We start from the raw sequence: 72,089 nt of genomic DNA on the forward strand, positions 1-72,089 counted from the left end.
CAAAGCTTCCAGAACAAACTAAATTGAACCCTTGAACTTGAACTTATATTCATAATCACTTAAATCCTCTTAAATTTATATTCTAGATTTTAACTTAAATTTAAATTATAAACTATACAAATTTAAATAATAAATTTATAAAAATTTATGATAAACTTGATAAAGTCTAAGAGTAAACTTTACAAGTCTAAAATAAATTTAAGCAAATTTATTAAATGAATTTAGTAAAGTTTATAAAGTAAATTTAATTAAGTTTATAAGATAAATTTAATTAATTCATAATAAACTCAATTAATAAGTTTAAAATAAATTAAGTCAAATTTATAAAATAAACTTATTAAAATTTAAAGTATAAATTTATAAGTCCCGGTCCAAAGTTCAGTATCCGACAGATAATCCTTGCTTAGGCCTACGGACAAATTCAGCAACACAAACCGGAAGAACATTTCCCCTAATCAAATATCAAAAGCTAGGTTCTTGCTTTTCCGTACGATAAGGATTCTGATTTGTATATCAATCAGCCTGCTCTGATACCAATTGTTAGGTCCAAAGTATCGTAGAAGGGGGGGTTGAATACGATACTCACTACAATTTAAAATTCTTTCGAATCTTGCGGATAAACAAATTGCAGTCCTGTAATGGGTTTCGTGTTCCGGATATTTATAGGGTCGGTTTCTGAGGATATGAAAATATTAAACCAACACACAATATTTTCCAAGGTATATCTGTATATTGATAAATACCTCGAAGGTGCTATAAATCCAAACCCGAAGGTTCGGCTACAATGACCACTCCTCTAAATATTACAAGCCCTATCCACTACAAATATTTATGGTACAAAACTAGGCTAGGGTGTGTGTATATTTGAGAGAGTTTGTGCATAGCACTTGGCCATCCATCCCGAAGGATGTGTGTAAATTGTGAGAACCACAATCACATATTTATAGGCTTTCATAAACTAACCATGGTTAACGAGTTCGTCCTGGACGACTTGAGTTCGTCCTGGACGAATTCAGTTTAACTGTGGTTAAATTGAATTGTCCAAATAAAAACTAACTCAAGAGAAACTCAAAGTTGCGCCAAGAATTATAAGTCAGAGGCGCAACATTTGACTAAGTCAAATGTTGCGCTTGACTGATTCAAGCAAAACTTCTACTTAGAATAATTCTAAGCAATTGAAGTTGCGCCAAGCAGGAGTCAAACATGGCGCCTATTTGAAAGTCAAAGGTTGCGCCGGTCAAACCTTGCGCCTCCATACTCCTTCACTGTGTTGCCTTGTTGCTTCAGTACTTGGAGAATTTCCAAGTGAAGAAAGTTGCGCCATGATTTCCATGTGAGTGTGTGTGGCGCCAACTTTGACTTAGTCAAAGTTTGCGCCTCACAGGTCTCCACAGTGTCTTCTACTTAGACAAATGTAGTTACTTCAACTAGTGCCACAGTGAGATGAATTAGAGTCGCAACCTTTGACTTGGTCAAAGGTTGCGCTCCAAGTTGCGCTTCCCAGTTGATCAGCCAAGACTTAGGAAATAATTCTAAGTAAAAACTCCAACTTGTGCTCCATGGTGAAGGTCCCTTGTTCTCTCTCATCTCTTGGGACGAACTTTGACTTTGGTCAAAGTTTGCTCCTCAAGAGTGGGATACTCCATTGTGATGTACTTAGAAAATTTCTAAGTGAGGAAGAGCTGTTGACTTTTGGTCAAATGTTGCTCCTTACATAGTAAAAGCTTTCCTTGTTATCACTCCTTTGACTGAGATTGACTTGAGTATGCACCATCCATATATTTATATTATATTCATAATATTATATAAATATATGTATAAATAAAGATATATATATAAATGTATATAAATAATATTTATATAAACATATAGTAATATATATATATATACATATATTTAAATATATTCTCATATATTTAAATATATATAATATACATAAAATTATATGTAAATATAAATATAAATATATATAGGGATATATATATATAATTATCTATAGATATAAATATACACATATTTATGCACATAATATAATATATATATATACACTTAAATATATAAATGTTTATGTAAAATATAAATATATATACTATATACATATATATTTATTTAAATATATATACATATAAATATACATATACATATGTTTAAAAACATATATACATATATATTATATATATTATATTTAATTAAATATACATATATACATATATAATTATATTTGTACATATACAAATATATAAGTGCACACATATATAAAATGTCACTTCCTGATATGGCTTTCTGTGGAAGCTTTGACATATGGCATTTGAGCAGTAAGCTTTGGCATAGCTGGCATTTGGCTTGGCTTGGCTGTGGAACAAATGACTTGATATGACTGGATCAATTCTTCGATCGATAAGTACTTTGCAAAGCTCCGTACGTGCTGACGCTTAGTGCACTGGTCTGGTTCACAAGCGACTAACACTGAAGTTGAACATTGTACCGTCTTTGTCAGCAACCATTGATCAGTCGGTTCCGGGTTAGTTTATGCTTCAGTTTGTTGATTATAAATAACCAACCAAGATATATAGAAATATCTTGCTTCAGGGGTTGCACTGAAATCTTTAGAGTACTTGGACAACATCTTCATTGCTTCCACAATCTTGAATACTTCAATCTTTATTCTTCACTGATGCATGAACATATTAATGAACTTCTTCCAGTGAACTTATTCCTTCAAGACTGTAGATGGCTTCTTCAACCTTTGTCTTCGTATCTTCCGATTCCGGTGCAGGCGTAGTGTTATTTACTTGTCCTGTTCTATTGTTGAGTTATCATCCCTATGTAACAGATAGGGTTGTCTTTACATTTAGACTTACAAGAATCATTTACGTTATTATAAAATCAATATATATTTCCTATTTTATATACTATCCTATTTTTTTTGTTAATTATTTTTATTTTATGATTCCTATTTATTACTTAAAAATTATTACTCTTTTATGGTTCTAATTTTTTTGCTATTGGTGTTTTTTAATGATTATTATCTTTGCCATCCTTTATTTTCTATACGAAATTTAAAAAAAAATATAAGACTAAATTGAAAATAAAAATTGTATGTATTACCTTACAAATCTTAAATATAAATTGTATTTTATATATGATTGTTAGTTTAAATAAATATAATCCTACTCTTTTTAGGATTCCTAAATACATCTTTAGAATTCAATAAGAAAAGAATTGTATCACTTTTAGAATTCTTAAACATGATTTTTTGAATTATAATTATATTTTCTATCCGAAATTTAAGAAAAATTAGAAGACTGAATCGAGCATTTCTAGAGACGCCCGCATTCAGAAAATTTAAAAAAAAATATAAGACTAAATTGAAAATAAAAATTGTACGTATCACCTTACAAATCTTAAATATAAATTGTATTTTATATATGATTGTTAGTTTAAATAAATATAATCCTACTCTTTTTAGGATTCATAAATACATCTTTAGAATTCAATAAGAAAAGAATTGTATCACTTTTAGAATTCTTAAACATGATTTTTTGAATTATAACTATATTTTTTATCCGAAATTTAAGAAAAATTAGAAACCGCGCTTCGCGGCGGCGTTATGAATTTTTTATAAATTTAGACAAAATATTGTTTTAGCTACTTTCCCGTCAAACATATTACTAATAAAAAAATATTATTATTTAGGTAAAAATTAATTTGGGCCGTCCTCCCCTTAAACACAATACTAATAAATAATCTTTTTTTATAAATTTTGATACGAAATAATATTATAATTCCATAAAAGTTATTTTCAGTCGTGTTCCCGTTAAACATATCTTCAATATATTATATATTATCGAAAATAAGAATTGTATATATTACTTTACATAACTTAAATATAAATTGTATTTTATCTATTATTATTATTTTGAATAAATATAATCCTATTTCTTTTAGAATTACTAAATAAGAAAAGAATTGTATCATCGTTAGAATTCTATAAGAAATACTATTGTATCATCTTTAGAATTTAATAAGAAATACCAAATAAGAAAAGAACTGTATCATCTTTAGAATTAAATAAGAAAAGAATTGTATTAATTTTAGAATTCTTGGACCTGATTTTTTGAATTATAATTATCTTTTCTCTCCGAAATTCAAGAAAATTTAGAAGACTGAATCGAACAATCCTAGAGACGCCCGCATCCTCCTTTATATGTGATACAAATTTATGTGGAAACTTTAATAAAATAAAATTGAAGATAAAATTTTAGTTATGTTATAAATCTTCAATATATAAATATATAAAGAATTTTATTACTTTTAGAATTCGATAAAAAAGAATTGTATTACCTTTAAAATTCGATTCGATAAAAAAGGAGTGTATCATCTTTAGAATTCGATAAGAAAAGAATTGTATTACTTTTAGAATTCTTGGACCTTATTTTTTTGAATTATAGTTATATTTTCTCCGAAATTCAAGAAAAATCAGAAGACTGATTTTGAGTCATCTCTCAAACACAATACTAATATAGTGATAAAAATATCTAAATTTATCATAAAATTATGATAATTATCACTATAATTATTCTAATTATGATAAAACTAAAGATTATAATTGGATAAAAATTGATAAATATTGATTTGGGCCCCTCCCCTCAAACACAATACTAATCAAAGTATCTTTTTAGAAATTGAGATACGAATTAATATTGTAATTGCATAAAAGTTAAGTTAGATAAAAAAATTATTTTGGCCGCTTTTCCGTCAAACATAATACAAATTGGAAATTTTATTATTATTTAGATAAATATTAATTTGGGCCGCCCTCCCCTCAAACACAATACTAATCTAGAATCTTTTTTAGAAATTTTGATACGAATTAATATTATAATTGCATAAAAGTTATTTTGAGCCATGTTCCTGTAAAACATATCATTAATAAAAAATTAAAGAATTGTTTTTTTAAAAATATTTGTTCTATGATTGTTATTTTGAATATAATAAGATTTTAAATTATGTTTTATCCATGATTGTTAGTTTGAATAAATATAATTTCACTCCTCTTAAAATCAATTCCTAAATAAGAAGAGAATGGTATCATCTTTAGAATCCAATAAAAAAAGGAATTGGATTAGCTTTAGAATTCTTAGGCATAATTTTTTGAATTATAACTATATTTTTTCTCCGAAATTTAAGAAAAATCAGAAGACTGAATCAAAGGAATTGGATTAGCTTTAGAATTCTTAGGCATAATTTTTTGAATTATAACTATATCTTTTCTCCGAAATTTAAGAAAAATCAGAAGACTGAATCGAACAATTCTAGAGACGCCCGCATTCTCCTTTATATATATAGCCGCGCTTCGCGGCGGCGTTATAAATTTTGATATGAATAGCATTAAAATTATTTTGAGTCATCTTCCCGTTAAACATATCACTAATAAAAAAATATTATAATTAGTACAAAAATTTGTATAAGTGGACATCATGTCAAACACAATACTAATAATAAAATTAGTTCGAACTTCCCTCCCGTCAAAGACAATATTAATCCATAATTATTATTTTTAAGATAAAATTAAATATTATAATTTAGATCAAAATTAGTTTGAGCCGCTCTCTTGTCAAACACAGTACTAATAAAAAAACATTACAATTTAGATATTAGTTTAAGTCGCTATACTGTCAAACACAACACTAATAAAATTATTCTAATTATGATAAAATTAAAGATTATAACTGGATAAAAATTAATTTGAACCGTGGTACCGTTTTAACAAAAAAAATATATTATAACATGGACAAAAAATTATTTTAGCCACTTTCCCATCAAACATAATACTAATAGAAAATTTATTATTATTTAGATAAAAATTAGTTTGGGCCGCCTCCCGTTCCCGTCAAACACAATACTAATCAAGAATCATTTACATTGTTATAAAATCAATATATGATTCCTATTTTATATATCTTATTTTATTTTGTAATTATTTTGAACCGCCGTTTCAACAAAAAAAAATTATAACATAGATAAAAATTATATTAGCCACTTTCTCGTCAAACATAATACTAATTGGAAAATTATTATTATTTAGATAAAAATTAGTTTGGGCCGCCTCCCGTGCACGTCAAACACAATACTAATCAAGAATCATTTACATTATTATAAAATCAATATATGATTCTTATTTTATATATCCTATTTTTTTTGTTAATTATTATTATTTTATGATTCCTAGTCATTGGTTAAAACCTAATTTTTTAAATATAATTCTATTTCTTTTTGGATTACTAAATAAGAAAAAAATTGTATTATCTTTAGAATTCAATAAGAAATACTAAATAAAAAGAAAAAGAGTTGTATCATTTTTAGAATTCAATAAGAAAAGAGTTGTATTACTTTTAGAATTCTTGAACCTTATTTTTGAATTATAATTATATTTTCTCTCCGAAATTTAAGAAAAATCAGAAATTTAAATTACAATATTAGTAGAAAAAGAATAAAATAAAATAGAATAAAATAAAATTGAAGATAAAATTTTAGTTCTGTTATAAATCTTCAATATATAAATATATAAAGAATTTTATTACTTTTAGAATTCGATAAAAAAGAATTGTATTACCTTTAAAATTCGATTCGATAAATTAGAATTCGATAAAAAAGAATTGTATTACCTTTAAAATTCGATTCGATAAAAAAGGAGTGTATTACCTTTAGAATTCGATAAGAAAAGAGTCATATTACTTTTAGAATTCTTGGACCTGATTTTCTGAATTATAATTATATTTTCTCTCCGAAATTCAAGAAAAATCAGAAGACTGAATCGAGCAATTCTGGAGACGCCCGCATCCTCCTTTATATATATTTCTGGAGACGCCCGCATCCTCCTTTATATATATATATGATATATATATATATATATATATATATATATATATATATATATATATATATATATATATATTGATATATTGATTTAGGGTTTAGTTACGGCTCCAGTAAGGGGCGATTTTTAGATTTTATGTGTGTCTTCGTACAAGGGGTACAAGGGCCAGAGCAACTATTTAGATTTATTTTTTTAAACAGAATCATGTAGTGTTTGTCCCATGCAGGATGAAAAATATAAGCATCTCCAACCTAAAAACCCTTAGCTAAATTTTTTTTCTTATGTGACACCTAGGTGGTGTCTAGATTTTTTTTTTGTTGTTGTTGTCATAAGATGGTTGTATTATACCAAGATTGAAAATTACAATATCCGGATGGACAGAGTTTCCATCATTCAAGAAGGTATATCATCTAACCGAAAGTATGTAAATACTCCGGACGTTTAGATAATATAGCCTTTCAAGTCAGAAGAGATAACCCACAAAAAAAAAGCCTCGTTAAAACCCCTCAAGAGTAAAACCTTGTGGGAAAAAAACTCAAGGGGAAAAAGAGTGCCCTACAAAATGACATCGTTTACAATACAGACTAGAACACCAAGGGTCGCGTCTTCTCAGAAGCAGCCTTTATAAGTAAAGTCATAAAATCTCTATTAAACATCCTGAAAATAAGACAAAACCGATAAAAAGAATATGAGTGAATTTGAAAAAACTAAAATAAAGACATAATTGAGCCAATATTATGGCACTTTTTTTTTTTTTTGACAAATATGGCTTATAGCCTTACAAATGAGTATCTGTTCTCAGATAAACTCTCGGGGTGAGCCAGGGTCGAACCCAGGACCTGGGACGACAGAGGATAAGCTTTTAACCACTGAGCTATCCAACCGTGCTCAATATTATGGCACTTAAATGCCTCTATAGGCCAAAATTCTCCAATCATGGTCGCCATAAATGGTACAAAAACCATTAATTAAGAATAATTAATATCCTTAATTAAGGCACAATTATCGCCCAAATAGCACCCTTCTTCTCCACCCATTTCTCGATCTCTTCACGACCGCCATGGATGTTACAACCTTGTTATGCTAGAAGCTCCTCTTAATATTATAAAGGCAGAGCCAGGAACACACTTAAGCTGATCAACTACACAACTTTGTTGCACATACACACAATTTACTAACCACACAGTTTCAAAATCATCAAGCACACACATAACCAAATGTCATCACTGAATAATACAATTCCAACTGTAAAACGAATGAAACGGTAACACTAATTTGCAAGCCACTGAGGCTGCGAGAACTCCTCACCTGGTCCATGGCCTTGCATCGCATGGACCTGTATTAGCCATTCAAAGGGCTAATAATCTAGCTGCGGCAAGATTTTAATCTTTCAGTGAGTACTCGTCTGAGTTACCGAGTTGACTCGGTGAGTCGCCGTCGAGTTCACAGGTTCTGGACTCGCCACCACCAATTTGATCTTCGTGATTGCTCAGAGAGGCTGGAATCATTCATGCCTGACTGGAAATTGTCACCGGAGAACAGTAATCGCCATCGTCGGAGATTTAAATGGATTTCAATTCGTTTCGAAGCAAGAAACTGCTTGAGATTTCTCATCGATATATGTATATCGATTGAAAGCTCATAACGCAAGGAGCTCGAATCCATGAATGGATTGAATGAACGAGCTATAATGAAGCCTGAATTTCGAATTGAAAAGCTAGGGTTTGAGTCGCTTGAATTGGGGATCGAGAGGGTTTTAGGTGGTGTCTAGATTGCACTTATAAGGATTATCTAAAAATTATTGAACTCCACCCCTCCATCCCCTATTTCCCTCAGCAAAAAATATAGCCAACCACTTTTGGTTGACTATATTTGTCGAACCAAGTGAGCTCTTATGTATAATTTTACATAAGCACAATTATAAATAATCTCATTGGAGCACATTCATGTCCCCTGAGCCAAAAATTTACATAATGAGTTTAGCTACTCAATATAGTCAATCATTATACATATTTTCCTTGGAGATGCTCTTATAGTTGTGTGAGAACAAAAATCATATATGTTATTAATATTCATGTGTCAATGTAAAATCACTGGAGTAATCAATATCATCTACGCCTTGTTTGAGAATTAGCGGTTAGCTCTTAGCGGATTGAATCATATGCAAGCGGTTAGCTGTTAGCAGATTGAATCATATGCAAGCGGTTAGCTGTTAGCTATTAGCGGATTGAATCACATGTTTTGACTAGCTGATTGAAGTAGATGTTTTGACTAGCGGATTGAATTAGTTATTTGGTAAATAACTAATTGATTAACTTTTTCTGACACAAACCAAAATCTCTAATCCAAAAAATCCTCAAAGTAGTTTTTTCAAAATTAGCTTTTTGAATTCAAACCTATATTTCAATCTACTAACTACTAAACACTAAGTTTAATGGATTCTAGTGGTCAAATCTCCAAAACATCTCAAACCGCTAATTTTGCCCTAAACCTTTAACATTGAAACAGTACCATAGTATCGGGAGTTTGCATATATGCCCAACATACTGACCAAAAATAACTGGTATGGGAAAAATCAGAAAGCATCTAGAGTGCTTCATCCCATCTCCGATCCCATTAATAATACACATAAGCAGTCCAAACTCCAAAGTCCCACTTCCCATGTCCCACTTCCCGCATAAACTAACATACTGCACACGATTGCAACTAAAAGACATGCAACACCTATATCAAATAATTAAGGAGAAGTGGCTAGACATTTCAAATTCAGTTATATTGCAAGTCAGATATATTATACTCCATTCGTCTCAATTTATAAGTCCCTTCTAAAAAAAACACGCATATTAAGGAAAAAGTTGGTTAGATATAATTTTATCTAATGTATCATTAATTAGTGCATTGATAAATGAGAATATAGTTGAGTTTCAAAAAAATCACAATAAATATAGAGATTTAGTGCATTGAGTTTCAAAAAAGTCACAATTAATATTTAAATAAATTTGTATTGAAAGAATTGAGAGACAAGTATTTTGAAACAAATTTTTTTCGAAAATGAACTTATAAATTGAGACTTACTACTGTGATGAATGAGGGGAGAGTAAGACCATCCTTCAAAGAAGAAAACAATATAACCAAGTAACCAACTGTATTTATTGAATTCTGTAAAAACAAAACTGTATTTATTGAATAATAAATATTCAATACATATAAGAATTTAAAAGTAACTTTTGATTACTTTACAAAATACTCGTATTTGTTAACCCCCATTTTCTTTTTTTTTTTTTGAAAAGTGTTAACCCCCACTTTCTTTTTTTTTGAAAAGTGTTAACCCCCACTGTATTCGATCGTGTTTTTAAGTCGTTGTGAGATTTGCCTTTTTTGTTTAATATATCTTACTTTTTATGTGTGTGTATATATATATACATTAAATAATTAGAGAATATTATAAAGATCTTTTTCTAAAATCATAAAAATTGTAATTCATAATTATCAGTAAAAATTCACTTACTTAAAAAGAATTTAAAGTTAAACACGAATATAAAACCAAGATAGTATATATAATATCGGAAAAAAAACATATTTGTTTGAACACCATAAAAATTAGGGTTTGGTATTTTCCACGATGATCCCACAGGCTGATGATGTGGAAAGCTTAAGCATGGTGGGTAGATCAAGGGAAGAGCGATTGGAGATGTTTATGAGCACTTTCAACGATGAGTTTAAAGCTTGCTGGGATTCTGACGATGCCGGGGTTGATCCTCATACAGGGCGTCGGCCTATGAAGTTTCGTGATTTTGCAAGTCACCAGCTTGATATGATAGAAACCGATGTCAGTACTTATGTTATGTTTGTGTATATATCAATTTTTCATTGTTTATGTTATCTTCTGATGTGTAGATAATGATTTTATCTTTTACAAATTTAAATTACAATTTTATTATTGAATTGCTGTTTAAACTTCCACTTGCTCCTTTTTCTCAGCCGTGTTTCTTTAATTGTTTTCGTGTTCTGTTAGAGGAATATATGCTGATTAATTACTGAATAACACTGCAGGGTTTTGATATGCAAGACTATTCAGAATTTGTTGTTCCCGGGACTCTAGTTCGGCTTTATGACCCACCAAAAATCCTAGCGAATGCAAAATGTGTAACTAAACTCCAAGATTGCTCCTGTGAGGCAATTATTGAGTATAACAAGAAGCATGTCTGTGTCTCTCTCGACAACGTTTTTATTCTTTTTTCCTGCTATTACATTGATAACTTTACTGAATATCCGTGTATACTTCCCACAGGGAACGCATTATAGCAATGTGTGTGTGCTAAAGGCCAACTCGGAGCCTCTTGCTCCTTGCAGGTACTACATAACCTTTCAAGCAACTGATAGAAAAAGGAAAGTGGAAACCTTCCAAGCAAGAGTCAACATTTGTTTCGCTGAGTTTAGAACAGATGTGAAGTTTGAGAAAGAGGTTGAGTTGGTCAGAATTAAGACGGCCCCCAAATTTTTTTGCTATTCCTAGCCAACCTGAAGCTTTCTCCAGGTATCTCTAGCTTTTGATATATTATAGTGTTTTATACTCTCTAGTTTGTTTTTCCGTAGACGTAATTCTGCATAAAGTCTTTTGTATCTGTGTCTTTTGATAATGTAATTTAGTCGCTTTGATACTGGATTATAATTTATGGTTGCTGCAAATTTTATGGTTGGATTTCGTACTTGTTGCTAGAGCTACAAGCGAACCGAACCCGGACGAACGCTTATCGAACTCGAACAAAATCTTAACGAACCGAACAATGTTCGATAATTTTATCGGACAAAATTTTCTGTCCGAACTCGGTTCGGTAACGAACCGAACACGAACTTTTCGCGAACATGTCGAACCGAACACGAACTGTTCACGAACAATGTATATTTTTAAATAATATTATATATTATATTTACATATAATATTATAAATATTTTTATTTATTGTCGAACGAACACGAGTTTCTCGAACTCGAACCGAACACGAGCTTAACGAACCGAACACGAACTGATCATCCTAAAAGTTCGGTTCGGTTCATTAAGCTTATCGGACGGAAAGTGTTGTTCGAACTCGTGTTCGGTAAGCTTACCGGGCGAGTTTACCGAACTCGAACACGAACCGAACCGAACCGAACGAACTTACTGAACAGTTCGGTTCGTTTACAGCTCACTTGTTGCTCTTGGTATTCGATTCGGCACCCTATTTTTTATCTCGATAAATGAATAACCTCGATAATAAATAAAAGTTTTCATTCCCGAGCATATTCATTTATCGAGGTTTTTTACTGTACTAGTATCAGCAATAATAATAATGATAATAAAATAATTAATATTAATGTATTACTATTATCTATTATTATGATATAGATATGTTTTCGCCACATTATCCATAAGCTTGTCTATTGCGTAAACTCATAAAAAAAATTCTGAACCCTAGCTAGCTGGTACTGGACATATATACGTATACATGGAAATAGTACTTGCAAATTTGCTGGTAATCCATGCATGCATTGATGCAGTACCACATTTGGCCATATAGATTAGTGCATTTATATTTACCATCTAGTGTAGTAAACTATATTGGTCACTAGAATGAGCGCTGCAGAGTTTTCTTAACATTGTGGTTGCTCTCTCGACAAACTGAGGAAAAAAGCGAAAGAGGCATCTTCCTTCCATTTATAGGGATTTGGGTTTTTGTGCAACATAAGTGTCCATGGAAAAGATTCTCGAGCGCCTCTACACGCACCTGCTTTTGTGAGTATAGTCTGCTAGCACCCTTCTGGTTCCCCACGAAATAATTCGCCGGATTAGCTCGCAGCCTTCCAACCTCGTCCAATCGGCATACAAGTGGCTCGAGTTCAAAAAGGAAGTCTAGGGGGTGAAACAAAGAACAAAGACGAGAAAGAAAGTTCTTTTGGACGGACACTTTAAACTGAGTAATTAATTTGTATCTTCTTCTTCATTTTTACTGTTATGGCGCACAATATATGGCCCGCCGGAGAGGGAACACTCGCTCATATCACTATAAATCAAATACTATATTTATCGCAACTTCTCGGTGCATCTCATGACATTTATTCATAAATCATTTACAAGTTAATTTATACCAGTCAATGCCTGGGCTTCGACGAGAGGTTTATCAGCAAAGAGCTCGTAAGTCTCTTTTATATATACACACATTGTAGAGACTAGAGACAAAACGAATGATAAGTTAATTTTAACGATACATCTTTCCATCATATCCAACAGAGTGTTGTTGGGCGATAGTTGTAGGAACGGTCGCCAGCTATACTTGTAGTATAGCAATGGATGCATTGGAAGACGCCTCCCCACAAGACATCTAGGATAGAGTCTGGTTTTATTCAACCGACGAAGAGAGATCCCGGATAGGAGAAGATGCAAAAGGTGGATTACCTTGCAGTAATTCTGTTGCGTATCGCGCTAAGGGCACAAATCTGCTGAGAAACTGTCCTTTTGAAAATCGTTTGTACAAGAATAGAGGGGTTGTTCGATGCACAGAGATACAAAACCCGACAAAGGATGACAACATCAAGTATTTATTTTAAAATGCTACTTAGGCTGCTGATGAATTATTGTCCAATTTTTTTTAAAGGTTTCTAGAATATATTGTGGTCAGTGCAGCAAGCTGTGAATGCAATTTTGAGTAATGTAATTCACAGGAAATAAAATTTTAACATTCATATTATGTCATTTTTTATCGTTTCACAACATAAACAAGTCATTTCAACCTTGATTAGAATGTTTAATAGCAAATTGATAACACAAAAAACAAAATTTTAATATTCATATTATGTAATTCTTTACCGTTGCACAACATAAAAAAGTCATGTTTATATTGATTAAAATGCTTGATACCAAAATGATTACACAGAAAACAAAATTTTTATATTCAGATTATGTAATTTTATATCGTTGCACAATATTATCTGTAATAATAATACTTTGATGTTTTTCTTCAAAATTTAATAAACTTTTTACTCAGAAAACTAGTACAAGACTAGTTATTATATAATCTTTTTTCATTTAAAAATTTAGTACAATACTAATTATTTTTACCACTTGTTATGTTTTTGACCCTACTTAATATATATTCGCTCCTAATTACAAATTTATTATTTTGACATTAAAATTTTTGTTCTTGTTCAATTGACATTAAAATTTTAGAGAGATCAATTTAGATATATGCATTCATGTACATATAAAATTAAGAACAAAAATTTAAGAGGGACCCCTCTTGCCCTTAGCAATGCGTTCATAGAATACGAGTGGGTAATGCTTGCTTCGATCTATATATATATATATACATGACTAAAAAAATTGGTTGTTTAAATATACAAACTCAGTACAAATAAGGGAAGTGATTAGCATACTCACTGATTATAGTTTATTACTATAAAGCTTTAACTTGGACCTAATTTTTGATTAGATCGGTTAGTACAAACTTAATTTTAAAATCAGCCCAAGAGCGAGCGAGCTTTTATATATTGGCTTTGTCAGTTCCTTAATTTGCATGGTGATTGTAAATGAGGTTCAGTAATCCACCAATGCCTTAATTGGAAAAAACAAGACTTAAAATATATGATACTATGAAAATAATAATAAATCTTAATATATGCATTTTAACTAAGAAAGTTAATATGAATAAGTTTTATGTTTCTAGGGTATTTAAATGATATAGTACGACTGGTGACAATAAAGTCGGTTTACATTCGATGCTGATCATTGGTTTTAACATTGAAAATGGATACTTCCGCATCCGCAATTCATGGGGTTTGAATTGGGGGATAGAGGATATCGTTTGATTAGGTTTGATGAACTCTCTCCCTTTACATGTACAGATTCAGCTTGGAAAAGGATTATGCTAGAGTTTATCGACTATTATTAGACTACAAGTCATATCTAAGATCTATCATTATTGAAAGATTTTCATCTTATTATGGACGAAGAACCATATTTATCGCAACTTTTCGGTGCATCTTATGACATTTATTCATAAATCATTTACAGGTTAACTTATACCAGTCAATGCCTGGGCTTCGACGAGAAGTTTATCAGCAAAGAGCTCGTAAGTCTCCTTCATATATACACACATTGTAGAGACTACAGACAAAACGAATGATAAGTTAATTTTAACGATATATCTTTCCATTCTATCCAACAGAGTATTGTTGGGCGATAGTTGTTGGAACGGTCGCCAGCTATACTTGTAGTATAGCAATGGATGCATTGGAAGACGCCTACCCACAAGACATCTGGGATAGAGTCTGATTTTATTGAACCGGCGAAGAGAGATATCGGAAAGAAGAAGATGCAAGAGGTGGATTACCTTGTAGTAATTATGTTGCGTATCGCGCTAAGGATACAAGTCTGCTGAGAAATTGTACTTTTGAAAATCGTTTGTACAAGAATAGAGGGGCTGTTCGATGCACAGAGGTACAAAACCCGACTAAGGATGACAACATCAAGTATTTATTTTAAAATGCTATTTAGGCTGCTAATGAATTATTGTCCAATTTTCTTTAAAGGTTCCTAGAATATATTGTGGCCAGTGGAGCAAGCTGTTAATGCAATTGTGAGTACTGTAATTCATAGGAAATAAAATTTTAACATTCATATTACGTCAATTTTTACCGTTTCACAACATAAACAAGTCATTTCAAATTTGATTAGAATGTTTAATAGAAAAATGATAACACAAAAAACAGAATTTTAATATTCATATTATGTAATTCTTTACCGTTGCACAACATAAAAAAATCATGTTTATCTTGATTAAAATGCTTGATACCAAAATGATAACACAGAAAACAAAAATTTAATATTCAGATTATGTAATTTTATATCGTTGCACAATATTATCTGTAATAATAATACTTCAATGTTTTTCCTCAAAATTTAATACTCTTTTTACTCAGAAAACTAGTACAAGACTAGTTAGTATAAAATAAATTGGCTAAACTAATAAATATAAACAGATCAACAAAAGACGACGATGCAATTTCTTAATTTAAACAACCTAGTATTTCACTCGATGTTACATACAATGCGAATGGAACTCTAACCTTTCAGTATTATTCAACGTAAATGAGAATGAAGAAAGTGAAGTAGCAATTTTTCTTATGGTACATGATTAAAATGCAACTGCTGGCTAGCACGTATTTCAGCATTCAGCGACAGGGGCTCCACACTTGTGAGATAGAATCAATATTATTATCAAGTTCTTGTTGGCTTGGGTGTTCTGCAGTTGCATTATCGTGGGTGCCACATCCATAAAGGATTGGCGATGCAAGAAGCACCTTCGACACACTAGAATAAAGACCGAAACTATCACCGACGACTAGTGTTTTGGATGCAAGAGGCTGTGTGTTTGCGTGTGTTTAAAACCCTAATCTATAATGAATATATATAGACAATGCAAAACTTGTGCGCTACACATCACCATAATTAATTAACGCGTTAATTAATTAGGTTGGTTACAAAACAAATCCGAAAAGAAATCGAATTTATTTAAACCATATCAATTAATCTAAATTTAAATCAGATTAATTTATGTCATATTATTTGAGCCCAAGTCTAGTAGAAAATAATTAAATTAGCAAAACTTGTCCGCAGGTCACGCAAACACAGGAGGCCCGAGGCTTGCGAAGCCACGATTTAGTTCTCGAAATCCCATAATCTGCACCCCCCTGCACGCACGTAGGTGGTGGAGCAATACATTAATAACACATTTAGGCACTACCAAAGTGCCTTGCTATATAAAACCTTCAAAGCTTCTTTATCAAATCAATGTGGGACTCAAGGTTTCCTCTCCAATTTTCCACTACCAAGGAAGCAAGTTTGGATCATCACAACTCATCCATTCCTTGGTCGTTTTGAGTAAATAAACATGCATTGGAAAGCTCTCTCGGAGGAGAACATAATCCAAGCATAACCCGCCACGAACACGTAGCCGAGTCTCACTCAAATTGATGCTCAAAATGACAATATTCCAGCAAAGAGTAATGCACGGAAGTATAAAAATAATTTCAGGACCTTCAGTATAAATTTTTTTGCAGATATATCACACATTTTTTTGTTCATGTGCGCTTTACTTGAAATTCTGCTGATGGCTTTTGTTACATTTTACTTATCAAAGCCAAAGTGATATGTAAAATGTCTAATTGTCTAAAGCAAGTACCGGTAATCTAATATCATAAATCCATATACTTCAAATGCCAAAGAGGAGGCCTCTTGTGTCATTTGGCTGCATAAACCGAACAACTAAGTAGAGAAACTAACAAATGTAATCCCTGTAATATGATTTATAGCCTATAATCATGTTATTTTCTGATTCTGATATTCTTACTCTTTCTATTTGATGATTATCTGACTCAGGTACTGCCATTATCACCATATGTAAATCTATCTTCTCGGAACCATCCACGCAATTAGGATGATTCTAAAACATAGCACGCTCATATCACAGCCTTAACATATACATTGATCTGACTGATGCAACTGCCTCGTACTGAGAAGACCAAGATAAGCTTTGAGAGAAAGATCGCACCAGGTAGCATGTCAAATTGCTCAAATAATCATGATCGTTAGACCTTTTTGGTACATTAATCAATCATCTGTCAGTAACTCGACATACCTGGCAAATAGTGTCCCAACCATCGGGTTTTGTGTTAAATTTGAAAAAAATAAATAGATAAATTTACTTGAATACATTTCCATATATGTAGATAGATGTTCATGCTAGAGGCAGAATTTCCAGAAATTGTGCATTATCAAGAGAAGACGAAAATCACATAGATGAGCATTGTATATGGCTCTTAAAGCTTTTTATGTCCCATCCTTTCCTCTCCTACCAGTTTATTAAAAATATTGCTAGCTACAAGTAAAAGATTTGGGTTGCAATGTTCACTCTCTTCATCTTCTGTAGTGAAGCTTTTTGGAATTGTGCGAGAAATCTCCAGTGAATAAGCAACCTGATCTCGACAACAACAAGTCAACAAGTATGAATGGCCATGCTGTCACCGAGAGTAGAGTAACTCTCAAGCCTTGGGAGGCCATCAAAGAAAGAGCGCCAAAGATCAAAAAGAGCCTAGTTCTTGAGTATCGACCACTAGGAGTCACATTGCCACTTATCAGTCCCCATGATGGTTTACTTGCGCACCCCCTCATTTCAGGCGCCTGTCGATGGTTGTGCACATCCACCAGGGCAAGTGTTATCAGGGGTTCCTATTACAAACCATAGCAAAGTTTTCATCGGACAGCTTTATCATTTTAACACCCTGGTTGAGAGTTCCAAGTCGAGATTAGCGGAAATTGGACGGAGTAGATGTGGATCTTCACCTTTAGTTGATGACAAGCTGTGTAAAATTGTCAAGTTCCATTTGAATAAACTCTGTTTAAATATAGGATAAGATCAAATTATTGATAAGCATTCACTTGTCTTGCATACATAGAATCGAAACAAAGAGGGTAATTAATTACCAGTAGTACCAGTTCATGTGTCTCACTACAAATGTCATTTCATTCTCTCCGTTCAACATTAACACTACTTTATAATCATGATTAGAAGTCTTACAAAAGACAATCCATCTTCAATTTCCTCTCTCCCGTGCAAGAGAGAGATATTTATGAATGTACTAACTAGCTGATTGTAAATTTATGAATGAACGATGAGGGACACGTCGGAAGCCTCACAAAAGCCGCCATGGCAGGGCAGAGGCTGGAGAAGTCCATCTCGCTGCACACACAAAATGACATGAACCATTGGTTCAACTATGAGAGACCTGAGCACCCCATGTTCCAAAGACAAAGAGAAGCACATCAAAGGCAAAACCAACAACAAGATCATCAAGAATTTACCTGTTAAGCTGTGCCAGTGTATCAGATATTAAAAGACAGAAAAGGCTGACTGGATACTATGCCTGCACTGCACAGGGTAAGTTAAAAATTTCTACGGTGCAACACCTTTAGCTGGTTTAAGGATAAGTATGATACTATTGTGCATGGCTATTAATTATTAGGTTAATAATGTCTGTCAGTCTGTATATATTAATAATGCCAGGCTTCTTCTTTTTGCTTCTTTATTTACTTTGTGAAATTTTATGGCAAGTTTTAGTTGAATGTCATAGTCGATTCTACATTTGCTGATGACATCTCTAAGAGTTAGACACATCCTTCTTATAAGCAATAAGTGGCGGAACCAACATTCAAAATAAGTGAAATCGACATTCTTATCAGATATTGATGGTTCTAAATTTCAGGTTAGCGAATTAGAATCACAGAAGAATCTAAAAGGACGATTAATTAAGCCACAGAGTCAAATGATATGCCAGAAACCACAATTTCTTTATCAACTTAGTACAGACTGATCAAATGTATTATGATAACAACACTAAACTATGTCCCCATGTACATTATCATTAATAGAAGCCCGGGCAGGAGAGGTCTGGAATCCCTCCAAGCACTGTTCTCTCTTGCTAGGATATGCTCTTCCACATTGAAGTTACCTATGCAACACAACGTAATCGAATCAGGATAATCTGCATAGAGTACATGATATAACGAAGGTCATGTTCTACCTCTGTGTGGACCATAACTACATCCTGCCTTGATCGTGGCCCTCAGGTCATATATGGAAGCCCTGTTGTAAAACAAAAAGTGGGATAATATGTTGTCAATACAATTCAGCACAAGATTTGTTTCGCTCAAGCACGACCCATGGCAGTACTGATCAGTGTATCCTGGTGGCACGTTGATGTTTCCGCTCTCTGTTAATCTGTAGGATTTCTCACAGCTACTATAAACCTGCCAAAGAGGCCAAAAATGCAAGCAAACTGTTCTGTTAGTAATTTTTCATGATTGGTTGTTCGAATTATTGATAATTACATGGAACGACAGTATATAATACGAAGGTTCTAAGATATGAAATGATAATGAACAAAACAAATGTAACTATCTTAAACAAGTAGAACAATAAGGTAGACTGAATTAGAGAAATGCAAGTACGTAGTTATTTTTGAAACATAGCAGGGCCTTGGAAACAACTTCAGCAGGATCTCCAGCGCCTACAATACCCGTTTGAGGAACATATCCGCCTGCATTTCCTACTTCAGGAACACATCCGCCTACCTTCCCAATTTGAGGAACATATCCGCCCGCACCTCCTGTTTGAGGCAGGTTTCCATTAACAGCTCCTTGAGGGAAAGAGTCAAATACCTTCCCTGTCAATTAAAGAGAAGAACTCAGAGATAAAATTTCCATTCAGTACTTTTTGAGCAAAAAGTAAATGTTATTGGCTTACTCCACTATACCTGAAACAGTGCAGGAAAACATTGAAATAACAACCAGAGCTAGAAATGCGAGGTTGTGCTCAGTGATGAATGGAGTCGCCATTTTTTTACCCTGTAGCCGGTAGAAAATCAATTTTTATGGAACCGAAGATTACATTTGCCTTATTTACATATACAGATATGTATTCGAGGTTTCAGCTTCTAGATGTGGAATGCAGACCTAAGTAGATGAAAACAAATGCTCAGAATCATAAATACACATCATAAAAAGAGCATGTGTAATGAGTCAAACCTAATACCATCTTCTATGGTTGCAGTACAAGCTGAGATTACTTGAAGGGGTAAAGAAATGAACAGTTTTGTTTTTGGTCATGTGTATTAGCTTGTAGTCTGTTAATACATCTCATGCATGAAGCATGCATATAAACCAGAAACTAGCATTTTTTTTACTAACAAAATGGAGAGTGTTATTGTTCATCATCCAGATCATCAGATTGAAATGATTTGGGAAACCTGAAGACGACGGTACTAGTGGAAATCTCACTCGAAAGTCTATTTTTGTCTAATATTCTAATTTATCTGAAATCTCAAGTTATTACTTATCAGGGAAAGATTTTTCATCAGAATCATTATTATATAACAATTAGAATCTTTAAAGTTCATGAGGATGCCAATATTAAAATCTAGTGTATAATCAACATCAAAATCGAAGATTTTGTTCATTAAAGAGGATTAGTAGACAAAGACTTCTGGAACAGTAGAATATTCCATTGCACATTCAGCATATGTCTCTGTGAATATGGAACACTCCCCATTTAGAAGGAAGGGTCTTAGAACCAGATAGCAAGCATTCAAATTCACTTGATATGTTGATCAGCTGAGGTGATATATTTGACACTGCCAACTATATATTTTAACAAACTTGTTTTGGTGTAATTGACACTTAACTACGTCTCCATCGTGCGTCATGTGACTCGCCAAACCAGAATTCAGACATGGCGTTGATAGATCAAGCACCATCACTCACCCGCCCCCATACAATGCACAGTTTCACCTACTATGTTCCTTCAGGTTCATGATATTGTGGTTCAGAATTAAGTTCCCAACGGGGAATAGCTCGGTTTGCCCTGTAAAATTAGGATAAGCTAATTTCTTTAGGTAACGAAGAATGCAGAAGATAGCTTTACTCAACTGATTTCTTATTATTGAGATCAATCAACTTTGTATTGATAGGTATCTGTGTGTGTAGCATGTGCAGAGCTAGCTAGGATCCATTATGCGCAGATTACATAGATGAACATGAACATAAGGATCAAGTCGTTTAGTTTACATATTCGTCAATATCCTCCTCTCTTATATTTATATTATTGTACGGACCTATGTATCTAATTAGAGGAGCTGATGAGGCCATCCCTTCCAGAACTGCAAGCAGGTCTCCGTGGAGGAAGCTGTTGGTGAGGTGTTCTCTGAACAATAAATGGACAACATTATTAAGAATTCAATGAAATATAACAAGATATAATAGAATAAGAACTGATTTATTAATCTTAAATTATGTTAAATGTATTACCTGCAGTTTTGGCTGCAAATTCTCTATATACACAGACGATATCGGATCAACTCCTGCAGCTTGCTGCTCATTGAGAAATTTAATTGAGCCATTATCCATAACTGTGGCAAAAGAAGCAAGATAACTGCAGGACTAAACTTTTTAAATTGACAAACAAACCTTGCATAACGCCCAATCTGCCGAGTCAAAGAAGGCCCTTTCATGATTCTGCATTTGGATAAATCTTATATAGTTAATCTTTGCTAAGAATATAAACAGCTTGATATTTCACGAACAGAATACTTGCCTTGGAGATTAAAGGCTTCTTCTTTGGCATTATTTCTCCATATTTCTTTTCTGCTGAGTTTGACTGCGATAGTTAGAATATTATTAGATGCACTTCTTTGAATTAGACAATAACATGGACTACTTTGACTAAAAATGCATTCACATCAAACAGGAAAACATAGACTGGAATATATATGTTAGGCTACAATTGAAATTGAAATTAAAACTATTCAACTCAAATAAACCTAACTGCTAGTTGTTTATATCAACTAAAATAAGTTGTAATTAAGCCATGACTCCAAATTCTATTATTACCTGTGCCTAACTCTAATTCTAGAACTTCACAAGGTCAGGGAAACTAGCCTAACTCTACTCAGATTCCTCACGATGGCCAACCTATTCTAGAACCTCTTTAAGGAGAAGTAAATTCAAAACATCTATAAATCTAGAAATTCTTCAAACAGAAAGTAAAGAATAGGGTACAGAGGGGAAGTATTAATTTGCGACCACCTATGTTTTAGGTTTCACCATTTATGATCAGAACATCTGGAGAGGCAAATAAGTTGAGTAAAAGACAAACACTGCCAGGCCTACACATCTAAGTAAACGAATATATGCATCATTATGACGATTGCTATTTCAGAAAGATATGCAGATCACGAGACAGGACCGAAAATTTGGAATGTTGTTCATTGTTTAACGTTCCTTATCCATATACATGTGACACTTTCATATTTACCATCATTGCGTCATATACCTGTTTCTGGCATACCATATTGGCAAGGTTCTAGATATTGCAGCCGGGTTTTAATCAGTTAAGATACATTCTAGCAGAAACAAGATAGCTAACTAGCTACTAATTAATTTTATCAATATGTAGAGTATGACTCATATGATGCACATATAAAGCCATATCACAAAATCATTCGTTAATAACGGGTCTAAAACTCAAGATCACGCCTATGATACACACTAAACAATTTCAGCAATATTCATGGCTAAAACTCTAATACATGAATTTCTCATTGTCCGCATTGCAATTAGCTAGAAATATGCGAGCTTACGAGAAGTGATCACAATCATATATCTACGGAAACAACACCATGATTTTAATAAGTATATAATAATAACTACTATATGGATGGCTAATTAATTTCAGTGTGCAAAACAGATATAACCCCTAATTTTTTTAAGTTCTTAATTTAACATGAAGCTTGAGTAGAAGATAATCAGGAAATATATGGTTACAAATCAGTAGTACAAAGATAAAAGTAGTTGAGAAAGTAGTGACCTCGTGATCACGGGCAGCAACAGTGTCGTTTCCATTTGTGTTGTAAGTAGCTGCCATCTTCTTGTTTATTTCCCCTGTTACATTTACAGTTAACATATACACATGCACTACGAGAGAGAGAGAGGGGGAGAGAGGGAATGAGAGGGAGAGAGAGGGAGACCTTGGAAGCACAGAATCAGGGGATTGCAAGAGAGAGGGTGACAAAAGAGATGAGAACAAATCAAGAAACTAAAACGAGAGAGAGAGAGAGGGAGAGGGAGGGTGAGAGAGAGAGAGAGAGAGAGGGAGAGAGATGATAAAAGAGGTTAGAAAAGGGTGGATTGAGTAAACGAGTTGTTAGATAAGAACATATCTACCGACTTAATATAGTACATGTCACGCACACGCCTTCCTCGTGTTCGTTCAAAGATATTTCTTCATATTCTTTTCAATTTAATTTATTTATTTAAAACAATTCTTTTCACACGTGCAATAAACTAATGATTTTTTTTTTTGATCAAGCAATAAACTAATGATTATTTTGAGTTTCAAAAAAATATTAATGATTATTTTGTGAAAATATATATATTTGAGAATGATTCATATGGGTTACGAAATTATAATCAAACTATGATGATGAACTTAAAATTGTCGTATCTTCGAAATTCCCAAATTAAAGATACGATATACTATGCAAAACTTGTTTTCATTTAAATATTAAAAAACCTAATATGTGTCTATTTATAAGAAACTTCCAATATAAAATAATGTAAATTTGAAGTCACCTTCCTCGTGGTTTGAGAAGATAGAGAAATATAGTTGGAAAAGACCAGAACAATTGGGTTCAAATCTGATTTTACGGTGTCAAAGAACAGACTAGGATTAATCAAAGTTGACATTTCAAAAAATAAACGCACTTCGATTTTCTCTAGTTAATTGAGTTCCTAGGTTAATTGATTCGTAGCCGAGCCGCGTCTAGATCTCGTGCAGAGAGAGGTGACCAATTTGGATAGTATCGTGTCGATAATCAGATTCACTTGAGTCAATTTAAAATTATTTAAAACTAAATATAATTGAAGATTTAAGATTTTGGAAATCAAATTTTAATATTCAGTTATTTTGGATCGTTATCGGGTTAGTTAATTGGGTGATTTTTGGATCACTTTTTGATTTTATCTCAATATTCAGATTAAATTATGGTGGGTTTCATACCGATATTGTCACTCCAAAATGTTTTTAGTAGGTTCGTTTTAAATTGAGTTAGGTACTTATCAAACTTTTATACTGAACAAATAAATTAGTTAAAGTTAGCTCCAAATCTGAGCAGATTCCGAACTTAACTCCTGCTCATATATAAAAAAAATTATTATTATTTTAGCATTTGAACCTATGATCTCATCAATATAAATATTGAATTCAAACCATTTTACGTACACAAACATTTTGTTTGATTTTGATATTCATTAACCACGTATAATCCTCTTTTATTTATATTCTCTTTTATTATTCCAGCTAAATCTTATATTACTACATGATAAATTAGTATCAAAAATTAATTATTTGCTTTAATAAATTTAAATTTTAAAATTGAAAATCAATCTGAATAATCATGCTTAAAACATGATTTAAATTTATAATAATGAATATATTTCATGTTCGAATAAAATGAAAGAATTCAGATCTCATTTAACAATTTTAATTAATGAGTACTAATATAACCCTGACATTTGTTAACGTAACAGTATAACACTCTTATTTGGTCAAACGTATATGGAGTAATTCTAGATAAGGTCATTTCTAAAAAATCAATATACTTATATAAAGGAGAAGCGAGGGGCGTGTAGGTGGCGCCTCTCACATCGTTTTGTTTTATTTTTCTAATTTTCTGGAATTTTTGGATGAAAAATATCAAAAATTAGAACTACCTTTTTTAGTTTCGAGTATATTAGAAGCAAGTTTCAGAATTTGATTTTGTTTCAAATTATTTATGGAATATAGTAGCTTGAAAGTTTTAATCTGATTTTGTATCAGATTATTTAATTATGGGAAAGAGTAGCACACAAGTCTCTCTGCACCTATAAATACCCATATAGATTGCAAGGTTTTGGATCATCTAAACACAACATCCTCTCTCCCAATACCACAACCCTACCTCTTTCTGGTGATAGTTCTCTTACTCGATTTCTAACTCGGTGTTGCCTTTGTTCTGCAACGATAAGTGAAAGCTGTTTATGCAGTATTAAAAAAAAACTAAAGGTTGTTGCAAGCAAAGGTAGTTATAGACCGCTATGTTGAAGTCGACAAATTCAAACACGGGAAACGAATATAGTCATGACATGATATTGATGGATGATATCAATAAATTAACTATTAGTAATGTATGTTTGTTGGTTATTCTTTTATAATATTTGTTTTGTTCATCGGACATGTTTACTGTTGTTAATTTTTATATGATTTACTTTGTATACAGGACAAAATTATTCATGCATTATCTGTTTGCTCCGTTCAAGCAATTTTTAAGTGGGGATGTTTATACAGTACTCCCTCCGTTTCAAATTAGATGTCCACTTTAAAAAAATCACACAGTTTAAGAAAAGTGATTATTCACATATTAATTGCATTAAATGATCAAAATATGTGGAGTGAGATTGATCTAGGAAATAGGAATAAGAGATATGTGGAGTAGAATTCACTTTGGAAATATGATTTTGCATTGAAAGTTGAAGTGGACAAGTAATTTGAAACAAAAATTTTTCTTGAAAGTGGACATGTAAATTGAAACGGAGGGAGTATTAAAAAATAAAGATTGTTACAAGCAAGGATAGTTATAGACCGCTATTTCACATATTTAAGTTAGATGTTTTTTTGCACAATCAATCCAAAAAAATTGGAGTAAGATGGCAATGTAAGAACATGATTACTTTTCAAAAAAGAAAAACACAAATAAAATTAAGATTCATCATACTTTAAATTGTTAATTACGTGTATAAATTACGAGTATATTAGGTGGCGTCTCTCACATCGCTCCGTTCTATTTTTCTAATTTTCTGGAATTTTTGGATGAAAAATATCAAAAATTAGAATTACCATTTTCAGTTTCGGACATGTTAGAAGCAAGTTTCAAAATATGATTTTGTTTCATATTATTTATGGTACGATTTACTTTGCATATTGGAAAAATTATTCATGCATAATCTGTTTGCTCCGTTCAAGCAACTTTTAAGTAAAAGTTGTTTATACAGTATTAAAAAATAAAGATTGTTACAAGCAAGGGCAGTTATAGACCGCTATCTCACAGATTTAAGTTAGATGTTTTTGTGCACAATCAATCCAAAAAAATTGGAGGAAGGTGATTATGTTATATTAATTATTCAATATTAATTTTTGTTGAATAACATAATTTTGTGACTGTCTATAAAATGTATATTAATAATTCAAAATTAATATTTGTAGGATAAAATAAATTTTATATTATAAAAATCTTGATGTAATACCAATACTAATATATAAATTTACAAAATTGGATTATAGATATACATAGTGAAAAAAATGAAAATAAGTTTATACACGTGATTAACAATTTAAAACACGACGAATTTTAATTTTATTTGTGTTTTTTTAAAAAAGTAATCATGTTCTGACATTGTCACGTTCCTCCAATTTTTTTGGATTGATTGTGCACAAAAACATCTAACTTAAATCCGTGAGATAGCGGTCTATAACTACCCTTCTTGTAACAACATTTATTTTTTAATATTGTATAAACAGCCTTCACTTAAAAGCTGCTTGAACGGAGCAAACAGATTATGCATGAATAAAATTTTCCTATATACAAAGTAAATCATATAAAAATTATCAACAAACAACATGTCCGATGAACAAAACAAATATTATAAAACGAATAACCGACAAACATACATCACTAATAGTTAATTTATAGATATCATCCATCAATATCATGTTAAGACTATATTCTTTTCCCGTATTTGGATTTGTCGACTCCGACATAGCGGTCTATAACTACATTTGCTTGCAACAAACTTTATTTTTTTGATATTGTATAAACAGCCTTCACTTATCGTTGCATAAGAACGACACCACCGAATTAGAAATCAAGCAAAAGAACTATCACCAGAGAGAGGTAGGGTTGTGGTATTGACAGAGAGGAGGTTGTGTTTAGATGATCCAAAACCCTACAATCTATAGGGGTATTTATAGGTGCAGAGAGACTTGTGTGCTACTCTTTCCCATAATTAAATAATTTGAAACAAAATCAGATTAAAACTTTCAAGCTACTATATTCCATAAATAATCTGAAACAAAATCAGATTCTGAAACTTTCTTCTAATATACCCGAAACTAAAAAAGGTTGTTCTAATTTTTTAATATTTTTCATCCAAAAATTCCAGAAAATTAGAAAAATAGAACGGAGCGATGTGAGAGGCGCCACCTACACGCCCCTAGCTTCTCCTTTATATAAGTACTAGTTGAGAAGCCGCGCATTGCGGCGGCCTATAAAAATTATATTAATGATTCAATATTAATATTTGTTGAATAAAATAATTTTGTGGCTATTTATAATTATATATTAACGTTTCAAAATTAATATTTGTAGGATAAAATAAATTTTATATTATAAAAATCTTGATGTAATACCAATAGTAATATATAAAATCGCGAAATTGGACTATAATTCATGATGAAAAAATGAAAATAAATTTATACACGTAATTAACAATTTAAAGCACGGAGAATCTTAATTTTATTTGTGTTTTTTTTAAGTAATCATGTTCTTACATTGTCACCTTCCACCAATTTTTTTGGATTGATTGTGCTAAAAAACATCTAACTTAAATCCGTGAGGTTGTAGTATTGAGAGGGAGGAGGTTGTGTTTATATAATCTAAAACCTTACGATCTGTAAGGGTAATATATGTGCAGAGAGACTTGTGTGCTACTCTTTCCCATAATTAAATAATTTGAAACAAAATCAGATTAAAACTTTCAAGCTACTATATTCCATTAATAATCTGAAACAAAATCACATTCTGAAACTTGCTTCTAATCTACCCGAAACTAAAAAAGGTAGTTCTGATTTTTGATATTCTTCATCCAAAAATTTCAGAAAATTAGAAAAATAAAACGGAGCGATGTGAGAGGTGCCACCTACACGCCCCTCGCTTCTCCACCATATTTTCCTGTATACAAAGTAAATCATATAAAAATTAACAATAACAAATATGTCCGATGAACAAAACAAATATTATAAAATAATAACCAACAAACATACATAACTAGTAGTTAATTTATTGGTATCATCCATCAATATCATGTCAAGATTATATTCTTTTCTCGTGTTTGAATTTGTCGACTCCCACATTGCAACAACCTTTTATTTTTTTAATACTATATAAACAGCCTTCACTTATCGTCGCAGGAGAACAACACCACTGAGTTAGAAATCAAGCAAGAGAACTATCACCCGAGAGAGGTAGGGTTGTGGTAGAGGAGGTTGTGTTTAGATGATCCAAAACCCTACAATCTATAGGGGTATTTATAGGTGCAGGGAGAGTTGTGTGCTACTCTTTTCCATAATTAAATAATATGAAACAAAATCAGATTAAAACTTCTTTCCCATATTTAAATAATATGAAACAAAAGCAGATTAAAACTTTCAAACTATTATATTCCATAAATAATCTGAAACAAAATCAGATTCTGAAATTTGCTTCTAATATACCCGAAACTAAAAAAGGTAGTTATAATTTTTAATATTTTTCATCCAAAAATTTCAGAAAATTAGAAAAATAGAACGGAGCGATGTGAGAGGCGCCACATACACGCCCCTCGCATCTCAGCAGATTAAAACTTTCAAACTATTATATTCCATAAATAATCTGAAACAAAATCAGATTTTGAAATTTGCTTCTAATATATCCGAAACTAAAAAAGGTAGTTATAATTTTTAATATTTTTCATCCAAAAATTTCAGAAAATTAGAAAAATAGAACGGAGCGATGTGAATTTGCTTCTAATATACCCGAAACTAAAAAAGGTAGTTATAATTTTTAATATTTTTCATCCAAAAATTTCAGAAAATTAGAAAAATAGAACGGAGCGATGTGAGAGGCGCCACATACACGCCCCTCGCATCTCAGCAGATTAAAACTTTCAAACTATTATATTCCATAAATAATCTGAAACAAAATCAGATTCTGAAATTTGCTTCTAATATACCCGAAACTAAAAAAGGTAGTTATAATTTTTAATATTTTTCATCCAAAAATTTCAGAAAATTAGAAAAATAGAACGGAGCGATGTGAGAGGCGCCACATACACGCCCCTCGCATCTCCTTTATATAAGTATATTGATTTTTATAAGCCGCCGCAACGCGCGGGTTTTCAACTAGTTTAAATAAAGAATGTGAGAAATATGCACAGAAATTAGGATTTTAGCAAGCACCTATTAAATCAAAACTTTATTTATTTCAAAAAAAGAAAAGAAAAAAAGAGCCATGCACCGAAAAGAAAGATTTTCGAAATCGATAAACGTTCAAAAAAGATTATGTCATATTAATTATTTGGTTATAATTGTTGATTTATAAAGAGATTACTATATTTTGAGGAATGCGAGATAAAATAAATGAGAAAATATGCCAACAATCAATTATATACTTATATATAATAAGCGTAAGGGAGATAATTTGGTCGCATGGTCCTATGTCCAAAAGCTTATCTTGGATTGTATATTGAACAAATAAGCACTGTTAGATTAGAACAAAATTAAATTCTGTTCTATAAGGAAACTGACATCTACTTACATGTTTATAACTCCTTTTCTGAATCTAAAACAAATTCTGTGTTTCATGTGTTTTTGGTTTTTTTAATCCAAAATAAATATTTCCTACAAAATTTAATTGTAGAATCGTATAAATCGCACCGTCACAAAATTATTTTTATCCATCGGATCGTATATTGAACAAATAAACACCGTTAGATTACAACAAAAATAACATCTGTTTCATAAGACAACTGATATCTACTTGCATGTTTATAATTCCTTTCCTGAATTCAAAACAAATTCTGTATTTCATGTGTTTATGATTTTTTTTAATCCAAAATAAATATTTTCTACCAATTTTATTTGTAGAATCATATAAATCGCACCGTCACAAAATTATTTTTATCTAATATATTTTTAAATTAATAAGCCCGATTTATGTGACGAACGAATACAAAAAAAATTTCTTAATCCAAAACAAATTCTACCATGTTATTGCATGTTTATGATTGATCTTCTTAATTCAAAACAAATTGTGTTTATCAATTTTAATCTCGAACCATAAAAAATTTTTGGAAAAATATTTAAATCACATTATATAATCTAATAGGAGTTGGAGTCACATATTTTACTTAAAATAATTTAAACTTTGGTAGAAAGAATTTAATACTTTAGCATGATACATATAATTTTAATTTATTATTATAAAATAATTTTTTTCACACCATTTAAAATATATTTAAAAAATTTATAAATAATTTAAAAGCTCCCGTGCCTTGCACGGGCTATAAGCTAGTATATAAAATACTCGGTTTTTCATTTATAAACTTTAAACTAATATAATAAACTTTAAACTAATATAATGATATAATGATTATCAAACATAATTTATGTGTTTCTAATTATACAATTATAAAATAAAAAAATTCAATCGTAAAGATTCTCAAATAAAAATTTCTTTCTTCCCATAAATTTATATCCGAATGCAGCTTATTCACGAGAACACAAAATTTAATCGTAATTGTGTTAAGAATTTGTTCGATCACTCGGTATTAACTACATACACAATATCCCAAAACCCTAATGCCTGAATCGCCACCGGTTTCTTCGCCGGCGCCGGCGGGCGACAGCCGGAAAGAGAAGAGAAAGGCTTTAAAGAAGGAGAAGCGAAAGCAGCTGAGGAAAGAGCTAGCAGAGAAGGCGCGCTTGGCCGAAGAAGCTCGCCTCAATGATCCAGAGCACCGAAAACAAATTCAATTGGAGGAGGAGAAAGAAAGAGAGAGGTTAGAGAGAGAAAGGCTCGAGTTTGAGGAGAGAGAGAGGCTCTTTCTTGAAGCTTTGGCCAAGAAGCAAGCTCGAGAGGAAGAAGAAGAAGAAGAAGAAAGGAGGCGAGCTCTTGAAGAAGAAGCCGAAGAATCGAAGAAGAATCAGGTAGTTTTCTCCTCATCTTCGTAAAAATTTGAACATTTGTTTTCATATAAGAATTTATAGATTCTTCAATTTGCTTAATTTGATTGTTATGTATGAACTATTGGATGTCATTTCGTTTCCGTCAGTTGACTGTTAGGAATGTTCTTAGCGAAATTAGCATGTGAAGTATTTATATATGAAATGAAATTTTTAGTTGCAAGTTGGAATAATAGAAGTCGAGTCAAGGTTTATTATGGTAAAGATATGAATGAGAGTGGCGAATTCAAAGAGTGTACTTATTCGTTATTATTAACTAGGCATATGCGGTGAATGTCTTTCTTGCTAGGAGGAGAATGAGCCTAATGAAGATGACGATTGGGAATATGTAGAGGAAGGTCCACCTGAGATTATTTGGCAAGGAAACGAGATAATTGTCAAAAAGAATAGAGTTAAAGTGAAGAAGAAAGATTCTGACCGGCATATAGAGAAAGTGGTATGGCTGAAATCGCGGTTGATGTTCCACTATGACTTGGTGTGTGTGTGTGTGTCGTGTGTGATTTTCTTCTTGTTGCTACTTTTTAGGATGCTGATAGACCTACATCAAACCCACTTCCTCCACAATCTGAAGCTTTTGCCGATTACAAAAATGCACCTCCTATTTCAGCACAGCAGTTGTTGGAGAATGTTGCTCAACAAGTTCCCAACTTCGGAACTGAACAGGTAACCTTTAGTTTCTAATACACCACTAATTATTTCCTTGATGATAAATAATTTTTTTCATGGGGTGAAAATTTTTAAGACACTGATCTGCCTGTGGCAGGACAAAACTCACTGTCCCTTCCATATCAAAACTGGAGCATGTAGGTTTGGTTCGCGTTGCAGTAGAGTTCACTTCTATCCTGATAGATCTTGCACGCTGCTGATGAAAAATATGTACAATGGACCTGGCCTTGCTTGGGAGCAGGATGAAGGGCTTGAGGTCTGTAAATGAAGTCCTGCTGTGATTCTAGTATCCTGATCTTGATTGATCTTTCTTTAAAAACTTTGGTGAAGTACTGAATTTAACTCGAAACATCTTGTCCGAACTTTCCTGTTAATTAACACTATATTGAATCGAAAACCAGATATTTTCTTGGGCAAGCTAACAAATAGAACTTTATGTTAAACCCATCTAACTGTTATATTCGTTGTTTATTTGGTAAGAATTTTTTTTTCCCTTTTGTACAAGGTGATTACAGCATCTGTAATCCTGATTGATGCAGCTTTATTTGCATTATTTAAAATAAACACATCGACAACTTGAGGCAGCGGGAATTCTTTTCCGAACAAGTAAAATTAATTACCATATTAGGGTTAAGTAAAATTGTGCTTGGGCACGGACACTTGGCTAGTTATTTTTTCATATAGATAAATGTATTGATTTGACAATTGTTATTATTGTTCACATATGACAATGCTCCTACTGTTACTTCTGCTTCCTGGCTGCTACTTAACAGAATTAAAATTGGTGTCTGCATATTAAGCTGTTGCTCTGTTTTTTATTTTACGTCTAATATATTTATATATTGGGTTATGTGGAATGGTTCCTCGGTCGGGTCTTTAATTTCTCTTTTACATTTCTTTTTGCACCATTATGAAATATTAATTGTTGACCAGAGTTTTGTGTCTGTAACTCTCTCAGAATTGTCGTTTCTGTGTAATGTAAAAACAACTCGAAGCTTGGCATATCGAGATAAAACTACCCGCGTGCAATAGTTGAATTTGTTTCTTGTCTCACATATTAAGTTCCTTGTAACTTTCAACCTCATATGCCCTTTACATTTAAGACCACAATATTGCAAATCTGGATTATAGTTATCCTGTGTTCATGTACAGAAGCACAATCTAGAGGCGTCTTTTTTAGACTAGCTCTGCTGCGTCGAAGACTGTCAATGAAGTTTCTGAAGGGAGCAATGTTTTATGCTTAGTGTAATATTTTGCAAAGCAAAAGTATCTTGTAACCATACAAGATTTAAGTTATCTATCTATCTCATGCATTGCTCAATTAGATCCCATTTATAAAACCTGGATTTGGTGATGCTTCTATTGGTTACTTGACATTGTTTTCCCCATTAACTAAAATGAATCAGAATTCTTCTTGCAAGTTGCTTCTGTGGAGATTCAAGCTTTTGGCCTGCATGGTTCACCGAGAACGATACTACTGACTCTGTATCCTACATGTTGCAATTTAAGCTGCTTTGTCTATGTTGCTGGCCTATAATTGTTTGTTGGCAACTACCTGCAATAGTTATCACATATTTATTCGATAATTAAATGCTTTATTATATGAGCATTAGAACCTCAGTGTACGCCAGCTTTATATGCTTGGTAGCACAGATTAGGTTGTTTTAGTCTATTGTAGTGCATCAGACATTTGTTGGTTTACTTACGATTTTTTTTCTGGTACACATGATTCGTAGCTCCTTAATAAAATGTCAGTCTGTGATGATTTCTTTATCTGGGCTGCTGATGATCTGTAGTGCTAAATACATGTCACATTTCGGAGTATGAGCTTCCAAGCAATACGTGGATGCACTTGAATAGTTGATTTAATGAGAGAGAGACGAGGTAAACAGTAACAGTGAGAAGACTGGATGAGAGTCTTAGATCAGATATGTTAGCGAGCTGTGAGTCATCAATGAGAAAAGGAAAAGGATATGTTTGTTTATTCTGTTTTGGTGTAAGCAAATAACTTGAAGGCTAGTATTTCTAAGGGTTATTGCAGCCTCTGACAAATGATGAATAACTTGTCTTAGGAGGATATATGGCCGCACCTGCCACTCAAATTCCCGTGCTCTTATAAAATATGCTCTTCCCCTGAATTGTTTTCTTTCTGTTATTTATGTATTCACTAGACAAACTAAAGAGCAAAGATGTACTATTAAACTTCGTTTGGGTTCGTTGTTCAAGATGGCTAAGTAGATTCTGTCATCCTGTAAACAATGGAAGCACATCTCATCCTTATATGTTGCCTCTTTGCTCCACTCATATTTTGGGATGTTTCTGTGAGTCTGGACTTATATAGACAACTAGACATAGACAGCTGTATATCATAATATATATTAAAATAATATTTTATTTTTTAGGATCCATTTATTAAACCTTTGTAGAGGTTCTGTTACTTTTCATTGTTATAGTAGCCAGCAATTGGCAATTCTTATATGCAGGTGTGTTGAGTCTTAAATACAAATTAGCTCCTCACTCCAACGGACAATAAGATTGATTGTTTATCTTCAGATAATTAGTAGGTGAAACATGATCTAAATAAATGTTACCTAGTGTCATAAGCAAACAATGTTGTTCTCTTCTTTTTTTTTCAGGACACGGATGAAGAGGTTGAACGCTCATATGAAGAATTTTATGAGGATGTGCATACAGAATTCTTGAAATACGGTGAAATTGTAAATTTCAAGGTGATTGCACTTTTTCTGATTAATTGCATATTCTCCACCTTTGACATGCTCATTATGGTAATTGACACTGGATAAATGACTAGAAGTATAAATTGAATTCTTAGCCTCCTAACAAAACATCTTGATTTCTGAAACACTTTAAACATTTCTTTTTATAAAAAGCTAGTTGTGTGTCAACAAACAAAACAAGTTTGAGGACTTGCAAGTTGTATATGTGGAATCATGGACTATAATTTGGTTGGAAAGATTGTGGGTTTTCTTGATTTGAAAGATGGAGTTGCTGAATCTTTCACAAATAAAAGCATTATTGCGTTTCAGGTGTGCAAAAATGGGGCATTCCACTTGCGAGGAAATTTGTACGTGCATTACAAGTCTTTAGATTCAGCTGTGATGGCTTATCAGGCTATGAATGGTCGTTACTTTGCTGGTAAACAGGTATTCTTGATTCTATTTCAATTAAATTTGTCATGTACTATTTAGCAGTTAATCAATTTAGATACATTGCTGTTGTTTAGTTAAGATATATTGTGGTCTCCCCCCATCCTCCCTCCGAAATATATCTTGGACTACAGATCAATGTGGGAAATATTTCAAAAAAAAATATTTTCTGCTTAAACTGTTAGCTGTGATTTGGCTATTGGTCCATGGTGATTCCTTGTTAGCTGATAGGATTATGATTAAATGTTTTATCATGGTTTATTCTCTCCAGGAGTGGTAGTCTGCTTAAATGGTTTACTTTATCGTAGTAAAGTCCGATGATGTTTTTGTAAGTTATAAATTGTTTATGTAAGTATTATATATGGTGGAGTTTAGCTTTACGAAACTTTGCAAAAACTTGAAGATCAGGTCATTCTTATGCTTTGATTGGTTAGGTGGGGGATGCAATGGAGGTGGGAGTGGAATGAAAAATTATGAAGCAGGTTTAAGGGTGAAAGATAAGGATGGAGGTGGGAGTTAAGAAATTGAGATTGTGGAATTATTTCCTGATGATGTTTGTAAAGATGAGTTGGAGGAAGCAAAGTGCAATAGTTTATAAATCGCAAGGAATGAATTCTAGATTACTCCTATGATGTGGAGGTGAAACAAAATAGATGAACTCATAAAAACTATGCCTAAAATGTCTTCAAAATAATTTGTGTATCCTATTCTTTTGTCCAACCAAAAGAGCATAGAAGCTTTTTTAGACTTTCTTTTACCATTTCTATTACTTCATGCGATGATTTAAATTTCCTTCTCTACCTAGAGCTTTTGAATTATTAGCCCAACAAGATTCCAAAATCCCTAAAAATTAAAGACGCCTATCAGCCAAAATGTCTGTAGCTAAATGGTTTATATCTATACATTTGTTTCTGAGGCAGCCATCAATTCTTACCGAAGTTTTCGATACGAGAATTTTTATGAAAGCCTTTCATTTGCTAGTGGTTTATATCTGGTAGCTAAATGTCTGTAGATTAATTTCGTATGCACTCTACTACAGTATGGCAATGCCATAAACTGAATGATGTCTTTCTAGGTAAATTGTGAGTTTGTTGGGGTGACCCGATGGAAGATTGCCATATGTGGGGAGTTCATGAAGACACGATTGAAGGTAGAACCATGCCCACTACTGAACTATTTTCCCTTGTCAGGATATTTTTATTATTTTCCATAACAAGCTGAACAAACTATTAAAAACTATATCTGAGAATTTGTTCACCTTTGATGCTATTATTGAAATTTTTCCCGTTTTGATTTGTTTTGACATTGTTCTTGTTTATTTAGACATGTACAAGAGGAACTGCTTGTAATTTCATCCATTGTTTCCGCAATCCTGGCGGAGACTATGAATGGGCGGACTGGGATAAGCCGCCCCCAAGATTCTGGGTCAAGAAGATGATTGCTTTGTTTGGCAATTCAGATGAAACTAGGTGTGACAAACAGATGGAGGAGGAACATTTGAGGAAGCCAAGAAAATCCAGCAGGCAACCACAAGAAGATGAGGAAAGGTGTGTTTAATTTTGGTGCACAGTTAGCCACTTTATGTTGCTGATTTGTCTGCTAGCTGCACTATTATATGTTTAGTTGGATTTTTGCGTGTACATTCTCTTTATAATTCATTCTTCCCTATTGGGCATTATGCCGTGTTACAGGGGATCTTTTCTCATTTTTTGCGTTCCTCAACTCTTGTATGGTTACAATTATTTACTAGGTACCGTTCTAGAAGATCTCATTCAAAAGAGAGTGATAGTTGTAGAAGAAGATTTAGTAGAAGTCGTTATGAGGATTATGACATTCGGAAGAGCACAGACCGACATAGACTCCCTAGTAGGGATGAAGGCAAATGGCAGAGAACTCTTGAGGAGCACAGTTGCAAGGAAACAAACTTGACAAGACTCCAGCACAGAAGTAACAGAACTGATGATAGTGATTCTGCTGGAGATCACTCGGATATTGAAAGAAATACCGAGACATTTCAGGGTAGAACCAGGAAGGGTTCAAGAAGCCTTCGTAGCAAAGTAAAAGAGTTGGGGGGGTACTCTAAAGGCAGAAGAAAGAGGACACGTGAAACTGATACAGATGGAGATTCGTCAGATTGTGATACAGGCAGAGAAAAGAAGCATGATATTAAACTTAATCACAAATCCCTGACCACTAAATGCACAACCGAGCACAAGTTCAAAGATGTCAGGAGCAGCAGAACTCATGAAAACTCCTATGATGGTGACCTGTCGGATAGCGACATAAAAATAGGCAGACATCGAGGTCCTAAAAATAAAAGCTCTAGCCATTCTAAGGAAGTATCCAAGGTACTGGATGATTTTGGTAATAGTAGAAGTGGAAGTCATGTCACAGATAGTGGAGAATGGTCAGATGAAGGCAGAGACAAGCACAGGCAAAGGAAAGGCTTGAGAAGCAGGAAGAAAGCGTCTGCAATCCACGAGCATACAAGGTCAAGAGAGAGCGAAACTCGTACTATTAATTGCCGTGCAGTTCTGTTGGAGGAAGAGAGATACCGGCCTGAAGAGTCCCCAGAAGAGAGATACTGGCCTGATGACTGAAAATGTGAAATCAGAATTCCATTTTAGAAGAAAGCTTCTGTATTTCAAGGTGAGCGCTAGGAAACGACTTCAGAATCCAGGAAAGTGGCTCTGGTAGATATCAGATTAATTAGAATAGTTTGTGCCTTTGTGGTGACTCCTATTGGACAAGATTTGGAGCTGATGTTATATGTTTATCGCTCTACATGATTTCCGCCGGCTTGCATTATTAGACCGTTATTATGATCTTTTTATGATGTTGATAGAAATGTCATATTTCTTTAGTTAAGAATTTTAATAGAATGCTTATCTATAAAAATGAAAAAGGTGATTGATATGTTGAATTATCTGAAAGCATGAAAGCATGGAAGGTTGATGACAAATATTTTCAAGTTAAAATTGATTAAATTGTATCTCTGTTTGGTATGTCACAACTGTTGAATGAGTTAGCTATGATATCAATAAAGAAGTATATGCTTGCAAAGATGCGAGAAGGATAAATTTTAAGACATGAATTATTATCAGGGACAAAAAATTTTATGACCTCATGGGACATTTTGTAAGTTGTAACTAAGGGTCGGCCCTGATCAGGTTCGATCACATTCTGCAAATGCATTATGATAAGCAAACAGAATGCATGAATTTTAGTCCAGAAAGTGAGAAAGGTCTGACTAGAATTACACAAGCTAGTGTGTATGTATGTACAATTCCCTATTCACACATAAATATTACACGGATGAGAAGGCTATATGTATATGCTGATCTACACATGTAAGGTACACAATATAGATTACAATGTATATTACATTCTGTGTAAGGCCAAGGACCTTAAGCTTAGATGATTGAGAAGAAGGGAAGGTGGTTGTCCTATTGTAAGTTGCCATCGGATCCGGCTCTAAGACCATCATGGGGCGCGATGGTGATGTAGAGTAGTGAGACTGTAATGGAGACAAGTCCAGTCCACACATATATGATTGTTGGCAACCTCCCTTTCCTCCCCATCAGGCCTTTCATGAAGGGGTACATATGTGCCAATACCCAGAAAGTAAAGAAGCATCCTCCCATGAGTTTATTCCATTCCGGGATCTCTGAATACATAGTCCTTGCACAACCAATCACTAGTGCTGCCAGGTTTACTATGATTATTGTGAGTGGCACTATGAACAGACTTGTCCATTTTACGATGTAGAGTTCAGCGTAGATGTCTTCATCATCTTCTGCGGTGGCCTTGGTGGTTAATGTGAAGGATATTTCAATGCCGGCTATGACTTTGAGGAGGCCTTGGATTACAGCAGCAAGATGAGCACTTGATCCTCCGATGGCCCAAAACTGCTCATTACGCCAGAACTCCTCGAGGGAAATGCCTGACCACTTGACTTCAAGAGTGGAGATGAGGGCAAGTGTGACTGTGATTGTGAGAAGGTAAAGGAGGTACATTGTGTCCAGTTGTTTGATGATGAATTCCCCGGTGAAGTGACAGAAAGCGGGTAGAAAACAGTAGGCCACTAAGAAGATGGAGGTGAAAGGGTAGATTCCAACGTTAAGGTAGGCTACGCGTTGGAGGAACTTGAGCCTTCTGCTCGCCAAAAAGGCGTTGTTCTTGGAGAAGAATATTTCTACTGAACCTGTTGCCCATCGTAGGACTTGGTGGAGCCGGTCTGTGAGGTTGATCGGTGCACCCCCACGAAAGGCATCACGCTTTGTGACACAGTAGACAGATCGCCATCCACGATTGTGCATTCTGTAGCCTGTAACCACATCTTCAGTCACTGAACCATAAATCCAACCAACCCTGTCTCCCCATTCTGTTTTATCTTCATACCTGTCCATAATTCACAAAATGTGTTCAAATATACTATCTGCTTGAACTGAAGAATATTCCAATGTTCACTATTAACAAGTAAATGTCAAATTACCAACAGGAGATAACCGCAATAGCTTCAGCCACAGTGGGTGCATCAAGTGGGGGACGTGGAGTGAGCAGCGCGCCAGGTGGTCGACCATTCTTGATAGAAACATGATCGGCTAGTGGACGTCCTTGATACTCTGCTACTGCAATGGACTCGAAGAACATGGTTGAATTTCCAAATCCTTTTGGCACGCCTAAGTCAGGATGGTCTTCTGTCAGTGGCTGTGTCTCAGCATCATCAGCATTCATGGGGACGTTCGCAGCCTTTGCCTTATTTTGGCCAACTAGTCCACTGTACTCATTTGCCCTCGGTGGGTGGAAACCATATAGTGCATATCGCCTGAACATACAGCCAGTTCCGACATACACCGGGCCTTGGAGACCATCTAAAGCTCTCATGTTACCTGATGCCCGGAGTAACCAAAAGTTTTAGTTAGTGCACATAATAATTTTTACACTCTTTCACTACTTGCTTCTACTTTGAAGATTAAGCTTTTAAAACAAACTGTAAATTACCATCAAAGAAAACAGTGTTGTGATTTGCATATCTATCAGAGGGATCAATCCCTTCAAATCTCTGAGGAAACTGAATGAAGCATATACGGTCACCACCACGGTCCATCATGAAGCAAATGCCCTCTCTTATAGCCATACAATTGTATAAATAGTGATCACAGTCCAAGTTAAGTATAAAGGGTCCATTGGACAATATTGCTGAAGCTCTTACTAGAGCATTCATGGCTCCTGCCTTCTTTTGGTGATCGTATCCAGGGCGTTTCTCACGCGAAACATAAGCAAACATTGGTATGCGAATATCAATATCAGTGAAGTCCAACTTTTTCTCATCTAACTGCCCCATCACTGGATCTGGTTCTGGAACCTTGCTCATTATCTACAAGGTAACATCAGTACTTCATTGTTTCAGAGTTATTAAATTTCAATAGTTTGAAATTAAGAACTTTCAGAAAGAATGGTAATTAATATAAAATTTTTACCATTACCTGTAGAATTCCAGCATGGTCACCCTTCTTATGATCAGCTACTGCACTATACCAAGTGCCTGGCCAATGTGTACCATCGGCCATCCATGTGGCTTTCGTGACCTTGATATCTTGATCCGGGGGCATGACACCGCCATTATTATCCTTAGCAAGCTGCTTCTCCTTTTTTCCCTCCCTAGAATTGTGCATATCACACCTTTTACGGATGACTTCTGGTAGACCATTGATCCGTACCTTGAACTCATCATACTCCCTCTTGATCCAACGACGATCCTTTACAAAGTCAGGTCTCTTCTTATTCTTGGTTGGATCAGTCTTCTGACTGAAGTAACTATCTGGATTTCTAGGTTCAATGTTATGTTTTCTGCAGAAGGGTACCCAAACCTGTGAAGCGAAAGCAATATCATGATCAATAAATGTTAATAATGCAGGGCCTTTAGATGCAGAAATCAAGTCGTGTTCAAAACAATCTGATTAGTGGTACCTCAGCAAAGTTAACAGCCTCCGCCATGGCCTCAAAAGTGAGAATGGCACCACCATCATCGGAAATGTATATAGACATCTTTTCAACAGGATACTCACAAGCAAGAATTGAAAGGATAGTGTTAGCAGTGACCAATGGTGGTTCTTTCTCAGGATCTGCAGTTGATATGAATATGTCGACACCAGGGAGGTCAGACCGGCCATTTGGATTGGCTGCGGAAGGTGTCTCAAACTTTTCTTTGAGGGCATTCAAGTCAGTTGCTCTGTTTATAGGGTTGAACTTTGGAAGCACATCAAGTAGCCATGAAAACGCAAACCACATCTCACAAATGATTGATATCGCCCATAGCCACATTGCATCCTTATTCGGGTTTTTTATTCTCCAAGTCATGAAGAAAACAAGCACTACTAGACGGATGCATATTAGTACCCTGTGCAAACAGAATCAGTGAGAAAAGCATAAAGACATCAAATTTACTAAATTTACTAATGAACATACAAATGTAATATATGCACCTATAAGGACTAAGAATTTTAGCTGGGACATTGATTTTCCGCGTCAGTGGCTTCCATGGTTTGTCCAGAAAATCAGCTGGGCTCACACCATTCTCATTGGCATAATCATCATCTTCTGGAGGCCAATATGCACTTCCAATTCCATACTTACCTTTTGATTCAAACAACCAACGGTTATGATCAAAATCAGTTGTCTGGCTCCTCAGAAGCATAGACTTGTTATTATTACTATTTTTCATCACAGACATTCTGCGGTCCATCTTCCCAGATTCTCCACCAGCATCATCACCACCCCCGGCCCTCTTTGTCTTTCCAGGCCTTTGTGAATCTTGTGTCCCAGACTGCGACGAGCCTTGTCCATCTGCCTTATTACTCGAGGCACCTGGTTGATTATCTGGCGTTGGTGGCATCATGACGGTGTAATTTATGTAATCATTAGGCCCTGCATACTCACCTGAATTCTCTGATTCCTCATCCCGGGAGAGACTAACAAGGCGGCCACTAGATGTTCTACGTTGAAATTTAACTCCGTCAGAAGAACGATTAGCCCCCGAGGTGGAGGATGTTTTTCTGTGATTATTTGAACCGGCCATTGTCTCCAATTTTTTTTACTTCTCTGCAGATAAATCTTTGTTCATAACTCAGAAAAACAAGATAACATGAATCTGTTTGTCAACCTGTTCTCATGCAAGGTTCATGCACTCATGCACAAGTGATTCTAATTTTGCATGAAAATGATTTAAGAATTGAAAACATGGTTGACAATCTTAATTTCACTAGCTAACAGGGAAAAAAGACTGAAAAATGATTAAGGATTGCATTAAGAAATTGTTTAATTACTGGTTGAATATGTGAGAACCTAAATTTGGGTTGCTGAATTCATGGTTCAAGTTTTCCTCTGTATCTAACTATGTTAGTTTAAGCCACCACCTTATTTTAAGCCAATCCTCTCCCTAAATACTTTCCTATCACTTCCAACTAGATTTACCATATTGGTGCATCATCAAAATATTTGACAGACTGCAATACTGCATTCTATTTTTAGTTAGAATATTACCAGAAATATTATTTGCAAGATTTATATGACAAAGAATCTCATTTTAGACAATAATGACTCTGATCAACTCTTAACGAAAACACTTGTCATCCAAGATATTTATTTGGTCAATACGAATGACTTTATGATGAGATGGTATCTCTATAACACTTATCATCATCGATAAATTCTTGATCAATATTCGGCTTTATAATCGGATGGTATCTCCCTTCCCCTGTTTATCACTCCACTTATCAAGATTTGAGCATTCAAATCTAGTCAAAGGTAAAGTATGTGATCAATTGGCATATCTTACCCTGTTTATCGCTCCGCTTACTAGACTTGAGCATTCAATTCTAATGAAGGATGAAAATAAGTTTGTCAGAAATTCTAATAAGGATTGAGCATTTATTGTTGAAGATAAATGTAAGTGCGCTTACCGGAGGTTGTTCATTCAACTCTTGTTAAAATAAATACATTTTGTGTGGGCGTGCACGTTAAACAAGCTGCTTATTGACACGGACGATGACAGATATTCCCTCCGTTTCAAATTAGATGTCCATTTTAAAAAAATCACACAGTTTAAGAAAAGTGAATGTTCACCAATTAACTGTATTAAACGATCAAAATATGTGGAGTGAGATTGATGTAGGAAATATAAATAAGTGATATGTGGAATAGAATTGACTTTAGAAATATAATTTTGCATTGAAAGTTGAAGTGGACAACAAATTTGAAACAAATTTTTTTTTTTTGAAAGTGGACATGTAAATTGAAACGGAGAGAGTATTTGCTTAAAATCAGCTCACAGGATGTTGCTTTAAACATAATAAAACTTTTCTTACTTAGATAGTTAGATTGGACCTCAGTTTAAAATGATTTCAATAAATAAATAAAGGAAAGGGTTAAAAAGCTTCATAGCTAAATCATATGCAGTCCGCAAATTTCACCTGAACGCATAAGCTCTGCATATATATTCTAGTACACACAATAAAAGAGCGGGGGCCGGATGGTCAAGACTGGGGTCGAATTCAATTTTAAAAACTGTGAAGAAAGATGTAAAGCAACACAAACCAGACCAATCTTGTCATATGCAGATATATAATAACTTGCAAGAAAACTCAAGAACCACTTTTTACTGCGAGTCAAAGATGGCCCTCAGCAGCTCAGCTTGTCAAACACAGAAGCAGCGCAAACATTGTTCTTTCAACTGACTGAGAACCCAGAAAGGCAATGCAACATAGGGTTCTCCTCAGACGAGACTAAATAGCACCTACGGAGAATAGTTACATCTTTAACGTCACCACTCTTCCATATACTATATGAACTAAGAAACCTTCATGCAGTTGTCAATCATTCTTTGATAATTATGTCGATCCTGCAATGTTTAGCAACCGGAACCAACATTTGATGACTGCTCCTCTGTGCCAATGTCAGAATCTGCAACCGTCTTAACTGGTTTAATTTCTTCACCAACAGGAGGTTTAATTTTGGGTGTCAGCCTCTTTGCTTCCTCAGTTGTGTAGATACAGATCTTCCTCACCATGTTACAGAATTCACTGAAAGAATAAGCAAGAGCTCAGGATATAATATCATTCCCCTTGATGTCAAATAAGAATTCATATTTCTAACTTTCCAGACATAGAAAGTCACAGAATTTAGTACACAGGATTCAATACTTTGTATGAAAAAAGAATAGGATAACGAAACTTAACTGCCAAGGGTCATCGCCCACCATCATAATATCATCCTCGTCATCGGTGTAAACAACCTGCCACTTCTTTTCTGATCCACAGAGTTCACCTTCAATTTCAAACATATCTTCTAGTTTCCTGAGAAGATCCTCATATTTATTAAACCGCGTCAAATCTACTGCCCTTCCAACAGCAATTCCTTGCATGTGAACCTGAATTTACAGTAAAACATTTATATACATTTACATAAATATAAATTTGTGAGGATCTATCGATATTAACCAAATAAGAAAAACCAAAGCTAATTTCACCAAAATATTTTCTTTCCAAATTTGTCTTAAAACTTGCACACAACTACATATATTAAAACTCTACTCGATTCCAAATGATCAATATTTAGAAACCAAATCGATACTACCTTTGTACAACTGCGGATATGTCTGCTGTGCAACTCATGTTGCGGTTGGAGGGACGACTTTTCTGGCTTACAACTTACTGAGGGAAGATCAGATTGATCGGCATCATATGGTTCTGAGTGCAGGTCAGATTCCACTTGCAATGTAAGTGACAGATCATCTACTACAGCTCCAGACACAATCATTGGTGTGTCTTCTACGGTGGAGGGATCAACCAAATCAATTCCAAATAACCTGTAACCATTTCCTGGTCTCTTTTCAACAGTACCCTTGCTTACTACAGGGGATATAGACTCTATGGCACCTTCAGACCAAAACATTGACTTGGAAGTTGGCAGATGGAATGAATCATTATCACAGTGGCTGATAGAGCTAGAATTAGTACCCGAAGAGAATTTGGGTGATGAAAAGAGATCTTGGCCACGTGAAGGATCACAATATCCAACGGCGGATGGACGGTCAGCAGGAGCCTTCCATAATCCTATGTGCAGAGTCATATGAAGATAGAAATATAAAGTATAATGAGTACAATGTAAAAGCCACAAGGTTCATACCGAGTGTAGGGATATCTGTTGTTTGAGTAGGTAATACTGGTGGTCGAGCCCGCTTATTTCTTTGTGGAGGTTGAGAGTTTGGAGTAGTAGCTGCCACAAGCGGCTCTAACTCCCACGGTGAAACTGTATCTGGTCGGAGAACTGATGAAGGTTCATCCCATTGAACCTACATTACAACCAATGAATGTGCATTTATCTATTATTCTAGGAAATGAAAAGGTAGAAAGACAAAGATCATCAAAAACAGCAGGCAAAACTCCAAAAAAATAAACTTCTTTTTTAAGCTAACACATGAGATCAAAAATTTAATGATCCAAATAACTCTGCGACATGTGCCCATCCTAGTAAATGATTTGTAAAGGCAACATTACCATTATCAGAAGTCATACCGTAGCAAACAGAAAGGAAGACTTCGTTTCACAAGGAGACTCAAATTATATAATTAACATATAAAGCATACCAATTTTTTTTTTAATAATGAGAAGTCTCTTAAGTGCCTCCAAGTGAGTTTTATTAGGAGATAACAAGTCCATAATATGGCAAAGTATATCAAGGAACCTAAACCATTGTAATTTTCTTCTTTTGGAATCAGATCATGCTAATCTATTCAGACAGTTAAAAGATGGCAACAATCTCAGTGCTTATTGTCTAGGCCTAGACTGCATGATTCTTAAAAGTTAGATTTTATGTCTAAAGAAATATATATCATAAGCAACTAACACATATATTCAAGCTTAGCCTGGAATCCTAAGACTTCTTTCAGTCATTAAGTTCCTAGTGTGTGTGATAAAATCAGTAAAAGGAATCACTAATCAGGCTTGCACATTAAATTATCAGCTTCCTTGATTCAGCTATCTTTTAACTCACGTGATACAGGGGTGGAAAACGGCAGGAAGTTCAAATGTAGTAGGAAGATGGATTAATTATAATGTTAAACAAATTTCAAGAAAAAGATTTTTCATTTAACAGTAAAGTGCCGATCAAAGTATTTCACCTTTAGTGATCTCCATTCAGAATCGCGCCATCTTGATGTTGTGCCATCCCCAACACCAACTATTGTTCCACTAAACCTGTATATCAGATTAAATTGACATGTTTATTTTCACCCGTGCTTGTACACGAAAAAATTTAACAGGCCAACTGCTAAATTACCTTCTCTCCGGAGCTTCCTCGCCCTCAAATCTCATTTTAAACCTCATTCCAACAGAGAGTTTCTGGCTTTGAGCTTCAAGGTATTTGTTAAGACTTACAATGAACTCAGAACGGCTTGTCCTAAACCAAGAAGGGGGTTAATTAAAGGCATACTGATCAAGCCATATATAATTTAATTTATTTCCTAAAATTGCAGAAAAAACATAACAAATTCATGTATGAGGTCAGATAATGATGGCCTCCCAGAATATGTAAACAAAAAGTTGTGGCGTGTGTGTTGGGGTGGGGGGGATTTCAACTTCTTGCCTTCATTCCAGCCATGCAAACTATACAAGTAATAATGCCAGAATAGAACTCAAATTGTTTTTTAGTATAGAATTAATGAAAAAATTAACATGCCCAAATCTAACCATAACTCTAAGGTATTAACACAGAATAATGTGGTGTTTGGGATTAAATAAAATGATTAAACAAATAAACCATCAAGATAACAGCATACGATAAAGACTTATTTTTCAACTTGTCCATATTATAGTAGAGTAGAAACACCTTGGCTTGTAATAAACTGAGAAGTGGGTTCCAGTTGCAATTGCATGAGATGCAGTAGCAAGAACACCAAGATGCATGCTGTGACTAGATATGACAGAAGATGGCATATTATTTAGTTGTCTCATCAGCCTCCTCACTCCAACACGTAGCTCCCCATTTTCCCCCCTGGAAGATACCACCAGCAATGTTGTTAGAGGATTACCAATATTAGTATCACAGACATAGATGAAAAGTCAACAAAACTTGCCTCAAGAAGATAAAAGCATCACCAGCAACCAATTTTTTGGCACTGACAAAGACGCTCCACCCAGTGGTTAGCAAGTGCCGTCGTGGTTGCCCTGTTTGATGTTTAATATGTGTTAAAACAATAAAAGGGGTAACGATTTGTTAAAAATTCACAATCATTTCAATTATTTGATGACTTCAATAACTTATCAAGTACCAACTGCTTTTATGTCATGCCATTATTATGAACCACAGGACACAAAAAAAACACATTGACGATGGACTCCACTTCTCAATGTACATGAACCTCAACTCCAAGTAATGTATTTATAGTTTCCCTGTTATAAGTTAAATTCTAACCTCGAAATATGTGACGAAAATGCCACTCATTGCCATGAAGATCAGTGGCAACCAATTCTTGCCAAGGTGGTTGCTGGGACATATCCTGCAGCATTTGTTGATTAATCCAGTCCGCAAATAACATTAATATAATAAAGTATTCATATTTGTCCTAGCGAAACAGCAACACCTTATAATTATGGAGTTTAAGCAGCAGAATATTCTGGCTTACCAGTGGGGGTAAACAGTCGTCAGCATGCCTCCGGAGAACAGAAAACCCACCATGGGTACTTGTGTCGGAAGCAGTAAGAGTTTTGCAAAATGAATGGACAGTATACTTAGGTGGTTCTGGTGGTGGAGGATCTGGACTCATGACCTCATTTTGCTGTAAATGTGGAAATAAACAGCAAGGATGTCACAAGCAATTATTAATAGTGACAAGATTTAGAGAGAAAAGAAGTTAGCAATCAATGGTAAAATATTATATTCAGAGTTCAAGACCATATTTCCGTTCCCAATCTATAATACTATGCAGGGTCAAAAACTCACATCTTGTTCAGGTAGCAGAGTAATTTGCGCATAAACTTCATCCGTCTCAGGTTCAGCCTACAAAAAAAATTAAGACTAGGTAACATTGCGCTGACAAAAAAGATAGTAGGGTCACAGTGTGTTAATTCTAACTCTTAAAAAGAAGAAAAAACTTCTTTAACACAAGAGCTAAGAAGAGGAACTCACTCTAAGTTGAACATTCATCACTTTGCATAATATCTTGGCCGGCAGATTAAACAAAGGAAGCTGCTGGTCAGAACCCTGATGAGTTGATGCCTCAAGCTGTAAAAACAACACAAAATATAAACAGTGCAAACAAGATAAACTTGCCAAACGGAGGGAACAAGGATAAATTTTGCAGTAGACAGATAACATACTAGATTACAAACTGAAACATGTCGTACATGTCTGAATTACTGAACTACTGACTTCAACATGTATAGATAAGAAGTTAAGAATAAAAATTTTACAGCTCCTTTTGCTTTGCACTGGAGGCTTAAGTTATAGATGAAAGTATGAAACCCTTTCCTCCTTGCTCGGGCACATCAGGGTTCAAAGACGACCAAGGAACATCCCGCCGTGTACATATACAAGTACTGACAGGGAAGGAGCAAAACCCACACTCCCAGAAATCCATATATTATCTCTGATATTTGAACAGAAAATTCCGCTGATAAATCAACAAAAACAGCCGCCTGAATATTGCTCCTATGAGCCTCCATCAGCTCCAAAGGAGATTTTTTCAATTTAAATGCGATTGTTTAAACTTAAAGAATGACTTGCACACCACTCTAAAATTTATACAAAGATCTATATGCTAGTTTACTTTTTCCATGCTATCATGGCATCCACTATTTTAAACAAGTACAAGGCTTTTATTAGAGCTAAATAGCTAATTAAGGTAAGAGAAGATAAATAGAGCAAACTGCAAACAGAGATAGAAGATAAAAACAGAAACAGAATACATAACATAATTTACCTGTTCCATATGACCTTGTGGGAAGTAGTACACTCGTTCTCCTTCCTGGGGAACTGTGACAAGGGGTCCAGCACAGGCATGCCAAAGCTCCTTGAACAAAGCATTACTAGCCTCCCCTGTGTTAAAATACAACATATATTATTTAGTAACACAGTTTCTCCAATACGGCAGAAAGGATAGGTATCAGACCTTATTCTAGCTACCGGCGGGGAAGGACACAGTTAGAAGTGTCAATAACCAAAACAATAAGAATCAAGAAATTACTAATAACATATAATTTAAGCCTTCACTTATAAAAGGATCCTAGTTACTATTTAGCAGAGCAAGTAGACATCAAAATTCATACTTCATGGAAAAAGAGCTTCTAGAAATAGAGATCAGTATATCACCAGGTAAAACTAGTTTTGACAAGCATGAGATAGCTTCGGGAAAGCTACAAACTATATCAATCCTAAAGCCAAATATGGGTACTGATATTAAGTCAGGACCACTGTCTACATAAACTAATGGTTCACAAAAAAGAAGTACAAAGATTAGTGAAGTTTGCTTTAATCAATAGAAATGACAACTTAATTAGTATAAATGGCAGGATATGACATATCATATTCACAAACAAATATTTTTGTCCTGTTGTATAATTAAATTACTGGCATTTGAATTATGTTCTTCATAAGAACTTAAACAATGTAATTAAATAACAAAAGAATCTGCAGTTCCTAATGGAATAGAAGTATGCAGTAGAAGTATGAAGGGAATAATAAGGGCAGACCTGAACGAGCCTTTTTGGATGGATGATTTGCGGCATCTTGTACCATGGTTAAACCACCCCGGAAAGATCTGAGTGGGGACTTTATATGCTATTATTGACAATCAAATTAATCTCGGAGTTCGAAATACCAAAGCAGAACGAATACGATATCTCGATATCTCTTTAAGTGAACTTAAATTCGCAGAGCTCCTCTCAATATCTGTTAATATATTTGTGCCAAAAGAAATGCATAAAGAGACAGAACCAACTAATACAACTCCAATCGATAGATGCATACATATTAACAATCACCGAAACAAGAAAAGGGAAGATACTAAATGTTTTATAATTCATTTTTTCCTTTATTTTTCTCAAAAAGAATCATAATAGCACATTAAAAGAAAATTGGATGTTTGCTGAAAACTTATACGAAGGAACAAAATTAAGAGAGGTCTATTCCCTTAAGCTCTCGGCCCCTCACAGAAGAACTATTTAAATTTCCTATAAATGTCTTTTTCTCTAAATTTAAGTTTCCAAATGAAAATCTCTACACACTTAAAACAATCACATGCCACACTAGCAAAAGTAAAATCTCTTTACCACAATCTAGAATCCAACTAAATTCAACCCATTAATTACATTACTAAAACAATCACAAACACCAAAAAACTTAATACCAAGCATATTTAGCAACAAAAACAAAAAATTCTCTAATTAATACTATTAAATGAGCAAAATCAAGACATTAAAAAAAGATTCACCAGTTATGTCAAGACTAAACTAAAACTAACTAGAGAACTTGATGATCTAAGTATCTTGCACAAGTCTACGCATAAACATATTGAGTGAATAAATAGATAGATAAACAGTAACAGAATCAGAAATTTAAAGGGGTTACCTTAAACAAGAATCAAACTACAACCCAGAATCTCAAATCCATCACAATCAAGAAAAGTTCACTTTTTTAGGTGAAATTCTAAAAAAAGAGGTGAATGTGAAAGCAAAGAAAAGGGGTTTTGTGAGTAATAATTAGGGTTTGAGAGAGAAATATGAGAGAGATTATAGTCTTTGCCTGGTTGAAGCCGACATGACCCCTGCAACTTTTACATTTTTTACAGTACAGCTTTCTCTCTCTGTATCTATATTGTGTGTATGTATTGTGTTGTACTGTATTATAGCTGTAGTGCAGTGCAAGAAGATAATCTTGTGAGGCCTTGTTTGGCTCCTTTGTTTACTCATCATCTCAATTTTGTTTATCAAAAGCAAGACATACAACATTTTTGTCTATGGTCAATCTTTGTTTCCAATAATTTCAATATTGATTAGTGTTTTCTTATATATTCAAAGTTTTAAAATTTTTATATTAAACCTAACTAAAAACATTTATGTTTTGAACCATTTGATTGATTAAATAAGATGATAATTTTGGATAGGAGGGAGTATAAGTATAAAAATGTCACCTAAAAATATTTGGATACATTAAATTATTAATAATAAAATATTTTGATTATTTACTTCAAACTTTGATAATATAAATTTGAATGAAGCTAGATTATTAATATCTAAAATTTGGTGATAATAAATATCTATATATTCAAAATATTTTGTGATAGTTTGTTTTATTTTGATCAACATACAAAATACAATCTTTATATTTTAATTCTTGATAAATAAAACTCAACTAGTAAATCTAATAATCAAAAATAAAGTATAATTTGTAAATTAAAAACAAAATTGTATTATTTTAATTGAGAATATACATGTATTGATGTATTGTTATTATATTAGAACAAAATTTTATATTTTAAAATTAATTTATTGTCAATTATTAATAAATAAAAAAATCGTTATAGATAGAAAGTTAAATGACATTGGTGAGTCAAACTAGAAAATCACAAAGTAAAAAAGAAAGCCAAACACAGCCTTTGCAGGAGTCAAGAGGGGATGTGCTTGTGCACATAATGTACAGCGATGAAAAGAGCACCCTGATATGGCTACAAGTTCCCCATACTATGTTCACACGCGTAAACTAGAAACAAAACAAACACGATTTAACTTAGGATAATAATTGTTGTTTGATGATATTTTAGTCCAATTTAAAATTGGTAATTAATGGTCTTTGATTCTAGTGATGAGTGTGGATAATACCTAGAAGTGCTTAGCGTCAGTGATAAATTTGTCTTTTTATTGTGAAAGTACTGCACTATCCTTTGTGTTCTCAGTTTGTGTCCCTTAGGAGCCGGAGAGGCTCATGGTGGGCATTAGCATTTTTAAAAAAGTTTAATATTCTTTTTGAATAAGATTATTGGTTTATTTTGGCTGAATATGTGCTGCTTTAACCTATAACGGTTTTTAAGTGTGCAAAATACAGATTAATATATATTATAAATATTTTAAAATTAATATATTCTCCGTAATTTAATTCAGATATGTAATTTGTATATAGTTAATATTGTGGATGATTATGATCCATAAATCAGTGAAGAATAATGCATGACTTTCTTCGTAAATATTTAAAAATTGTGACAAATATTGCATGAATATTTTTGAAAAAAAATGACTAATAGTGTAAGTAAAACTTTTCAAATCTGTGCTCAAATATATGATGATGCTTATACTTATGATAATTTTACATAATTGTAATTTAATTATTTACATCTAATTTTTTTTTGTGTTCTATTAATACACTATTATTAATTAAAATACATTTAAAGATACTCTCTATATCCCAATCATTTCTTACATTTTACTTTTAGAAATATACCTTTCAATTATTTACATTTCAAAATTTATCAAAAATAATAAAATTTGATAATATCAAAATTTAAAAAAAAATTACTATTATTCTCCGCTATACTCATTTTATATATTAAATATCAATGGTCTCAATACTTTGCTCACTTTTATTTCTCACATTACTTTATACATCTTTTTTAATATATATGCTCAAATCATTTATAAATAAATTAATGATAGGAACGAAATGAGTATATATTAATTATTTATCAATAATTAAATCAATAATTATTTTATTAAAATCTGTTAATCATATAAATTTTTAGGCTTAATAAGTTTCTCGATATTCTAATAATGCTTCAAGCTAATCCCTCCACCTATAATCAATTACAAAGAAAATGGTATTATATTAATCGGGGAAAATAGATTTTTTTGTCACCGAACTTATAATGTTTTTAGAAACTTGCCACTCAGCTAATTTTTTTTTCTTTTGGTCACTGATGTGATGTTAGGTTTATATTTGTTTTTAGTCACTAACTTAGGTTCGGATATGATTATTAACATTGTGATAAAAAAAATTTAGCATCATTAATACATAATGATAGTATATTAATTGTGCACGGCAATTCATATATAACCATAAAAGACGGCAACACGAGAAATAAATCAAGCATGATTTATTGATGAACAGTCCTAGGTCTTCAATATCTAGTAATGATATAGTAATATCTTCTTGGCTAATGATTATATTAGAAAATAAAAAGTTTGAGATACAATAATATTACTCTCTCTGTTTTGTTTTAAAGGTTGTTCAAATTTTGTTGCCTATTTTGATCTACTCTTTACCTTACACTTCTAAAATTTTCAAATATCCCTCCATTGGTTCACCTATATATAGTTGTGTATGCATACAAGTTTAAACACCACTTCATCCGCAACATCATATACTCACAATATATGAAGAAAAATCATATGCTCACAATATGGGTAATAACAATAATTTTGATCTTAACGTGTCAATGAGTTTATCTGAAGGTGTTTCGGATGAAGAAGCTTCAAGGAAGGAGGAGACTGAAAACTCCACATTTACAGGTATTTTATATTTTGTGTGGTGAACTTGGTTTTTGTTTTAATTATGATATTATTATTTAATCATTTTCTTGTTTATATTTTATATAATTTGCTTTGTTCAATTTTTTACTCAACAACATTATTATCCATTATATTCTCACGGTATAATCATAACTTTTGTATAAATGATCACTATAAGCAAACTAAATTTTCATTAATTAATATATAATTATAGAATAATATAATCCAATAACTATTTTATTTATGTACTTATTATTTTAAAAATTAATAACTTTTATTTAATTTTTAAAAACTTATCTTGCACGGATTTATTTCACCTAAATTTTTTAATTATATGTATTCAAATATGTGTTTTTATATATAAAAAATTTAAGTTCATCAAATATAGTTCATATTTATTTCCACTCCCACATATTTATTTATGTATATTATAATTACATATTTTAGTAAATATTATAATAAGATATATTTTTTAATAGTTGAAATATATTTTATTGTAAGAAGAAAAATTTAATATAATAAAATAAATGTCTTGTACTTGTATTCATCAAATATTTAATATATATATATATATATATTAAAATTTTATTTCTCATTTTTTAAAAATAATATTTGCTAATTCTATTGTTGCAGGTACAAATAATTTTACAAGTGAAGAATTCTCTCAAGAACACGCGGAGGATATTCCAATCATATTTGATACAAGCGAGCTTTCGTCTTCTGAGAGTAAAAATTTATAATTTTATTATATTGTTTTGTTATTCATTGTTTATAATTTTGTTAGGTTTATAATATAATTTTTTGTACTCACAACATTTTTAGGTGAAAGAGAAATCACAGATGAAGAAGGAGAAGTGAAAAAAAGAAAAGTGCTCACAAATGACATAAGACAGACTATTTATGCAACTCTGTTAAGGAAAAGTGTCAATGGAAAACTCAAAAAATACACCACAAGAGAGGTTGCTTCCATCTTTTCAGTCTCAATGCGCATTGTTCAGAGAATTTGGAAAAGATCAAAAGAGAACATAGCCGATGGAGTTGTTAATGTATCTCATCCAAAAACAAAAAATTGTGGACGTAAGCGCACAAATTGATTTAGAGCAGTTTCGAAAGATACCACTCCGACAAAGAACAACTGTGCGGGAAAAGTTAGTCCATCATTAATTTATAGCAACTTCAGGTATGGAAATATCAGAAGACATACTAATCCACTAAAGCCTGTTCTAACAGATGAAAACAAAAAGGCTAGAGTACAATTTTGTTTATCCAAGCTTGAAGAAGACAGTTTACCTCATGATCCAACATTCAAGAGTATGCAGAATGTCATTCACATTGATGAGAAGTGGTTTAACATGACAAGGAAAAATGAGAAATATTATCTTTTGCCAAATGAGGAAGATCCCTACCGCATATGCAAAAGTAAAAATTTTGTGACAAAAGTAATGTTTCTTGCTGCTATAGCTCGCCCACGTTTTGATGTTGAAGGGAAGGAAATATTTTCGGGAAAGATTGGCTTATTTTCATTTTTCACCAAGTTACCGGCGAAAAGAAGCAGTGTCAATAGGGCTACAGGGACCATGGAAACTAAAGTTATGACTTCAGTGAAAAGAGAAACAGTAAGGTCAGTTCTTATCAATAATGTGGTGCCAGCTATCTTAGAAAAATGGCCAAGGGAGGATGCTAACTCAATCATCAATATTCAACAAGATAATGCAAAAACACACATCGATCCTAATGATAAAGAGTTTTGTGAAGCAGTGCAGCAAAGTTGTCTTAACATCAAAATAAGATGCCAACCAACAAATTCTCCTGATTTGAACGTGTTGGACCTTGATTTTTTCAGGGCCATTGATTCTTTGAAGTATCAGGAAGCTCCAAGAACAACTTAGGAGCTTGTTTGTGCAGTTGAAAAGGCTTACCAAATTTTTCAACTGGATTGTCTAATAGAATTTTTCTAACTCTACAATCATGCATGAAGGCTATAATGGAGGTTAGGGGTTGCAATAATTATAAAATCCCACACATGAGAAAATCTGTTTTGGAGAGATTGGCCAATTAACTAGTCAACAAAAATGTGATGCAAAGTTGTACAAAGATGTCATGATTGATCTAATTTTTGAGATGTAATCAATATTTGGTGGAAATTTTATTTTTGTGTTAGAATATTTTTATTTTCCAAGTTTAAATATTAAATATGTTTTGTTATATTGAGTTGTATGATAGGTTAATTTTAAAATAATAAAATGGATACAAAAGTGTTCAAAAAATATTTGATCTAATTAACAAGTTGTGTACATATAAAAATATAAAGTTTATATTCATACAATATAGTTCAACTAATTCATTATATATATTTTGCTATTAAATTATGTTCACTTTATCAATTTTTGTGTAATCAAAATATTACACTTTACCTCATATATTATGTATATAAAAAAATATTAGAAGAGATATATAATATGGATACAAAAGTGCTCAAAAAATATTTGATTTAATTAACAAGTTGTGTACATATAAAAATATTAGAAGAGGTACATAGTGCTACAAATGATAAAAAAAATTGGTATTTTGTTAAATATAAAAATTATATTTAATTAACATATTTTTATAATTCATTATTTATATTTTGACATTAAAATATTAGGATAGGTACATAGTGTTACTTTTGTTGGTGAAATATGAATTTTATAATAAATCCGTATTTGTTATAATTGTCATATTAAAACTATATCGATATTAATATTATTTTATTATTATTTTTTGTTAGACATTTTTTTTAAAGTCAAAGAATATAATAAAATCAAGATAATGAATTAAAAATTAAAAATAAAACAAACAACTCAACCAAACAATGCATTTTAACATGTATCTAAAATAAATATTTCAAAACAAATATTAAACCATAACTTTTTTTAGAGAAATACAATAGGAAAATAAATCTGGGACATTTCAGATGCAACCTAATGTATGTATTACTCTTGTGAAGCTCTGTTAAGATCTAATGGATGCATGTTGAGATCAAACCCTTGTTTGTCTTCTGCTTTCTTATCTTGTGAGCTATCCATAAACTTTGACTCTGCTTTAACGTCTTCTCCAGATATAAAATGATATAAACTCGGCATATATATGGTTGACATAAGCATCACTTCTTCACGTATAGCTTTGCCTGTCAGATTTTCCTTTACTTGTATTTGATTATCACTTGCATCTTCACTTTAGTTGATCCTACACTTATCATGAGAATATATATATATTCCATAATAGAGTTGTAAAGTATAAATATTTTAAGAGAATGTTTTTGTGGAGAAGAAAAGATTGTACACAATGAAAAAATGTTAAGAAGTGAAGAAGAAACAGTGATATAAATACAAGATGAGATTCATCATTAAAGGAGGAGACGTTTAAGTTATTCTAGATGCATGAATACGTGATAATCAAAAAAATAAATAAGGGCGGTCTGAGAAGATTTTTGTTGACCTACTCTTGAAAACTGAGAGCGACCTATATTTTCAAAAAAACAAAACCTTCTAAAGTGTCCTTTAAAACAAAACAGAGGGAGTATATTATTAAACCAATTTCCCGAATCTTAAGATTGGAGGTTGTTCCTTATTACGAGCACTTAAATTTTGATGTTTGAATTAAAAATATTTTTTTAGTAGAATTTATAAATAAATTGGGTTGAAGTTAGTAGTTTGAAATGAGTTATGCGGGTTTATCCCACATTAAATTCGTAATGAGAGGCTGTGAGAGGTTGTGTTCTCCATATAGTACCATGTGCAAGAGTAGTGTACAACTACTAAGACATGTAGGTGTGCCATCGCCGCCCGCCGCGCAGCGCCACGACTTGACCGGGTCAGCTAGGGTGAAAAGCGATTTTGGCGAATGTCTCATGCGAGACGACCTCGCAAGGAATATTCTAACTTAATATCACTTTAATAAAAATGTTTGAGTCAGGATTTACCGGAAACAAGTGCTAATATAATTTGAAATGTTGGCTGGCGAATGTCTCGGTACGCGAGGCGTCTTAGGGAGGAATCTAAATAAATTCCGACTTAATATTTATTCAATAAAAATATTTGAATCAGGATTTACTGGAACAAGTAATGATAGAATTTGAAATATTGATGGGTCAGGACTTAAGGTGCAAATACTAATAAGGGTATCAGGATTTATAGTGCAACTTCTGGTACATCCTGCTGTGCAAATACTGATATGCGTTAGTATCTGTTGATACATCCTTATGTGTATAAAGTCTGATATATATCAGGATTTGTTACTTCCTGATAAATCTTATACAAATTCTGATGATCGTTGCAAATCTGATTCTGATTAATATTTCATTTAAATACAATTTAAGTCAAAACATATTTAATTAATGTCATAAAACCCTAACTGCTCTCGTCACATACAAACATATTGGTTCATTGATTTTTTGAGCGAACTGAGGTGTTGGTTGCTATTGATTATTGTTGTGACTATGATCGCATTGATCTGAGCTGTTTTATCCTAGAAACGAAATTGCAAGAAACCTATCACAGCGTAAGTGGAGCAATATTCACTTCAAGAACAATCAAGTCTTCTTCATAGTGCTAGGCGACTCAGCTGATTGTTTGATTCTGTTACAGCATCAAACAGATAAGATCTTCTTCTTTTCTTGTTACTTATCAGTTGCTAATTTGATTATTGTTTTGACCTTCGTGTTTTGTTTCATGGTTCTACCTATTTTTATTTAATCAATATATAACTGTCGATTGTTGTGATTTGTTTCCCATATTTTACAACAATCTTGAAGTGAAGATTTCTTATATATTGTGATTTGAACAAGATGGTTAACGAAACTTTGATTCCTGATGTTGGTGCTACTGGCTCTGGGTATGGTGTTACTGCTAACATCGAACGGACCATATATCGTTCCCGACAACCTATCGATTTATCGGGTATTCTTGATAAATTCGATGGGGGAGTTTCTTTTCCTTGTTGATAGATGAAGTTCTAGTTAACAGTTAAAGGGTTTGTGACCGGTGTTGTAGTATGATAAATTAGTTGTGGTACATGAAAAGGTTGAAACTCTAAAGGCCTTTGTTATGTTGGAGGAAAAGGATGGGGTGGCTTGGGCTGTTATACTAGCAGCCTTAACGAACAGTTTGTTCGGTGTTTATTAATCTGAAACCTACACTGCTAAGAGCTTATGGGAGAAGCTGGATTAGACACACAATACTGACTCACAATCGTTGGAAAAGTATTATGTGTCTAAGTTCCTAAACTTCAAACTTGTGGATGAAAAATCCATGACCAAGCAAGTGCATGAGTTTGAGACATTGGTGCATGCTTTGAAGGCATTGGCGGATCAAGAATTTTACCAAGAGGGGGGCTTCGCTAATACTAAAAAAAATACAGAAGGGGAGCCGTGAGGAAATTTTTCAAGCGGCGCATAAAGCAGTGAATCGGCCTCAACCAGAGCAGCTGTGGATTATTTAAGCTGTAGACTCTAGACCGGGCTTCATATATAAAGGAATGGGCTCAAAATAATTGGGTGGGATCACTTATAAAACATACAAATTTTATTGAGAAAACTGAAGTTGCTATGGGCACAGGGTGGGCTGGAGCCCTCTTGTAAATCCGCCACTGTTTGAAGGAGTCTGAAATGAATCTTCTTGAAAAGTTTCTGGTTATATCTGTGATTGAAAAGCTCCCTAATTCTTGGAAATAGTTAGCACTCTCCCTAAAAAGATAAAAGGGAGAGATCATGTGGACTAAATGATGCTAGACATCTCTATAAAAGAGCAACACAAGTCCAAACAGGGACATGTAATTTATGTTGAGCATAGGAGTAGTTCGAAGGTTAACGTGGTGACTGTTGGATAGAAAAGAAAATCCATCTCTAAGAAAAAAAATGTTAAGCCTAAAAATAACAAAAACAAGGTTAAGAAACCGAAGATGAACAAACTATGTTGGTCTTGTGGACAAATTTATCATTAGAGCAAGGATTGTCCTATAAAGAAAGCTAAGAAAGCTAAGGTCGTAGTACAAGCTAATTTTATGCTTGGAACCACAAGTGGGCCAATGTTTAACATGGTTGCTAGTGAGGCAGTAGCTTCTGAAACCAATGATGGGTATGCTAACTACATTTCTGAACTATTTCTACTTATCTGTTTAATGAATGGTTGATTGATACTGGATCTACTATGCATATTGTGATGATATTGCTCCGTTTGTATCTTATCAACAGACTTATGAGATGATAGTGACGATGGGGAATGATAGTGCTGCTTAAGTACTTGGAATAGAAAATGTGGAGTTGTTTGCCTCTAGGTGTTAACATCTCTCACTAGATTGCATCATGTTCCCAAGATTCATATAAATATTATTAGTGGAAGCTGTTTAGTTAAAAATGACTTTGAACTTTCAATAAAATAAATAAAGTAGTTATTACAAATACTGGTTTATTCTTTGTCAGAGGTTACTTGTAAAATGGCTCGTTTTTGATAAATGTAGAGCCTGTTTTGGGCGGTTTTATTAATGATCATGTTTCTCCTTCTGTTAATTGTGTTGAACTATCTGATTTTTTGGCACTGACGACTTGGCCATTTGAATTTTGGTGCTATAAAAAATATGGTGAAGTTAGAGTTGATTCCAAAGAATGTCATTGATAGGAAACCTAAATGTCAACTATGTTTTATCGCTAAACAAACAGGGAAACCTTTTCATAATGTGGTTAGGGATTCAGACTTGTTAGATTTAGTACACTATGACATATGTGAATTTGGTGGTGTGTTGACTAAGGAAAACTGTAGATATCTCGTTACCTTTATAGATGATTGTAGTAGATATTATTTTGTTATTTGCTTATACGTAAAGATGAAGCACTTGAAAAATTCATTATATTCAATACTGAAGTTGAAACACAAACTGGTAAAGTACTTAAAGGTTTAAGATCTGATAGAGGTGGTGAATATACGGGAAACACCTATAATGGATTTTGCAAGAACAACTCTATGATTCATGATGTGACCCATCATACACACTTGAGTCTAATGGGGGTGGCAGAGCGAAAGAACATTACTTTGAAAGATATGATTAATAGTATTTTAATTAATTCAGGGTTGCCTAACGCCCTGCTCCCGAGTTATAATTAGGGAGGAAAGCAAGTGAAAAGGAAGTAAAGTTATGTAATTTCACTCATGTTTGTGCTACCGAGTTTTTTAAAAGGAGGAAAGCAAGTGAAAGTGGATGCAAATATAGCATACTTTCACTCCAAAAGTGGGATGAAAGTGAAAGCACATTTGTTTTCACTTGCTTTCTTCCCTAAAAAAATCGGGAGCAGGGCCTAAGTACATGTGGGGAGAGGCTATAAATACAGATTGTCATATTCTGAAACATATGGACAAGACGCCTTTTGAATTATGCAAAGGCAAGAAACTACTTTGAAGTATCTTCGTGTGTGGGGGTGCCTTGTTCAGGTATTTGTCCCTGAACACAAGAGAATGAAACTAGGGCCGAAAACTATTGATTGCATTTTTCTAGGATATCCTGAAACCACTACAACTATGAGATTCTTAGTATTAAAATCTGATATAAACGGTATAATGACAAACACGATAGTTGAATTTCGTGATGGAAAATTCTTTGAGGATGTGTTCCCTATGAAGACTGGTATACCTCAAGGTTATTCTGATGATGATCTCACTCACACTTCTAGTTCTATTCCCGATCATGTGGAAATGATGACAAATGTGGGGGGCAGATCCTGCTAGTAGCTCTACTCCTAATGAAGTAGCTCACTACATGGCAATTAATCGTCAAGGATTTATCAATTCAATAAGGACTTGATGATGCCTTGGAGAAGACGAAGCCAAAAGAGATGAGTGATACAGATTGGGCAAAAATCCAGAAGAGAGCGGCAAGTATAGTCAGGCTGGCACTTGCACCTAGTGTGAGATATAACATGTTGAAGGAGTAGACACCAAAGAAGAAATGGAACAAGTTAGCAAACATATACGCTTCAAAGTCATTGACCAACCGACTTAATTTGAAGATGGAGTTGTACTCTTTGAAATTAGATGAAAAAGGTAATTTATATGATCTTAGTTATAATGTCATCTGGATAATGTTGATGAGCCGATGAAAGAGAGGAACAAGCTCTGTTATTTTTGTCATCATTACTGAAGTCCTTCAAATATTTCAAGCAAACATTATTAGTAGGGAGGATATTTATTGCGCTTGATGATTTGTTAAAGGCGTTAAGAGATAATGAGAGGATGACAAATGATGTTTCTCAAAGTGGTGAGACAGTTTTAGCTGTCAAAAGTGCTGAAAGAGGGCGGAGTCGCGCGAGCGATGACCCGCAAGGAAGAAGTAAATCTCGACCGAACAAGAAGGATATGAGCACTGTCGAGTGCTATTATTGTGGTGAAACGGGTTATATGAAAATGTTCTCTCCAAACTTGAAAGAAGACTTAAGCTCCTTTAAAGAGATAAAGGGAACAAACGAAGTTAATGATTCTCACTCTATACATGCGATCGAGGATGGAGAGTTTTTGATGGCGACCTGATTTGGTGATGAATAAATCAGATGGGATGATGGACTCTATTGCTTCTATGCACGTATGTAGGGATCGAGCGATGTTTGAGACTTTAAGCACGGATGAAGATCTTGGTACTATCATTATGGTGAATGATGAGAAGATGAAGATTCAAGGAGTTGGAACGGTATGTCTTAAACTCCATGATGGTACAATCCAGAAAGCTCTCAATGTGAGATATTTACCAGATGCATCAAAGAACATGTTGTCTTTGAGCATGTTGGCATCACAAGGGTGTAGATTCGTTGGAGGAGGATGAAGTTGTAAGGTGTATAAAGGAAAGAGTTTATTTTACAAGGGGTGATGAACAAGAAGAACATCTATTTATTTGGATGGTGGAGCAATGAAGATGAAGACAGAGAAACATGTAAGATTCTCGGATTCGGTTGAAGTTTTATGGAGTTCGACTCGAGGGGGGATTTGTTGGGGTCCTTCCAAAATTCCTAAATAATTTAAGAATCCTGATTTGAGAAGGTATCTTATTTATGATAATTGAAATAATCCTATTTTGGAAGAAATATTAATTATATAATTATTCAAGATGGAAAAAAATTGTAATTATCATAAATAGGATTTGAAGTAAATTAAGATTAAAATATTTGTGGTGCCTATAAATATAGTTATTTGTAGGAGTTTTATGCATTGCAAATGTTAGAGTCGTGTGAGAGATGCACAATGAAGGCTTTTCTGATAAAGTTGAGGTGTTTGTATTCATTCATCATTCGTTCAATCTCATCATATAAAGTTTTGGGTATTAAACAACATGACATGTAATAAGACGGAAAAAAGATTTTAAGACAAAAAAAATTCTTTAAAATCCCAATTAAATATCCCCAAGTTCATAATGCATAAGCAGGAGAAGCACAATATCATCTAGTGAAAAATTGAGTATTTTAAATTTTTTGTCTCCACCACTATTTTGGACCGACTGTCATAATTAAATGCACAAATAAATAATCAATCAAATATTTAGAAATAAATAGTTTCTAGATCGGGGTGAGACGATGGTATAGGTTGAAGTGACGATAGCGATGGATGAATCGAAGGAGTGTCTACCGTGAAATGATTGCAGATGAAGGTTTGAAGAGGATGGTTGCCTAATTTTTAGGTGGCAAGGACAACAGCGATTTACCGTATACGGAGTTGAAGAGGTTGGGAATGGGAATATCGAGGGTGGTTATGGATTCGAAAGGATGAGTGGTTGTAGTTGGAGGTAATCGCGGGATGAGCGGTGCGGTTTTTCTCTCAAACAACAAACCAAACTGCATATGCGGTTTAGTTTAGTATTCAAACCGCAACCACACCGCGCTAGCATTAAAACCATGTAAATCACACCATAAAAATACGGTGCCGTGCGGTTTGTGCTTTTAAGAATAAATATTTTTAGTTCAAATTATGAATAAATTTATATATATGATAATTTTAACATTTTTTATAATAAACTTATATGATATTTATCATTTAAGAGCTACAACAACTACTAAAAAAATATAAACAAAAGTGTAAATACAATATTAATAAGTATTACGAGACATATCATAATTGTATAGTCGTTATATAAGAATATGGTACAATGGTATTGCTAGAATACATATGTATGTAATATATTTTTATTTAATAATTAATAATATATTTATATAAGTATTATATTGCGGTGCGGTTCGAACCACACTAGTAATACGTCAACCCGCACCGTACTACACGATTTTTAAAAAAGTCAACCTGCAACGTCACCACAAAAATAGAAAACAGTGGTAATTCTGTCGAGTAGGCGGCAGTGCCGTGTGGATAGTTGGTGTTGGCTACAGAAATGTTGAAATAATTAAATATCTATATCCTGACCATTGTTTATATGTCAAGTATGAGTGAGACCGGTAGATTTGTTTCGGGTGGATAATTTTCCGGTGGTGAAGTGGAGCTATCGTGCTGGCGGAGAGTTGAGAACGAATGAATTAATTGTACCTTAATTGAAGGCTTCATTTTACAGTTTATGGATGATCGAATTAATGAAATATTTTTGGCCTTTAATGGCAATCAAGTGCCATTTTGTTGACTTATTTATGGGGTTATTTTAAAATTATTATTTATAAATTATTTTCTTTAGTATCTCACTAAAAAATTTCTCTTAATAAGATTTAATGTTATTTTTTTTAATCTAGTATATACAAACAGGTTTTCAATAATATTTTATTCGCAAATATATTTTCCTTATTTTATATAATATGCATTAATTTTATATATTAACTCATGTTTCTTTTGTTTTTGCTTATCTTATTTGATGTTTGAAAGAGATTTTCAAAAGGCTCGTGTACCTCAATATAGAAGACAATTCAACTACAATTTTGATAAAAGAAATTTCATATACTTATCAAAAGGTAATCAATATCAATATATCCTTAATTCTCCTGAGCACTACATTCCTGTTTTTAATTCAGCTACCCTTCTTCCAAAATTTCATACTGCACACCTCGAGTGACATGGTTGTCTTTCGAATATTTTGGACCTTGTGGATACTTCATGGCTGTGGCCCGCGTAGGTGTAGTATGTATTTGAGCTGCGGGTTATTTCCTACTTTGTCGTGAGTATTGCCCGATTTCTAATGGGTCATATTCATATAGTTATTTCTCTCACAATTTATACGCTGAAATCATAGATGGGATCACGTTCTGTTAGGCCATTGTTTTGAAATTCAAATCTTTCCTATAATAGATGGCGCTAGAATATGTTCTTCCTTTAATTTTAACGGTAGTTGAAGGATGATGATTGTTCAAATAAATGGCGCTAGAATATGTTCTTCTTATAATTTTTACAGGTACTCGCACAGAGTTAACTAGGTTGGTCCATTTGACGAAAATGCTCAGGGACTGTATTTTTACGGACACGAAATTCCGGTCATAATAATTTTATGCGGTGTCAGGGTCGGCATTTATTCAGGTGATCTATTTCTTTATCTATATTAACAATTCTTGATGTCACTATGTTGAGTCTCTCCCACTTTTTCATATGACAGGAAGAATCCTCATTAATAATATAGATTCCTCGAAGATTTTTATAAATATGGAATACTCTTACGTCTTCAACTCACTTATTTAATTTTCACAGGTTTCAGCTTAATTATATGTAATACATTTAATTTACTGATATAAATTATTTGGACACAGTTTGATGAATGGCTGAGACGAGCTTCCGTAAGTCTACCAGCTTCCATGTGTTTCTACGTTGATGGAGAGATTATTTCGCGTTATTGTTCAGTTTCACCTTGAATTTTAGTGGTTTATGTATTTTTGGTTGCATTTGAAGCTCAGTACTCAGTAATGTTTTTTCCAGTTGTGTTTTGAAAAATAAGTAGTTATCTATCCAAGTTCCAGATTAACGTTGTTGCGGTTAATGCTTTTTTTTGTCGTGTGCTATGTTTTTTATGTGTGGGATATGATTTGATAAAACATGTGCCCTGTTGTCGAAAAACTTTCTGCTTGCCTACGCTACTAAAAAATGTTGATAATAACATGTACAAAAAGTTTACAAATTATTATAGCTCCACTGACACAAGCTTTTTTTCATGTATATCATTCCTTCATTTTGCCCATATAAAAAGTACGGTTTGGTATTTGGAGTAGTTGTCTAAGAGTTGTACACAAATCTAATTGTTTGGATTATGAATGATTAAAATTAATTAAATTGTTTTGTACTATATTTTATAATATTTTCTCCATATTTTATTTCAAGTTTTAATTCATGTGCTATTAGGTGCAATATTCCATGTTAAAAGTAATTACATGTCCCGTTTCAAATTTATTTCAATTTTGGTACTTAAAGTAGCTCGCTGATATTAAAGTTTAATGTGTTTTCCAGTAGTATGACTCTACACTAATCATGGTATATTATATTTCCCACACTAACGCACAAATTTGGTTTAGATATTTTTGCAAGGTTTAATAAATTGAAAAAATATTGATGGTTATTGTATACTCCCTCTGTCCCCTTTTACATGTCCATTTTGATTTTTGACCAGTCAAATTAACTATATTTTGACTGAAATTTACATGTAGTATATGATTGACAAAAACAATAAATAATATATCAATAGAAAATATATTTATTCTATTTCAATAAGTGACTTTCAGACTTTAAAAATAATGCATGCATAATTTATAATGTTTAGTCAGAAAATGATCAATTAGATTCCTTGAAAATCGAAATGGACATGTAAAGGGGACGGGGGTGGTAATTAATAATTGTTGCAATATTATAATATCAATATAATTTTTGAGGTTTCGTTTCATAATTGGTATCTTTCTTTTATTATATTATAATTTCAAATTTTGTATTTGTACAACACATATGAAGACACATTCATAAGTAATTGTTTCCGAAAGGTTGTTATGGATAAAATTTTATTATTGATAATATAATTTTAATGCTTCTGTTATGGATCAAAAAACTAAGTTGAAGCGTCGTGCTTTTAAGACTGTTCTCGGGATTCGAGATGTCTACGTATCTTCTGCTTGGAGAAAAATCAAGTCTGAACGTAGTTCTAGCTTAGAGGTGTAGAGCCCTTTATATAGTAGTCTCGAAGTTAGAGACTGATTGGAAGTATGATTTCATGTATTAGAAACCTCATAGAAGTATGCTTCTTATATGGAGATAAGATAAAACTCTTATCTTAATAATCGATGTTTATCTAGGATTCTTGACGTTTATCGTTAGGGAATCAGAATACTCGTAGAACTCTGAAGTTCTAGAGCCTTCCATTTAATTTCCTACATGGAGTAGAATTCCCGTATTTAGACGTTAACACGGCTCGTTCCTGGAATTCAGCCTCGAGTTGGCTGTAAGCTCAATTCTTGGGCTTTGAAAGTCCAAGTAGCTCAATCGTGGGCTAGCTTATGGGCCTTATTAATTAATTATGAAATTAATTAATATTTAAGTGACTCAGGCCCTAATCAACTGGCCTTTCGTATATTTGGGCATATATAATCTAATAATAATTAAATATTATTTCCGACCTCTATTAGCTTTTTGGCCTAACCTTATTAATTTTTTTTTTTTAAAAAGTAGAAAAGTATTGAAAAAGTCAATATATTAGAAGTGCCATTATATTCATATGTATATTCGTATCTCTTATGAATTTGTTTGGTGAATGTATAGCGTATGATTCTTTTTTATTTATATGATAAAATTAAATTAGTTTTCACGTGACGATTTCATAAACATTTTACGATGCACTTTTTGTCAAATTTTAAAATTTGACGATATCTATGATGTATAGTACAATAGAACATGGACATTATTTCGGTTTATCAGATAAGTTTATTTTCATCATCAATTATAGTTTATTTTGCTATTCTTTTATGCTTTTTTTTTCTAATTAGAACTTTTTTCAAAGTATATATGAATAAAGTGTTTCACATTTTCTATGAAATTTGGAGGTTTTAGATTTCCGTTTTTTTATATTCCATGATAATAATTGATGACTATATAATATTGTATACATTTATTAGGGTGCTAAGCTGGATGATTCTTAAATTAAAAATTACCTATACAAATTATAATTTGTTTATAATATTTTATTATTTTAATATTCGTAATATGATATATTAGAGATTTGACCGCCCTTCTCCGTAAAACTAGAGATATCATATTTCCAGACCCATGATTTAAACTTGATAAATATCCGAATAATATTCTAATTAGGTAGTTGGTTTTTACCGTGCAATAATAATCACATATTTTTTGCAGCAGATGTCTTTTACGTGATTACATGATCTCCACATTAAAGTTTGTTATACTGATCATGTCCGAAACATATATATATATATATATATATATATATATATATATATATATGTTAATAGTTTGGTATTCTTTAAATACGAGAGATCTGGCCCATTATTTCCGTTAAAATTTGCATTTAAATTTGAATAAAAGATATCATTCTTTCAGACATAAGTTTCAAATTTAATAAATATGGGAACTGTTTCTCATTATGCTGTTGATTTGTGACTTTCAATAAATATCACTATTTTTAAGCAGCAAACATATCATACACGATTACATGATCCCCTTGATTCAGTTTTTTATGCTCATCGTGTCCATGATTTATGCCAAGTATGATAAGCTTACTCATGATATCCTGTTACACACACACACACTTATAACGTTCAAACATCTATCTTTCTCCCTGCTATTATTTCTCCTCATTGTTCTATCATCATTATTATCAAGGGTTTGTTCAACTCTATATAGTTATATTTTTCAGCACTAATCTTTTCGTCTGTGAAGCCAATGTTAATAGTCTTCCTTTACCTCTACAGATGACAAGTTTCATACATCATTTCTCACAATGTTTGATCAGATATTATCACTCAACAAAACCAAGACGTCATGGAGGATCAAGGTCCGGGTAACTCGAATGTGGCCATCTGTTTCCACCTCTTCCAAAGGGAACAGAGGCTTGAAAGGTTACAATTTGGTGCTTCTTGATGATGACGTAAGTAGATGTTAACTATCAGTGATGTTTTTATTATGTAATCATGTTGTTTAAATGCGTTAATCAACCACTTTCTTCTACATTCTATCAACAATTTGTAGCATTCAATGTTGACGTATATATAAATAACTGTCTCGTCCGGGGATGGAAGAAGTGCAGTGTTTCTTGACTGTCAATCTCAAACATCCAAAGTGAATTCATCGAGTCAATCGAATCATTAATTGATGATCCATTCAATTTGGTGTTAATCTGATCTCTATTGTTATCATTCGTTGATTTTTGTTCGTCTTTTGTCCATTTTGTGAATAGAAACCCTAGTTTGAAGATTGTGCGTGGGTTGTTTTGTGGGATGCTGCTCTTGTTGATCTCGGCTGGGTCCAGAATTACATCGCCGGAACCCTACGTCCCTACCTTACTTCATCATCGGCTTTCGCTGGTACTTTTATATTTATTACTTGAAAAGAAACGTTTATAATCCTAAAGGTACGATCTTTACATCCTTTTCTTTGTAAATCTTGATTTGTCCTTTGATTTGTTCGAGTTTTCGACTACTGCATTCAAAGTGTTTTGAGTTCTGCAGTGTACTCGAGTTGTGCTTCAACTTTGTTTGTATGATTTTGAGTTCTATTGTGTTGTTGCCGAGCTGCTACTGAGTTGTGCTTCATCGCTGGTTTGTTTAGTTGTGGCTTGTGGGTTTTAGTTTCGATTTTCTAAAAAATCTGTATTTAGATTATGTTTAGTGAATTGTTGTGTTTGTGTTTCTGCAATTGCTGAGTTCGTCTTCCGAGTTTCGCTGTTCTGCATGTAATCAAGTCGTTGAGTTTTGTACTGAGTCACAACAACGAGACGTTGAGTTTTGCACTGAGTCACAGCTGGCCGAAACCGTTACATTTTTGAATCCGTAATTTATTGTGATTGTTTGATTTTTAGGTAACATTTTAATTTTAAATTAGGTTGGCTTTAATTACGGGATTTTTTTTATTGACTATTCATTATTTGTCTTTATTAGCTTTAATTATAATATTTACGTTTTAAATTGTGATTGTAATCGGATAAATACTCTTTATGAATATTTAGTATAATTTATGGGGGTCATTGATGACTTTATTGTGCCGTTAATGGCTTTCAGTGCCATTTTTATGGCTTGTGTCACCATTTTATGGTCATTATATATAATATTCTTAATTATGTTTTTTTGAAAGCATTCTTAATTATGTTTTAAACTCTATTTTTATTCCTGTGTTAAATTATTAAATTATTATGTGTCTAACCAAAGGATTTTCCTTTGGTTAGAGTATAATTAATATTTCTATTTTATTTTATTTTCTCTCTATTTTTGATATATATATATTTTTTGTTCTTGTTTTTTATTAGATTCTATCTTTTTTACATTAATTATATATATATATATATATACACACACACACATATTATATATTATTTTCTTTTATATTGATTTATGTTTTGTTTGGTTTGTTTTTTTAGGATACTTTGGAAGCGAGGTTCACGGGTATTCTTTTCTCATTCATTTAAGCTTTATTGTCTAAGCGTCCGGAGTTGTGCTTGCATGACTTTTGGTTAGATGATAAACTTTCTTGAAAAAAAGATATCCCGGATGCGGTTTATTGTATTTCGATACAATTCATCTACGTGTATGTAGACCTTACAAAAAAAATGTTAACGTATATATTAAATTATTCTTTCGAACTAAAGTGTCATATTCATGCTTATGTTTGTGTGAACACATGGAACACTCTCGTTGTTAAGATCGAAGAGGGCGAACTTTATATCATATCAAACTTCCATGCAAAGGAGGCTCTTAGTTCTTTGAAACCAGTTTCGTTAAGGAACATAATGAATTTCTCTCCCTCGACAACTATTGAGAAGATCGAGGAAAATGACTTTATGATTTCAAATCACAAATTTGAATTTGTTGATCTTGGTGACTTGAGTGGTATTGTAACTTCATATACGAATCCTGAATTTCCTGAATTTTTTGTGGGTACGCAGTTATTCAAATACCATTCCTGCATGGAATAATGTATGTGTTTTAAGGATATTATTATCATGTTATGCTTTCCATTTTCATTTTATTTCAAAAAAAAAAAAAGAATCCTTGCATGTTTATATTGCTTTACATGTAATATAGATGTGATTGGGATGATTGAAGAGTTTCAAGGCCTTTCTGACATCAAAACTGTGTACGGCGATAGGAATATCGCAAGATCCTGTCTCACGGATGGAAGGTGTTTCCTTTTATCATTATGTTATCTTATATAAAATATTTAAAAATTACAAAGAGTACTTTTCGTATCCCACATGATATCATATTTGCGATGTACTGATCACAGCTCTTTGTTCATACGTTAAATATTACATATATTAGGCATTCTCCTCCCGTTAGTATTTGGGGACACCATGTTATTGATATTGAGGCTCAGATGAAGACTATGAAGGAGACACCTGTTATTGCAATTCTAGCCAGTACAAAGCTCACGACCTACAGGGGTTAGTGACTACATTGTTTTTTGTCCAACATCAAGCCAAACATTTAGTTTATTACCATCTAATGTGGCTAAATTATTTCCTACTTCAAAATATGTTCAGATCAATTCTCTTCCATCGACCAAGATCTACCTAAACTTGGATTTTGATGATGTGCATGCAGTAAGGCAAAGGTAATAATGGTTTTAATTTTGTATTTTGTTTTATGCCATTTTTAATATTTTTGTTGTAGGATACACCCAATATATTGTTTTCATTGTATAGAATCGAGGAAGAAGGATACATACATTCTGAGAGAGGTGTCGCATTATAAACCAACAATAGTTCTGAATCTTCAAACCCATCTATTGATGTTATTGAGACTTTGACACTGAAACAGCTAGCTGAGAAGACAAGTACTGATTGTTTAGAAGTGCGTGATTTCGTATCCGTTATCTATGAAGATTTTGTCTTTGTTTTTTATGCACGTTGACTAATCCATTCTGTCAAAACTGATCTTGGTACTAATAATAATATGGTTTCAGAAATATTATCAGCTGAATGTTCGGGTCACCAGTGTTAAG

The 72,089-nt window shown here is 33.1% G+C and overlaps 6 protein-coding genes across 8 annotated transcripts; 2 read left to right on the forward strand and 4 right to left on the reverse strand.

The window, feature by feature from the left end:
• Window positions 1–10,468: 10,468 nt before the first annotated feature.
• Window positions 10,469–11,558, forward strand: LOC108219909 (uncharacterized). Its single transcript, XM_017393505.2, has 3 exons — window positions 10,469–10,709; window positions 10,934–11,083; window positions 11,172–11,558. Exons 1-3 carry the CDS (start codon window positions 10,503–10,505, stop codon window positions 11,394–11,396), a joined length of 582 nt encoding a protein of 193 aa, XP_017248994.1. The 5' UTR covers window positions 10,469–10,502; the 3' UTR covers window positions 11,397–11,558.
• A 7,641-nt stretch (window positions 11,559–19,199) lies between these two features.
• On the reverse strand, window positions 19,200–21,332 carry LOC108212067 (uncharacterized). The gene is made up of 4 exons (XM_064093914.1): window positions 20,227–21,332; window positions 19,922–20,136; window positions 19,495–19,720; window positions 19,200–19,422 (listed from the first exon to the last, which is right to left on the reverse strand). The coding sequence occupies exons 1-4, from the start codon at window positions 20,306–20,308 to the stop codon at window positions 19,313–19,315; spliced, it is 633 nt and encodes a 210-aa protein (XP_063949984.1). The 5' UTR covers window positions 20,309–21,332; the 3' UTR covers window positions 19,200–19,312.
• Window positions 21,333–21,387: 55 nt separating this feature from the next.
• LOC108212074 (uncharacterized) lies at window positions 21,388–23,654 on the reverse strand. 2 transcript variants are annotated; one of them, XM_017383817.2, is made up of 6 exons: window positions 23,494–23,654; window positions 23,334–23,407; window positions 22,062–22,124; window positions 21,935–21,982; window positions 21,776–21,838; window positions 21,388–21,671 (listed from the first exon to the last, which is right to left on the reverse strand). In XM_017383817.2, exons 2-6 carry the CDS (start codon window positions 23,388–23,390, stop codon window positions 21,591–21,593), a joined length of 312 nt encoding a protein of 103 aa, XP_017239306.1. In that variant the 5' UTR covers window positions 23,391–23,407; window positions 23,494–23,654; the 3' UTR covers window positions 21,388–21,590. The 2 variants fall into 2 exon arrangements, with proteins under 2 accessions (XP_017239306.1, XP_063949989.1); XM_064093919.1 differs by having other exon boundaries at window positions 23,334–23,654.
• A 7,429-nt stretch (window positions 23,655–31,083) lies between these two features.
• Window positions 31,084–38,255, forward strand: LOC108200942 (zinc finger CCCH domain-containing protein 5). Its single transcript, XM_017369218.2, has 9 exons — window positions 31,084–31,523; window positions 31,849–31,995; window positions 32,085–32,222; window positions 32,323–32,481; window positions 34,862–34,954; window positions 35,273–35,389; window positions 36,468–36,542; window positions 36,716–36,939; window positions 37,143–38,255. Exons 1-9 carry the CDS (start codon window positions 31,176–31,178, stop codon window positions 37,990–37,992), a joined length of 2,151 nt encoding a protein of 716 aa, XP_017224707.1. The 5' UTR covers window positions 31,084–31,175; the 3' UTR covers window positions 37,993–38,255.
• Window positions 38,256–38,374: 119 nt separating this feature from the next.
• LOC108200931 (cellulose synthase-like protein D1) lies at window positions 38,375–43,682 on the reverse strand. Its single transcript, XM_064093934.1, has 6 exons — window positions 41,881–43,682; window positions 41,366–41,795; window positions 40,882–41,265; window positions 40,397–40,772; window positions 39,888–40,284; window positions 38,375–39,793 (listed from the first exon to the last, which is right to left on the reverse strand). Exons 1-6 carry the CDS (start codon window positions 42,471–42,473, stop codon window positions 38,839–38,841), a joined length of 3,135 nt encoding a protein of 1,044 aa, XP_063950004.1. The 5' UTR covers window positions 42,474–43,682; the 3' UTR covers window positions 38,375–38,838.
• A 99-nt stretch (window positions 43,683–43,781) lies between these two features.
• Window positions 43,782–51,367, reverse strand: LOC108200952 (auxin response factor 1). 2 transcript variants are annotated; one of them, XM_017369238.2, is made up of 16 exons: window positions 51,020–51,351; window positions 50,143–50,341; window positions 49,374–49,489; window positions 48,581–48,676; window positions 48,395–48,451; window positions 48,078–48,230; window positions 47,867–47,951; window positions 47,529–47,619; window positions 47,282–47,446; window positions 46,733–46,852; window positions 46,575–46,650; window positions 45,581–45,746; window positions 45,412–45,507; window positions 45,029–45,330; window positions 44,632–44,822; window positions 43,782–44,475 (listed from the first exon to the last, which is right to left on the reverse strand). In XM_017369238.2, exons 2-16 carry the CDS (start codon window positions 50,186–50,188, stop codon window positions 44,304–44,306), a joined length of 1,932 nt encoding a protein of 643 aa, XP_017224727.1. In that variant the 5' UTR covers window positions 50,189–50,341; window positions 51,020–51,351; the 3' UTR covers window positions 43,782–44,303. The 2 variants fall into 2 exon arrangements, with proteins under 2 accessions (XP_017224727.1, XP_017224718.1); XM_017369229.2 differs by having other exon boundaries at window positions 45,029–45,507; window positions 51,020–51,367.
• Between the last annotated feature and the right edge of the window lie 20,722 nt (window positions 51,368–72,089).

Source organism: Daucus carota, chromosome 1, assembly GCF_001625215.2.
Source record: "Daucus carota subsp. sativus chromosome 1, DH1 v3.0, whole genome shotgun sequence".
Classification (NCBI taxonomy): Eukaryota; Viridiplantae; Streptophyta; class Magnoliopsida; order Apiales; family Apiaceae; genus Daucus; species Daucus carota.

Bases quoted from the DNA above. Each gene is read 5' to 3' on its own strand.
- LOC108219909 (XM_017393505.2), top strand. From the start codon at position 10,503: ATGATCCCACAGGCTGATGATGTGGAAAGCTTAAGCATGGTGGGTAGA. The intron at 10,710-10,933 runs GTCAGTACTTAT...ATAACACTGCAG, and splicing joins TTGATATGATAGAAACCGAT to GGTTTTGATATGCAAGACTA. The intron at 11,084-11,171 runs GTCTGTGTCTCT...TACTTCCCACAG, and splicing joins TTGAGTATAACAAGAAGCAT to GGAACGCATTATAGCAATGT.
- LOC108212067 (XM_064093914.1), bottom strand. From the start codon at position 20,308: ATGGCGACTCCATTCATCACTGAGCACAACCTCGCATTTCTAGCTCTG. The intron at 20,137-20,226 runs GTATAGTGGAGT...TTTAATTGACAG, and splicing joins GTTTTCCTGCACTGTTTCAG to GGAAGGTATTTGACTCTTTC. The intron at 19,423-19,494 runs GTAGAACATGAC...TGTGTTGCATAG, and splicing joins TAGTTATGGTCCACACAGAG to GTAACTTCAATGTGGAAGAG.
- LOC108212074 (XM_064093919.1), bottom strand. From the start codon at position 23,429: ATGTTAACTGTAAATGTAACAGGGGAAATAAACAAGAAGATGGCAGCT. The intron at 21,983-22,061 runs GCAAGTATTCTG...ATCCAAATGCAG, and splicing joins AGAAGCCTTTAATCTCCAAG to AATCATGAAAGGGCCTTCTT. The intron at 21,672-21,775 runs GTAATACATTTA...TTTATTGTTCAG, and splicing joins ATTTGCAGCCAAAACTGCAG to AGAACACCTCACCAACAGCT.
- LOC108200942 (XM_017369218.2), top strand. From the start codon at position 31,176: ATGCCTGAATCGCCACCGGTTTCTTCGCCGGCGCCGGCGGGCGACAGC. The intron at 31,996-32,084 runs GTATGGCTGAAA...GCTACTTTTTAG, and splicing joins ACCGGCATATAGAGAAAGTG to GATGCTGATAGACCTACATC. The intron at 35,390-36,467 runs GTATTCTTGATT...ATGTCTTTCTAG, and splicing joins GTTACTTTGCTGGTAAACAG to GTAAATTGTGAGTTTGTTGG.
- LOC108200931 (XM_064093934.1), bottom strand. From the start codon at position 42,473: ATGGCCGGTTCAAATAATCACAGAAAAACATCCTCCACCTCGGGGGCT. The intron at 41,796-41,880 runs GTGCATATATTA...CTGTTTGCACAG, and splicing joins AAAATTCTTAGTCCTTATAG to GGTACTAATATGCATCCGTC. The intron at 40,285-40,396 runs GTAATTTACAGT...TCCGGGCATCAG, and splicing joins CAACACTGTTTTCTTTGATG to GTAACATGAGAGCTTTAGAT.
- LOC108200952 (XM_017369229.2), bottom strand. From the start codon at position 50,188: ATGGTACAAGATGCCGCAAATCATCCATCCAAAAAGGCTCGTTCAG. The intron at 47,952-48,077 runs GTAAGCCAGAAT...CAAATGCTGCAG, and splicing joins ACGACTGTTTACCCCCACTG to GATATGTCCCAGCAACCACC. The intron at 46,853-47,281 runs GTGTTTCTACTC...TTCTTGGTTTAG, and splicing joins TCAGTTTATTACAAGCCAAG to GACAAGCCGTTCTGAGTTCA.